This window comes from Lactuca virosa, chromosome 8, assembly GCF_052849685.1.
Source record: "Lactuca virosa cultivar CGN04683 chromosome 8, Lactuca_virosa_CGN04683_v6, whole genome shotgun sequence".
Lineage (NCBI taxonomy): Eukaryota > Viridiplantae > Streptophyta > Magnoliopsida > Asterales > Asteraceae > Lactuca > Lactuca virosa.
In genome coordinates, this window is record NC_136433.1 from 241,376,766 (window position 1) to 241,448,854 (window position 72,089).

Here is a 72,089-nt window from a genome sequence, read left to right on the forward strand (position 1 = left end):
GTGTTCAGCAGCGACGGCGAGACGCTACCTAGAACAGGGTTGTGCAGGTAATTTCGCCTATGTCATGGATACTCAGGATAAAGGTAAGGCGACGGTGCATGATGTACCCATAGTACGAGAGTATACGGATGTGTTCCCAGAGGATTTGCCTGGGATACCTCTGTAGAGGCAGGTAGAGTTCAGGACTGACCTAGTTCCTGGTGCGGATCCGATAGCCAAGGCACCATATCGTTTGGCTCCTCCCGAGATGCATGAGTTGTCTACACAACTGCAGGAGCTGTTAGTCAAGGGATACATCAGGCCGAGCAGTTCGCCATGGGGAGCCACGATCCTGTTTGTGAAGAAGAAGGTGTGGGATAAGGTGTCTAAGTCCATAACTATAATTGGTATGTACTTGACCCGAGAGTAGCATGGTGCATTTGGGTTGCATGTCACCAGAACATTTGTAAGGATTGACTTTCGAGAATAGATTATTTATGATTTATTAATATATTATAAGTTCTAATATATTAATATGAAATCATATTATTTAATTAGTATTGATCAAGAATTAATTTGGAATTAATTTAGTGATCAAAAGAGACTAATTAAATGTAAGGGGTTGATTTGGTAAATCAATGATTCTTATAGTATGGGCCTATGATTATTTACGTTGGGCTAAACCAACATGGTAGTCCATGGAGGTTTAACCCATGGAGCCTAAGTAAGATGAAAGGTCATGCACATTAGGGTTTACATGGATGTAACCCTAACCCTTGCCACACTATATAAGAACCCCTTTGGCACATGAAATCGGCCACTAGTAGTCTTTGGAAGAGCATAGCCAAATTTTGAGTGCAAGTAAATCTCTCTCAAGTCCTCCATTGTTGGTGGTGGTGTGTGAAGCATTTGAGGCATCACATTTGGGATTCTAGGCTCCTAAAGGTCCAAGGAATCAAGCTACAAGAAAAGGTACGTCATCTAACTCGTTTTTGTTATACAAGTACCCATGTTTTGCATGCTAGTTAGGATAATGCTTTGGAAAATCAAATTGCATGTATAATTAGAGAAAACATAGATCCAAAGCATTTAGGGTTGTATGTGAACCTTAAGGTTGTTAGGATGCTCAAAACTCATCAGTGGTATCAGAGCATAGGATTGTTTTCTATTATACTTGATGTTTTATTGGTTTTCAAAGTTGGAAAAATCGAATTTATGCATTCTGTCAGGTGAACTCGCCGAGTCCATTGGGTGACTCGACGAGTCCACTCAGAAATGAACCAGCTCGACGAGTCCAGTTCATGTAGTCACCGAGTTGGTGGTCCAGTGTGCATATTTTTGAGTTTTGGCCATAAATTGGATTAGGATCATTACCCCAAACTGTTTTTTAAATCATGAAATCTGTTTTTTCATAAGGTAATGATCATGCTTGTCCAATTAAAAGATAATTGTCATAATTTCAAGATTTGTATTAGTTTATATGATTAGTCTAATTTCTTGAAGATTGATGATATGAATTATCTTGTGCTGATGAGTTTAACTAGATCATGTATCTATTTTTTGATTATTGTGTTATTTAAAATAATGATCTAAATGGTTTTAATGGACTCCCTAACTTGTCCTCAAGTTATGGAAAACCAAAAGTTTTTTCTTTAAAAAGTCATTAAACTCATAAGTTATGGAAAATAAAAGGTTTTGAATAGTTTCAAAACTTGCACTCAAGTTTTGGAATTTGTAAAGTCACACTTATGAATACTTTAATTCCAAACCCTAGAAGTTTAAAAGTATAAAATTCAACCCTTATACTATTATAATATTATAAGTTTAATAATTATATATATGTATAAGACAAGCCAGTCTTACCATTAGTAGGCCACATTCACGAAGCCGGTCTATAAGGGGGTATAAGGTTACTGCCTATAAAATGGCAGTTTAATGGGTGTCCACTCTCACCCACGGCTTCCTTGACTGGTGGAGGGTTGTTAGCCGAACGGGTAGGATATGACACTAACTCTCGTTAAAAGTATAATGATAATTATAAAGTAACTAAACTTTTATTAAATTCCCAATCTTAGTTACTTTAGGAAAAATGTGAATTTGATGCTAATCCATGAAGTTGCATTTTTCACCTTGCCAAGTTGTTAGTGGAGCGTGTGTGGTTAACCAGCACACTAACATGGACTAGTAAGGGTGGCAAAGGGTAGCTTGGTGTTTGTCATAGATCGGTAGAGCGTGTGTGGTAAGCGGCACATCAATTAGGTGATAAATGACATCAAGTGTACCAAGTTAATTTGCATGGTTATTCACACCTTGTTTGTGATCCTCGGTATCCCAGTCACAAACTTGAAGGGCATAATCGAGATTTAAACATGTCATTTAAAAGTTCAATGAATCTCAAAGGAAATTAGGAAGTTCAATCCAATTAAAACTTAATAATCAATTTCATTTTTCATGGTGGAAATTGGTAAATCGTCATTTACCTACCTTCAAATATTTTGCAAGTTGGATTACGGCATCCCTCTTCCAAATTGTAAAATATTGTGTTGGGTCTTAGCCTTAATAGTTCATTTGGGTGTTATATTAAGGAATCTTATCTAATCTAAAATTTGTTTTTCTTTCTTTTCAGATGTCTTCCAACACTGCTTCTGGCTCAAACCCTTCTAGCTCATTCTCTCTCATGAACTTGTGTGGGAGAGTCATCTTTGATGGCACTAATTTCAATGATTGGATTAGGAACATCAGGATGGTCACTCGCTATGAGGACAAGGAATATGTCCTTGACAAGGAGCTTAAGGAAATTGATGAGTCTTCTGCTACTCCTGAGGAGATCATTGAGTTTAGGAGTCATGAGAAGGATGCCACCAAGGTGTCTTGTATCATGTTGGCCACCATGACAGCTGAAATCCAAAAGTCCTATGAGGACTTCTACCCTTTTGAGATGCACCAGGACCTGATGGAAAGATACCATCATAGTGCTCGTCAAGAGAGGTATGAAATCATCTCTTCCATGATAACAACTAAGATGAAGGATGGTGAACCCATCACGACCCACTTGCAGAAAATGCAAAGGTTTGTGGACCGTTTGCTAAAATTGAATGTGAACTTCGATGAGGAGCTAGCTATAGATATCATTCTACACTCCTTACCTCTATCTTATGATCAATTCCACATGACCTATCATATGAACAAGGAGGAGGTCACACTGTAACACCCCGTTTATTTATAGATAAATAAATAAATTAATGAACGAATAGTGGCCCTAAAATAAATAATTATATATCAAAGGATGATCTCGAAGAGCCAAATGCCAATTTTAGAGATTTGGGGGTTAAAAGTGTAAAATCCAGATTTAATTTGTAAACATTATTGAAGGCATGGACTAAATGGTAATTTCTGGGACTTCATTTGAAGAGATTTTGAAGACAAGGGTTGTCTGGTAATTATTAGGGCTATTATGAAAAGAATTATAGAAGGAAGGACTAAAAGGTAACTTATGGAGTTAAATTGAAAACAAATGTTGTAGGGAGGGACTGAACTTGGTTAAATGCACAAATTTGAATGAACACGGGATTAAACCCGGTGCCACTCTTCTCTTACATGAATTCACCCAAACCCTAAACCGAAACCACATTTCCAGCCGCCACCATTGCTGAGGACGTTTCCCAGCCGCCATCACCTTAGGAGCCTCCTCATGTCATCGTTTGCATCACCAAGTTGAACAGCCACCACTTCTGCTTGCTGCCCGGTCGATGTACGCCGCTGTTACATCCCCCGCCACCGCTAGTGCCATTAAGGATAGCCGGTAAATCGTCGGGACTGACGGGAGGATCCGAGAACGATGAAGATGAGGCCGTGAACGACCGAAAGGCCCCGGTAAGGCTAAACCACGACCCATTCCTCCTGTCTTTCGTTCTTCTTGGTTGTACAAGTCGTCATCGTCGGTTCTGTTTGCTTCAACGGCAACAGCCGCCATCGTCTGCCGTTATTGCTACTGTGTTCGTGTTTGTGGGTGGGTGTATGTGTTGCTCAGTAAGGAATCAGAAGAACCGCCGCCACCACCATAAGGTGGTGGCTGTCATCGTGAAACGTTACTGCTGCCATTCCCAGTCGACGATAGTGCAATCGGACCTCCGCCCTCCTCCTTCCGTCTGTCGTCGCTTCATCGGTGCCCTCCAGCTCCATCCGTCGCCGCTGACTGCCACTGTGTCGCTGCCACCACCGTTTTTTCCCTTCAAGGTCGGAATCAAAGCGTGTGTGTGCTTTCTGTTGTGTGGTGTGTGTGTTGTGTGCGGCTGTGTTGATCGGAAAATCAAGGAAGACCATCACCACCACCACCACCACCGTAAGGTGGTGGCTGCCACCGCCGGCCACCACTAGGTTGTTGTTTATATGTGTTTGTATTAGCGGGTGTGTGTGTGATTTTTGGAGTTTAGCATTGTAAAATGTAACTAGAAAGAAGAATAATGGAAAGAAACTCAAACGACCACCGTGAGGTGGTGGCTGCCGCCACCACCGTCGTGTCAGGTGGCGGTGTGCTTTGTCTGGTTATGTTGATTCGGTTGGGGTGCTTGAAACCCTAATGGGCCCAATGAAGCCCTAATGGGCCTAGCGAACTCATAATGGGCCTAATGAACCCTAATTCGTCAAAGGACCTAGCTATTGGGCTAATATGGGTTGGAAACCTTAATTAGGGTTTGGAAAACCCTAATGCCATGAAACCCTAATTTGGGATTTATCGGTCTTATTTAATGAACTTAAAATATTAACTAATAACCAATTGCAATTATCCTAAGGCCAGGTGGGACTTAATGGATTAAGTCATTAATGGGTTAAGTAGGGACACTTAACCCTAATCATCATTTCATGGGAAACCCCTAATTTCACTTGGGTTTATTGTTGGGCCTTTATTTTGGGCCTTGATGATTGGATTATTAATGGGCCATCCAAGAATAATCATATGGACTAGAATATGTTGATGGGCTTAGGGTAAGGCCCATATGAGGGTTTGGGACCAATTTGGAAAATTGGGCCGTAGATGGGCCATAGTTTGGGCCTTAATGATTATATGATATTGGGCCATTAGAAATGCAAAATGTTGGACTGGACTTTTTGGTTGGGTCTTAGAATAAGGTCATGTAAAGGTTGGGGCCCAATTTGGAAAATTGGGCAATATGTTGGGCTTTGAGCCATAGTTGGACTTTTGGGCCTTTGGATTGGGCCTTGGGCTTGAATCAAGCCAAGTTAGGGGTTGAATCAAGCCAAGTTAGGGGTAGAGTACTCTTTTACCCCCAAGCATGGACTTATGATTATGAGTTAGAACCCAATTATTAATTCGGTATTGTTTGATGTTGACAGTTCTGGAACCTGTCAACCAACACTGGAGTTTTATCTGTGGGACTTCAGCAATGCCAGGTGAGTCTCCTCACCATACTCATGGGTATAAGGCACCAAGGCCGGCCCATTTTATGATATGTGGTATACTAGCTGAAGTTGTATTATGTGACATGTTAGATGGTTATGTGCTAGGAAGTATGCTAGTGGTATATGTGGTATGTTTGTATGGAAGACCCTGGGAGAGTCCGTAACACCTGGATGTAAGACCATGTGGAGAGCCTATGGCTTTCCTATTATGTTGTAGTGTTAATATAGATTCACTACGGATATGTCTGGTATGCATGTATAGGTGGTATGCTAGTGATTATGTGGTATGCTAGTTGTCTTTGTGATACTTGCATGGAAGACCATGGGAGAGCCCATGGCACCTGGATGTAAGACCATGTGGAGAGCCCATGGCTTTCCAATCAAAGACCATGGGAGAGCCCATGGCACTTAGGTGTAAGACCATGTGGAGAGCCCATGACATCCTGGAGTAAGACCCTGGGGACGAGCCAACGACATCCGTATATGTTGATATGTATAGATATGTGATTGATATGGTTTATGTAGCTTTTATAGCTAATATGGATTATGTGATTATGAGGACTGTGTGGAGTATGCTCTGGGGAACTCACTAAGCTTCGTGCTTATAGTTTTATTTATTGGTTTCATGTATTATCGATTTGGAAAAGAAGGGATCGGATTGATCGTAGTGCACGCACCTATGTTTTCCGCGTTGAATGATTTTGGGATGAACTATGATAAATTTTTTTAATTAACGATGTTTTAGATGTTTGAAATAAGTGATATATATATTTTGACTATATTAAAAATGAAATTTTTACCCTTGACTATCTTAAGGAATGTGGAATTGTTTCATAATTGACGCCACTTAGGACACCACAGCTTAATGGTGTGGCTGAGAGGCGCAATCAAACCTTGTTGGACATGGTTCGTTCCATGACGAGTCGAGCTTCGTTACCTATCTCATTCTGGGGGTATGCCTTAGAGACTTCCACCCATATCCTTAATCTAGTTCCAACTAAAAAGGTTTCCAAAACACCTCACGAGATGACGACACAGAAGGTTCCCTCGTTGGCACACATGAAGGTTTGGGGTTGCAAGGCTTTCGTGAGACGTGAGACTCACGACAAGCTCGAACCTCATAGTGAGCGGTGTATTTTCATCGGCTGCCCACAGAAATCCTTTCGCGAGAGAGAGCTCCTGTTGATCTAATTTACGAGTCCTTACCTCTGAGGCGTTCCAGTAGAGTTATAAATACACCTGAGTTTTATGGTTTCCATATTACTACTGAATGTGATACATTTATTAGTGATAGCACACTGGTAAATTTGGATGAACCTAACAACTACAAGGAAGCCATGGCAGGCCCTGAGTCTGCTAAATGGAAAGAGGCTATGGACAGCGAGATTCAGTCCATGTATGACAATCAAGTTTGGAACTTGGTTGACAATGTACCGGGTCGTAAGACAGTCGGGTGCAAATGGATCTTCAATAAGAAGACCGACATGGATGGAAAAGTACACACATATAAGGCACGACTAGTTGCGAAGGGCTTTACTTAAACTCCAGTAGTTGACTATGATGAGACCATCTCACCAGTTGTGAAAATTATGTCTATTAGGGTTATGCTACCATAGCTGCATTTCATGACTATGAAATATGGAAAATAGATGTCAAAACCGCTTTCCTTAATGGAAAGTTGGTCGATGATATTTACATGAGTCAGCCAGACGGTTTTGTCAAAGCAACGTACCCTAATAGAGTGTGTAAGATTGAGAAATCCATTTATGGATTGAAACAAGCATCTCCCAGATGGAATCTTTGTTTCAATGAGAAAGTCAAAGAGTTTGGCTTTTCGAGAAGCGAGGATGAGTTTTGTGTATATGTAAAGGCTAGTGGGAGCATAGTTAGCTTTCTGGTGTTGTATGTGGATGACATACTTCTCATAGGAAATGACATCCCAACCTTGCAGGAGGTCAAGTCCTGGCTTGGGAAGTGTTTCGCTATGAAGGACCTCGGAGAAGCTGCCTATATTCTTGGGATAAGGATATTAAGAGACAGGAGTAAGAGACTAATTGGACTTAGTCAAAGTACCTACTTGGAAAAGGTGTTGAAAAGATTCAGCATGATGGATTCCAAGAAAGTTGACTTACCGATCCAGAGCAATGCCAAACTGAGTAAAACTCAGAGTCCGAGTACAGAGGCTGAGATAGCATAAATAAGTCATATACCATATGCTTCCGCAGTTGGTTCGATCATGTATGCTATGAATTGTACTCGCCCTGATGTGGCCTTTGATTTGAGCATGGTTAGCATATATCAAGGGAATCCTGGTAAGGCTCACTGGACTACGGTAAAGAACATTCTCAAGTACCTGCGGAGGACTAAGGACTGGGTCCTTACCCTCAGTGGGAGTGATGACTTGAGAGTGGTAGGGTATAGTGACGCCAGCTTTCAAACCGACAGAGATAATTTCCGCTCTCAGTCGGTCTGGGTATTTACCCTAAATGGAGGAGCAATAACTTGGAAAAGTTCCAAGCAGGAGACAGTAGTTGATTCAACGTGTGAATCAGAGTACATAGCAGCAAGCGAGGTGGCGAAGGAGGCGATATGGCTGAAGAACTTCATCGGAGACCTTGGAGTTGTACCAGCTATAAAGGAGCCTATGGAGATTTTCTATGACAGCGAGAGTGTGGTTGCCTTAGCAAAGGAACCAAGGGATCATGGTAGATCCAGACACATTTACAGAAAATATCACTTTATAAGACATCGAATAGCATAAGGACTCCTCGTAGCAAAGAGGGTATCGTCAGAGGAGAACCCAACAGATCCCCTCACGAAGGGACTGAGTAGGGTTAAACACTCACAGCATGCGAGGCGCATCGGGCTGAAAGACAATATTAGTTTGAATGATTAGATACTTTTGAAACTTGTAATAGTTGAAATGTAATTGACATTTGATGATTAAATAAAAGGTGCTTCTTATTTATATGTAATGATACTATCTTGTGTCAATCATTTACTATTATTTCACTTTTCATGTTTTGACTTCCAGAATAATTATATTATTCAAACTGTCCACAGTCGATCATACTTTGGAAGTAGGCATTGAGTCAGGACTGTCATGAATTTGGCTTGTAGATTGTCTGAAGTGTATTAGACACGGCAAAGTTTGCTACAACATTCATGAGTGCTCATAAGGTCTGAGTATTGGATTAAACCCACTCTCACTTGTATCACTTCATGGAATTTATCTCGAGTGATCTTGAGACGATAACATCATATAAGTCTTCAAACCAAGAGATATGAGTTGTTAACTATGAGTTGGTTGTACATTGATAGTACGAAACCACATCAGTAACTTGATGCTATAAAACTTGTTTTTGTGTACAACTTAACGAGTAGTTAGTACAAGCATATGAGTCGAAGTTTATCTGTTCCTTTTAGTCCTTGGAGGATTAAAAGTGATATCTTGGGCCCCTCGATGATTTTTTTTTACTTATGTGTCGGGCCTTGTCATAACTCAATTGATGTGTTCGATTAAGTTCTATGTCAAACAAATCGGAAATCGGTAAACAAATGTTGGACAATAAGAATGACTATGTTCCATGTATTTGTCCGACTGATATCTTAAGAACAGAGGATTATATGATCCCTTATCTAAAATGGCATGTCACAGTTCGACAAAGGCTTTTAAGAGCTACGATTGCTAGTCGGTGTTTTAGGTCATACTTGAAGCTATAGTTATTAGACTTATCCAAGTGGGAGACTATTGGATAAGGTGTCTATGTCCATAACTAGAATTGGTATGTACTTGACCCGAGAGTAGCATGGTCCATTTGGGTTGCATGTCACCAGAACATTTGTAGGGATGGACTTTTGAGAAGAGGTTATTTATGATTTATTAATATATTATAAGTTCTAATATATTAATATGAAATCATATTATTTAATTAGTATTGATCAAGAATTAATTTGGAATTAATTTAGCGATCAAAAGATACTAATTAAATGTAAGGATTTGATTTGGTAAATCAATGATTCTTATAGTATGGGCCTATGGTTATTTAGGTTGGGCTAAACCAACATGGTAGTCCATGGATAGTCCATGGAGGTTTAACCCATGGAGCCTAAGTAAGATGAAAGGTCATGCACATTAGGGTTTACATGGATGTAACCCTAATCCTTGCCACACTATATAAGAACCCCTTTAGCACATGAAATCGACCACTAGTAGTCATTGGAAGAGCATAGCCGAATTTTGAGTGCAAGTAATTCTCTCTCAAGTCCTCCATTGTTGGTGGTGGTGTATGAATCATTTGAGGCATCATATTTGGGGTGCTAGGCTCTTAAAGGTCCAAGGAATCAAGCTACAAGAAAAGGTATGTCATCTAACTAGTTTTTGTTATACAAGTACCCATGTTTTGCATGCTAGTTAGTATAATGCTTTGGAAAATCAAATTGCATGTATAATTAGAGAAAACATAGATCCTAAGCATTTAGGGTTGTATGTGAACCTTAAGGTTGTTAGGATGCTCAAAACCCATTAGAAGGACGGGTCACATCGAATGTGTATAGATTACCGGGATCTGAACAAGGTAACGGTGAAGAACCGTTATCCCCTCCTGAGGATTGATGACTTATTTGACCAGCTTCAGGGTGCATCTTGGTTCTTCAAGATTCATCTGCGATCGGGTTATCACCAGATGCAAGTCAGAGATGAGGATGTATAGAAGACAGCCTTTCGTACTCGATATGGTCATTATAAGTTCATGGTGATGTCGTTTGGGCTCACCAATGCTCCTGTCGCGTTCATGGATCTCATGAACCGCGTGTGAAGACCGATGCTGGATCGGTTTGTGATAGTTTTTATCGATGACATCTTGGTTTACTCCAAGACGCAGGAGCGGCACGAGAAGCACCTGAGGGAGGTGTTGGAGACACTAAGGAGGGAGAGACTTTTCGCAAAGTTCTCCATGTGTGAGTTCTGGTTGCGCGAGGTGCAGTTTCTGGGGCACCTTGTTAACCAAAAGGGTATTCTGGTCGATCCGGCCAAGGTAGAGGCCGTGATGCAGTGGGAGGTTTCAAGGTCTCCATCCGAGATTCAAAGTTTTCTTGGTCTGGCGGGTTATTATCGGAGATTCATCCAGGATTTCTCCAAGATTGTTGTTTTATTGACCCAACCAACCAAGAAGTTGGTGACATTTCGCTGGGGGCCTGAGCAGCAGGCAGCTTTCGAGACTCTCAGACAGCGGTTGTGCGAGGCATCGATTCTGACTTTGCCGGAGGGCGTCGACGATTTCGTGGTTTACTGTGATGCTTCGATCATGGGTATGGCTGCAGTGCTGATGCAGCGAGGTCGCGTGATGGCGTACACTTCGAGGCAGTTGAAGCCTCATGAGGCGAATTACCCGATACATGATTTGGATTTGGGGGTTGTGGTTTTCGCCCTCAAGATTTTGCGACACTACCTCTATGGTATTCATTGTACCATTTACACGTACCATAAGAGCCTAAGGTATTTGATGGATCAGCCAATCTGAACATGAGGCAGCGTCGGTGGTTAGATGTGGTGAAGGACTGTGGTTGTGAGATCCACTACCACCCGGGGAAGGCCAATGTGGTGGACGATGCTCTCAGCCGTAAGGCGGTTGCAGCTCCGATACGGGATATATGCTTGAGGATGACAGTGATTACTCCATTGTTGGAGCAGATTCGGGAGGCTTAGGTTGAGGGTATGAAGGAAGAGCAAAAAAAGTGTGAGCTGATCGTAGGACAGGTGGCTTCCTTAGATTACGACAACCGTGGGTTGTTGACCCTGCATCGTAGGGTCTGGGTTCCATACTGGGGCGGTGCGCACCAGGTACTGATGGAAGAGGCTCACAAGTCTAGATTCTCCATTCATCCCAAGGCGATGAAGATGTATCGGGATCTTCACCCTGATTATTGGTGGCCCTGCATGAAGCGGGATATAGCATGGTATGTAGAGCGGTGCTTAGCTTGCAGGAAGGTCAAGGTCGAGCACCAGCGGCCTCACGGCAAGATGCAGCCGTTGGAGATTCCCGTGTGGAAATGGGAGGACATCACTATGGATTTCATCACAAAGCTTCCCAGGACCACACGTGGAGTGGATTCTGTTTGGGTCATCATGGATCGGTTGACCAAAAGTGCACATTTCATCCCGATCCAGGAGAGTATATCATCTAAGAAGCTAACCAAGATCTATGTACGCGAGGTGGTGGCACGTCATGGAGTGCCGGTGTTGGTTGTGTCAGACCGAGATGTTCGTTTCACTTCCAGATTCTGGAAGCGGTTTCATGATGAGATGGGCACTCGTCTTCACTTCAGTACAACTTTTCACCCTCAGACGGATGGGCATAGTGAGAGGACGATTCAGACTCTAGAGGATATGCGGCGAGCGTGTGTATTAGACTTCGGAGGAAGTTAGGATACGTATCTACTGTTAGCAGAATTTTGGTATAACAACAGTTACCACTCCAGCATAGACCAACCTCCCTTCGAGATGCCCTACGGGAGGAAATGTAGGATCCCAATCTGTTGGGGTGATGTAGGTTAGAGAGTCATGGGGAGTACTAAAGGGGTACTCAAGACTACTGAGATGATCCAGCAGGTCCGGAGCAGGCTCCAGACTGCTTAGAGTCGGCAAAAGAGCTATGCCGACAAGCGTCGGTCAGACCTGGAGTTTCTGGTGGGGATATGGTTCTCCTGAAGGTGTCACCTTGGAAAGGTGTCATCCGGTTCAGGAAGCGGGGCAAGCTGGATCCCAGGTACATCGGTTCGTTCAGGTTTTTGGCTAGGGTGGGCCGGGTTGCGTATCGATTGGATCTTCCAGCCAAGCTTAGTCAGATCCACAGTACTTTTCATGTCTCCCAGCTGCAGAAGTGCTTAGTGGACGATTCCACAGTTATGCCTCTGGAGGATATCCAGGTGGACGGCCGCCTGAACTATATTGAGAGGCCAGTGGTGATTCTGGATCGGAACACGAAAACCTTGAGGAACAAGGTTGTATAGTTGGTGAAGGTGCAGTGGATGCACCGTAAGGAGTCAGAGTGGACTTGGAGCCTGAGGAGGAGATGAGAGAGCATTATCCAGAGTTATTCAAGACAGAAGACTTCGAGGACGAAGTCTGAGGCAAGTGGGGGAGAATTGTAAAGCTTGGTTCGTGGTATGTATTTAAATCATAATTTATTCACTTTTATAGAGAAACTCGACAAGTTGGAAGCCCCAAACTCGTCGAGTAGAGATTATCAGGACCGCGAGTTGAGAAACCTACTCGACGAGTTGGGAGGCCTCAACTCGACGAGTAGGCTGGCAGATGTGAAACCCTAATTTCCAGGGTTTGCACCCCATTTAAACGTCTTAAACCTTTCATGTTGGCCTCATTTCCAGCCTCCAAGTCCCAAACCCTAAATCTCAAAAACCCTAAAGCCATTTCAGTGTTATTGAGCTATTTTTGAGTGTTTTGGTGTGTATTTGAAGCTATTGGAAGAAGGAATAGCGTAGAGACACAAGAAGGAGCATATAGATCCAGAATCCTTGCTTCATCCAGAATCCTTGCTTTATGGTCATTTAGATCTCCATTTTTGAAGTTCCTTGCTTATTTTGGTCCAAATGATATGATTCTTGGGATTTGGACGTCCCAATTGGAGAACGCTTTAGGTCTAGGGCCTTAAGGGGTTTTCATGACATAAAGGTGCCAACTTTATGGCCATGGAAGTCCCATGCAACCTTTAGAGCATCATTTTGGTCTTTTGAAGCTTCTATGGCCATGCATGTGGATAAAGTTTAAGACTTTACGTGATAATTTAGTCCCTAGAGTCCAGATCTATGATCTCATGGTCTACTTTTTAGTTTTGTTGCTGTTTGGATTAAGACCTTGGCCTTTTTCGGTTAGGGTTTGAGCTTAATCCATTTAGGAAAGATATCAAGGGGTAAAGTTGGAAACTTTACCCTTATAAAGACATTTCCAGTCTAGATCTGGAAGATGGGACTTGGATTTGAAGGATAAAGGCTTAATGCATTAAGAAGGATGGACAGACTGAGGAACTCGACGAGTCCACAAGGGAACTCAACGAGTTGTATTGGGAAAGTCCCGATTCTGTTAATAAGGAAGAACTCGACGAGTTCATGGAAGAACTCGACGAGTTGGATCGCGATTTCACGCTTCTGTGATTTATGGGAACTCGGCGAGTTGAAAGGTAAACTCGACGAGTTAGGTCAACTCGGAGCGTTGACTTTGACTTTGATCTAGGTTTGACTTTGACCATAGTTGACCCTAATGGGTTATGAGTATGAAATGGCAGCTAAGGGATTATTTGGTTCAGGGATTGAGCAGAGTTGATTTCGGGGCAGAGAAGTTTCAACTATCATCCGACATTTGAGGTGAGTTTCCTCCTGGATTGAATGGGTCGAAGGCACCAATGTCGGCTCGTGTATGTTATGTGAGCTGATTATTAGCTAAGTGTGGGCAGGGCCCACATCTTAGCATTATTTTATTATGGATATGGAATGGATTGGTAGATTTGGTTATACGTGTTGTCTGTGTGATACATGTATGTGTTTTCTTAGTTTGATGAGTGTGGGCAGGGCCCGAAACTCACTATTAGTTGAGTGTGGGCGAGGCCCGTATCTTCTAGTTAGCCGAGTGTGGACGAGGCCCGTATCTTCTAGACAACTGAGTGTGGGTGGGCTCGTATCTCACTAAGCATGGGCGGGGCCCGTATTTCATAGGGCGGGGGCCGTAATCCGAGTGTGGGCGAGCCCCGTATCTTCTTGAGTGTGGGCGGAATTCGGTAACTCCTAGTTGCATGTTATGTGTATGGTATGTGGTAGTGTGGTAGTGTGGGGGAAATTCACTCAGCTTCGTGCTTACAGTTTTCAGTTTTGGTTTCAAGTACTTCCAATAGCAAAGGGAAGAGCTCGGGATGACTGTATTACACACACTATGATGTTTTAGCCTGGGGTGTTTACTCTGATATATTTCACAAATGTTTTGATATGGGTTGTTTTGAGATACTATGACTTATGTTTTGATGAGATGATTTTGATGACAATGGTTTTATTTAATAATTAAAAATGAAATTTTTGGTCATTATTTATGGGATGTTTCAGATTAAGGCTAGGATCCAAAATAACAATTCACAACTAAGAAGAGGGATGTCGTAATCTTATTGCGAATTTATGAAGGTAGGTAAAAGAAATTTACCAATTCCGAACTATGAAACTCCTAGATCTTTTGAGATTCATTGAATCTATCAATGGAATGTTTAATCTCATATTATTCTCTTCTATTTGTGACTGCGATATCGAGGATCACAAACAAGGTGCGAATAACCATACAAATATGCTTGGCACTCTCGATGTCATTTATCATCTCATATTAATGTATCAGTTAACCACACGCGCTCCGTTACTCAATGATAACTTTCAAGATGCCCATTATTAATCTTTATAGTCACAATTAGTGTGTCGGTTAACCACACACGCTCTACTAACTACTATAAAGTATAATGTGCAATTTTATGGATTAACATACTTTTCACATTTTCCTAAAGTAACTAAGAGTGCGATTTTATAAAAGGTGTTTTAGTTACTTTAATAGCATTATACTATTAATGAAGTTAATATCCTATCAGATCTGTTCTGCTAACGACCCTCCATCAAATAAGGAAGCGGTGAGTGAGAATGGACACCCATTCAACTACCATTTTATAGGCAGATTCCTTATACCCCCCCCCCTTATAGTTCGGCTTCGTAAATGAGGCATACTAGAGATCTGACTGACTTAGTTTTATACATATAGTGATTAACTTTTAATATTATATATAAGGTGTATTTTAAGACATTTCAAAAAAATGTTAGGTTTAATTTACAAAATTCGAAATTAATAAATTAATTCAATTTAAATTAAACCAATAAGGATTAAACAATTTATTTACCATTAACCAATTAATAAAATAAATTTCAATCCTAATCCAATACGCTCTATTTTCGAAATTAGGTTTTGTGATTTACCAAATTACAATTATCCAATTTCAAGGCATTTAAAAATAATAATTATAAAAAAACAAGTAAACCCTAGCAATTTCGAAAAATAAAGAAGGAGGCTAGGGTTTCTAAAAGCCTTGTCTAAATCGAAAACCATCAAAAGGGTTTTTGATCTTATTCAACTTTGTGTAAGATCACAGAGAACAATCGCTCTGATACCACTGATGGGTTTTATAGATAACAAAAATCATATTTTTGGCGGAAAACATAAAACCCTAAATTTGCATACACCCTAAAGGATCTATGTTCTCACTATGATATGCAAACAGCAATTTAAATTCAAGAACCCTAAAGTACATTGCTATTTTAAGTTTATTAGAATGGAAATTAGAAAACATACTTTTTTAGTTTATTATTGTAAACAAACTAGAGATCCTTCTTTGTAGAACTTCAGAAAGCCAGCACCAGAAATCTTGTGCCTCTGATGGCTCACACCCAAACACTAGTAGTTGGAGGGTTATTGAAGAGAGAGGGGGAGGTATAATTTCGGCTCTAAGGGTTACTTGGAAGTGAATCTGAAATCTCTTATGCATTGGGTTATTTATAGGGCTTAAGGAGGTGCATAAAAGGCAGGTTTCCTTATGGATAACCCTAACCCTTTTCTTCCCCCCCCCCCCCAGCAACCCTAAGCTTCCTAGAAGCCCTATAAGAGCTCCATAATCCCCTCTAGAACTGTCCCATCTCATAGGGTGGTTCTAGAATCAGTCAATGTTTAAATTTTGGACATTGACACTTTTAATCCTTCTACTTTTAATTAATCCAATTAATCCCAAAATTAATTCAAATTAATTTCTGATTAATTCTTAATTAAATAATATAATTTCAAATTAATATATTTTTCGCAAAACATATTAATAAATTGTTTATTTTGATTTCAAATTAATTTATTAATTTTATAATAAATTAATAAATCCGTCTCTCTCTCCAAATAGCATTCCATTCTCTTACTAAGTTTGAGGGCAACCCAAAAAGACTTTGCTAATAGTTTAAGTTTATAATAATTTAGTTAATGGCTTAGACACCTAATCCAACACCAACATTGTTTCGACCACGAGTTTCAGGTGGGGGATTATGTGTTTCTGAAGGTGTCACCATGGAAGGGTGTCATCCGGTTAAGGAAGCGAGGAAAGTTAGGCCCTAGATACATCAGTCCTTTCAAGGTTAGTAACCGGGTGAGCAAGGTTGCTTATCGGTGGGATCTTCCTGTGGAGCTTAGCCAGATCCACAACACCTTTCATGTCTCCTAGTTGGGGAAGTGTTTGGACGATGATTCTGTAGTTGTTCCTTTGGATTATATTTAGGTCGATGATTATGCAACAAGGTAGTGGGTTTGGTGAGGTGCAATAGAAGCACTGGAGGCGTTCCGAGTGGACTTGGGAACTCAAGAAGGAGATGAGGGAGCATTACCCTGAGTTATTTGCAGCAGTGGATTTTAAGGACAAAATCTTACTCAAGTGGGGGAAAGTGGTAACACTCGGTTTCAGGTATGATTTCAATATTAAAATTTTGAGAATTTTTAATGGTCATGATGTGGTGTATGTATCTCTACGACGTTTCATTCCTACATGCATAACGAATCTCATTTTAGGTGCTACAACGTCGTCATGCAATGATCACGACGTGGTGGAGGTTGAATGTTAAAACCTAATTATTGGGCTTGAGGCCCTATTTAAAGGAAGTGATGGCTAGGTTTTCCTCCACCCTCTGCCTCCATCACCTCCAAAGAACCATTGATCAAACCCTAGCTCCTTTGTAAGTTTTGAGCTCATCTTTGGTGTTTTTGTGATCTTGAAAGGAAGAATAAGGAGTCTCTAGTGAAAGAATCCAACAAACAAGCCATCTCCATCCTTTTGTACACCTTCTGGACTATTTGTAAGTCCTTAAGTTCCCATCTTGGTGATTCCTTTCTTGTAGATCTAGCTTTCTTAGCATGTTTTTGTCCATAAATGAAGTTTAAATGATGAAATTAGATAAGTTTGCAACTTTAAGTCTCACTAAGGTCCCTTGAGACTAATATCTTCTGGATCTAGATGTTGGATGAGATTTGTACGCTTTGCATGAGTTTTAGGCCATTTTCTTACCATTTGACCTAGTTTGAGTGAAGGGCATGCATGGGGAATGCATGTCCATAAATTCTAGATTTTTATAAGCCTTTGGAGTCCCTAGAAGCTTTCTGGAAAGTTGGAACGAAAGACTTAACGAATTAAGGGCTTAATCTGTTAAGCTATTTGGAAACAATAACCGCGACGTGGCATGGTGCTCGCCACGACGTGGTGAGTGTATTTTGCGTGACTGATTTGGCGTTTAGTTGCCACGATGTGGCCATGGGTTGGCCACGACATGTTAATGTTCTGAGTTTACTTTTAACCATTGACTTTTTGACATGGTTGGCTTTTTGTCAAATTGTTAGTTTTATAAGATAGATTAAGGGTTTACCTTGCATGATTCATTAGAAGGGTGTAGCACCCGCTTTCCATATGTGTAATAAGCTTGTTAGTTGTCAACTGCGATGGTGAGGTGAGTCTTCTTACTATACTATGTAGGATACTAGTTGTCTCTGTGATACTTGCATGGAAGACGTGGATTTGGCCCCTGACATATGTATGAAAGACTAAGATTTGGCCGCTAGTATTTATATGGAAGACCATGATCTTGCCCCTAGCAGTTGTATGTAAGATTGAGATTTAGCCATCGACATTGCAAGGAAAGACCATGATTTGGCCCATGAAAGGAAGCGATGTCAGACTATGATTGGGCCCATAACATTCATTCAGGGTTGAAATATACACGGTATATGTATGGTATGTAGTATTTTTGGGAACTCGCTGAGCTTTGTGCTTACGATTTTATGTTTAAATGTTTTAGGTACTTCTGGCTTGAAAGGGAATGGCTCGGCTTGATCACATTGCATTCCCCAAATTTGTATTCCGATGTATCTTTATGATTTACTCTGATGTTTGAGAATACATTACACTATGATTATCTTTTAAACGGTTGAATGAATGTTTTGGGTTGTTTAAAAGTCAATTTTTTACTTAGTATTTTTGGAACGTTACAAATTAAGTACTAATCCTATGGAATTTTTTTTTTGGAAAATTTAACTTGGCTTAAAAACAACTTTATGTGCTCTAACCGACAAAACAGTAACCAAACTAAGTCAACCCAAAAACAAAGCGTTAAACCTACACTGTTTACTAAGTCAATTGTGTTTGAATAGAAAACTAGATCAACTAACTTTTTAAACTTATTCTATCAATTTTGTTCTTAAAAACCCATTATCCAAAATCGCATACAAAGGCTACTCTTTATACAATATTACAACCACAATAATGGTTTTGATGGGATCTTTTTAAGAGTCACTAAGACTCATAAATATATCATGTATTACGATCTTATCACAAATATGCCATGGATTATTATCTTTTTGTGGAACGAAAAATCTAATTTAATCCTAAAATACTCCTAAATTCATTTATGTCTCAGACGAGACTTAAACCTTTAACCTCAATGAAGAAAAGCAACACCTGATACCACTTGCCTAGAAGTCATTGGGTAGATTATGATTTTATTGAACAATTGGTTACAACTACGATTCAATCCAACAATATAAATACATTAGGTGTGGGGATATTACTTTAAGTCATGATACTTAATCCAACAATATAAATACATTAGATGCGGGGATCTTACTTTAAGTCATCACACTTGAAGGCAAAGCCTTTTTTTGTTGGTCAATTTCTCTTATTTCTCTCTCCTCTTGGCCAATGTTTACGATTATATGGGATAAGAAACTTTGATATTCATTAAATACTAAGTTATTAAGCTTTTATAGTTACCAACAAGTAATTAAAATAAATAACTTTAAATAACTAAAATTATATCAAGTATTTAAATTCTTCGCATTTACCTTGTTTTTTAATTCAATCATTCTACTTACATTAACCCATGTTTCACCCATTAGCCATTTAATAAATATTTACACATAAAATTTATAATATTCTACAAAGGTACTTCGATTTAAATAAATGATTTCCTTCAAAATAAATCATTATCTAAGCTTCTTACCTAAAATAGAACATGAGAGTTTAGAATGAAAGTAGGCTTTAGAACATGGTAATATGCAAGACATGAGAGAGATTCCCCTCAAGTTTAGACCTGAATATTTTTCCTACATGTAGATTATAATTTGTAGTTAAGTTTAAACTATAAAAATGCTTGATTTGGTTAAAAATTGAATTAGTTACAAGCCCCGCAAAGAAGGGTGTCAAATTAGAATTTTTTTATGTTTCAGCAATTAAATGTAATCTGACTTTGTTGTTCAAATGTGCATAACTCACTCAATTTAACTTGTTTTGACCTGAATCTTTTTCCTATATGTAGATTAAGATTTGTTGTTAAGTTTAGACTATAAAAACGCTTGATTTGGTTAAAAATTGAATGAGTTACAAGCCCCGCAAGGAAGGGTGTCAAATCAGAATTTTTTTTATGTTTCAGTAATTAAATATAATCTGACTTTGTTGTTCAAATGTGCATAAGTCACTCAATATAACTTGTTTGGACTTGAATCTTTTTCCTACATGTAGATTAGGATTTGTAGTTAAAATCGAAAACCCAGCAAAAACCGGACCCGAAACCGGAACCGGTAGAACCGTCGGGCCGGTTCGGTTCTTGATTTTGGCCGAAGCCGGTTCCCAGGTCGAGCTGGTTCCGGCTGGTTCGGTCCGTTTGCTCATGCCTACTTGGATCTTTAGAGTAAACTCTTCTAAACCATTCTAAAATCCTTCTTAAGCTTCCTTATATCCCCAGAATATAGAAACATCACTGAAAAATAGTAATTTTTCCTTTCAAACCGATTAAGACAGCATACTTATGTTTTCACCATTTCATTCTAATTAAACACACCTCCATAATCACAAGTATATGATTTATAAGTTTAACATAATTATACAAACTCCTTTACCACACATACTATAATTAAAATACGAACAAATAATAATTTTTATATATCTTTCACATCAATAATACATGTACTTCTCTTCACATTTAAACTTTGCACTTATTACAATGGATAGTTTTACTAAGTGTTCAATATGCTTCATACCTGTTGTAAAACCCATCATATGAGCTATTTGAAATAATAATTTTAATACAAATTTTAGAACATCATGACATGAAATTCACAAAAAAAAAAAAAAACATATAAGTAAACAATTTGTAGAAGATGTCACAAACGGTCAAGTCTTTAAAATTTAAAAGATTTAAACTCTCAATGCATACAATGGTGTAACATAGTAGATAAATATAAAGTAAACATCTTACATACATCTTAATTGACATTAAGATTTATTCTAAAAAGCTAAAAATCTAACTCCATCTTCGATCTTCAACTAAGTTTCATAATTTGAACACATGTTAAATAAGTATATTAGCCTTGAGAAGTCTAGTAATAATTATTAGGGTTGGGTGTCTGTTAACAAATTCGTCTACTTGCAAATATATAAGGTCCGTAAGTAATAATGTAATATAGTTCACGGAGAACCTGATATCGATCCCATAGGAAAAAGTTAATTCATGCAAAACCATTTCGTGACATTGTATTATGAAAATATGTTTGGTGTTTTGTTTTCTATTAAACCTAAATTCAACTTTATGCAAATTCAAAATAAGACTTAAAACTAAAATTACTCGAAAATAAGAAGCATATAAACTACAAAATATTTTAATTAAGATGTGACTGATTGGTTAACACCATTCAAATAGTTCATCTTCCGGTGCAACAATTCAATTAAAAAAACAAATCCCACATTCATGTGGTGCTCGTGTGAACTAAGAGCATTAGTTCTAGAAGTTAAGTAAAAAAGTGATCAAAATATTCTATAATAATCGAGAATTAAATTCACACATAACAATCATATGAAATCTCTTAATGTTGTTTCTGCATATAAATGAAAATGAATCCAATTTTAATCACCATAATTAAATGATTTTTGAGCCTATGGTTGTCAATCATAAGGAATAATATATCATCATTTAACCTAATGATGTATTATAAAAACACACATAACCATAAAAATCATATTTTGTGGTAAAAATGCAATCTTCTAATGATATTATATATATAAAATAACCTTCCCATTAGTGTATAAATAGTTAATGTTCGTAACAATTCAAAGGGTTGTTTCGGACGTCACTCCTAACAAATCATTTCCATAAAATAATCACTAGCATCAATTTATTGTTACACTTACATTTTATACCAAAACAAACCACAATAGGCAATAGCATAAGAAAAGACACAGATTACATTTAACTAATCAAATTACCATATCAACGAGATCCCGACAAAAGTTTACCCTGTAAAAATTAAAATAGAATTCATAACAATGATGGGAAGAGACTTCAACATCGTCTTAGAATTAAATTCTAGATAGCAATACACTTCACCAAAAACAAAAGAAAGCATAAAAATGAAACTCCCATGTTTTAGTGTCGTTCGATAGGTTTTTGATATCCACAGCCTGGTCCAATTTAGTGTTGGCCATCTACAAGCAAGAGCCCATTCATTTTTAAGTCCACAAAACCGAGTCTGCTAATCTGTTTATGTCAAAGTTCTTTAATATTTTAGTCCACAAAATGCACCATTATATATTATATTATATAACTAGATTATGACCCGTATAAAACGCGGAAAACATATAAAAATATACATATAAATGTATAAAAAGGTTGGCACTATAAAAAAATAAAGTAACAGAAACAGATTTAATATTATTGGTAACATTGAAATGTCTGAAAAAAAAAACAATGAAACACCTGAATTTCTATAATCGTTGAAGGATCTCTTTATAAACATAACTTTTTGTTTTATTAGTTGGACGACCTTCCTCGTCATATATGAATACTTTCAATCCTTTTTCACTTGTGACACGAGAAACAAAAAACATATAACTGACAATGAGTGAAGACGAGCCTACGCAAGTTTAATCCAACATTTGATAATTATTGTCATTGACTTTTGTTAATGGCCATAACAAAATAAACAACTGAATTGCCTCCGCTAAAAACGGAATGAGATTCTTTTATTAGACGAAGTTAACTTCATGCAAGGTATATATGTAGTCTCGTTGAAGAATCTAGCATATATGATTCAGGCTTCAATGACGTGTTTTCCAATCCTAACAATATGTAACCTAGTACCATTGCATAGTCCTTTGGTTTGTTCGATATTACGAAGTAACATGACTGGAACACCTATTTTTAGTGTAAGTTTATGGTTGGAAATTCTAGACGCCTTAAAACCATTCAACACAACTGAAGAGTAGATTGATTTCTCAAAAAAATCTGGTAACTCTATCTCACATAAAGAGTTTAAACTCATATATGTTTTCCTTTCATCTTTCATCAATCCTAAAATGTAGTCGTTGGTAGCATCGAATTCTTCATTTGTAGGTACCAAAATAGCTTTATCTTGAAAATATGATGGATCATCAAGATGGTTTTCAAATGATGGATAAATGGTGGATATAATTGAATGAATATGGTCACTTGTAGAGCGAACAACAACATCTTTTGGAAATTCAACTTCAACTTCACCATCATTAGAGTCACCAGTATTACCTTCACTACTTTTAAGAATTAACTCATCAAATGCTTTTGTCTGATCCAAATCATTAGTTAGACAACCAAACTAAAGCCTCATGTTTACGGTTAAACATAAAACTTTATATTCACGCCATAATTCAACAGGGGAAGCTAAACAATTTGCGATATGCCTAAATAATCGAATGCATATCAACTCGATAACATTAATTGAAAATGTTAAAGGTTTAATGTTGGAAGTTTGATGTACAATTTAGGAATTGATTTTAGATTTACTACAGTTTAAAGTTCATTGTCTGTTTTGGATGATTACTCAAATTACATTGCTAATCTCAGTGGGGGTCACTAATATGGTTGATGGTCTGATCTTGGTCGATGTGATGTGTTCTTCTCAATCATGAAATCAATGTGGATAGCCCGCATACCATGTGCTGAGTAACACCTAAGTGAAGCATTTTAACACATTTAGAACAACATAAATCCATTAACTTGCATGGGATAGTTGGGTAGGGCCAATCAACTATTACAGGAAGACCTTATTACAGTAACTTAAGAACATTAGGTTCTGAATATGCAACATTGTTTTGTATATTGATCATATTCTTTCTGGTAAAAAAATCCTTCAAATGTTTCCTGGTAATGATCATTAGAAAGTACAAAACATGTCAAATAACATTTTAGCTTCATTACATCTCCAAGTTATTTCATATGCTATTTTGAGAGCATCTAAATGGTGTGTAAGCTACTAAAATGAATAATGACTTTAAATAAATTGGGTTAGTCAAAACTGGGTTTTTCTTTTTCTTGTTCGGGTTGTCATATCAGGATTTCATCCTTTTCCAAAAAGATTTCTCCACATATGTTCATCAAGGTAGGCATTCAAGGAATCTACCTGCAGTTAAAGAATTCCAAAAAAAAAGTTAATTTTTAAAAGTACGATGCTATTAATGAATTTTTTTGCAAAGTTCAACGCTATTAATGAAATTCACTTCCAGAACACTGTCCTACAAATGAGCTTCAATGTTGGAAAACATGAAACGTTTCAATATCATCTAAAAATATTCCAAAATAATATTTTTTTTTAAAGTACAATGCCGTTAATGAACTTTTTTTTTTGCAAATTTCAATACTAAAAACAAATTTTCCCTAGAAAATTGTCATATTAATGACCTACTAATTAACATTTAAATTTATATATTTTAGATAAATGGTTCACTTGTGAACAAAAATACATAAATGGTCCATATTTGAAATGTTTTTTTTACAAAAACAGTCTATATGTGAAAGAAAATGAAAATGTACTTTCCATTAACAAAATGTTTTCAAAAAAATCCTATTAATGAGCTCTAATGTATAGAAAAATAAAACTTTTCTAGATTAGCCAAAAAGAATACGAAAAAAATCCTTTTTTGAAACTACGTAGCTATTAATGAACTTTTTTGCAAAGTTTAATGCTATTAATGAATTTTTTTTCCAGAAGACAATCCTTTAAATGATCTTCAATATACAAAAAATGTAACTTTCCATATCAGCTAAAAATAATCCAAAAAAGTCATTATTTTAAGAGTACGATGTTATATATGAACTTTTTTTTTTCAAAGTTCAATACTAAAAACAATTTTTTCCAGAAAAGGTCCTAATATAAGGTTAAAATAGCATATTGTAAAATACTTATCGATCTATATGAGCAAGAATTAAACATTTCCATGAATACCCAAAAATGCATATAAATCATGCCTCATTCTGTAATTAATTCCAACGCCCCACAATGTGGAATCCTCTCAGTGGCAGCATTCCAGAACTCAAACTACATTGGATAATCAATATAAAGAGAAGATGCAATAAAAAATAATAATTGTCACCATCTTATACAAATATTATAGATTATTGGGGTGTTAGATAGCGTTATAACTTGTCAACAAAAAAAATATCAACACCTTGTAGACATCAGTTGTACAACATTTAATAAATATACAAAAAAAACATTATAAAAATAAACTATGGTTATGATATCTCTTCTACGGTATATATGATTATTGAAATTAATTCCAACAAAAATCTTCAATATTTAAGTAGCACTAAATACAACTACCCTCCAGTTTTAGGGCCCTTGACTTCACCCCACTCCCAAGCAGAAACGCTCCCTCAAATACTTAAAAAAACCTGAAAGATTAAAATATACACACAAAAAGATGAAAATGGTAAAATGAACTTTCAAATATAACAACAATATTTTATAGACAATACTACAAACAAGCTAGAAACATGCAAATAGAGACGAAAGAACATCATAATTAGATTAATACCATACACTCATTTAGTCTTATCTTTCTTCTTCCCTTATAGGAGTTTATAAAACATTTTCTATTGTATGATGGATTTCTGAATTACTTTTTTGAGATATGTAAGGTTGCAAAGAATGGAACAACAAAGAAATAGAATTGATAGGTAATCGTAAAAGCAAGATAATAGAATAAGTAATTCCATTCTAGAAACATGTTTGTGAGGCATGGAATGGAACAATGAAAATTTCATATGATTTTATGTTATATATTGCAATTTAAATTATAAAGATAATCCTTCACATATCTTTGTTTAGTTATTATTATGTAATTAAAAATGGTTTATATTGCAACTTTTATACAAATATCTTCTCTTATTGCTGAGAAAACTTTGATACTCACAATGTTACCAACCCTATTTTCAATAGTGTAGGGTGTACCCATTTATCATTAAGAAAGTAAACTCAATAAGAAGATTCAAACCAGTTAAACGAAAGAATAAGGTTGTGCAAGGTTCTTACTATGCTTCTCGGCATGCCCAGACAACACAAGTTAACCAAAAAAAACCCTACTAATTAACCAAAATTAATCAATCCCAAACATTTTCCAATAAGATTTATCGATGTAATCGGTTTAATTATATGATATACTAAAACTTTGTCTTTTCTTTGCTATTAAGTCTAAAAGATATTTTTTTATAATATTAAAAAAGGATAAGTGAATAACTTATTTCTGAGAGCCCAATTTGTATTTTTAAAGATGTTTTTTTACAATAAATCAAAACACATATCACTACTGGGTTTTGCTGAGTTGTAGAATATGTGGATCACTCAATGGTATAAGGGTTTACATTCCATCTCCAAATCCAGGAAGAGATCGAATGGGTAAAGCATTTAGATATTGACTCGAGTATATCTTCCATTCATGACCTGGTAAGCCACAAAAAAATCATTGACTAAATGAATATACAAAAATGTAAAAATAAAAAAGAAAATCGACATATACAAATTCACTACTTAGTGGACATATCTTTCAAATCGAAACAATGGATGAGAGGTAGCGGTGCTGCTGTGTCCATCATTTTGCTCTCCAGATATCTATAAATTAAAAAAATCAAAATCAACAATACAGATCATAAGAACAAAAATCGAAGCAAACTCAGAAAATGTAACAATTATGGATTTAAACTTAAATCGAAAGGTTTTATAGATTGGAACTTCATAGTTGAAACAGAATAAAAGAAACATAATCTAAAACGTACCCAAAATCGATCTAAACTACGACCAAATTAAATTAGAATCCAAAGAAATTTATCTCTATATCATTCCTCCTTCTTTCATGATGATCGAACATAAGACTAGTCTACACAGATCGAAGCCCACATATATTCTATTTCTTCTTTCCCCATTTTCCTCCCCTCTACAAAACTTAGGTTAGATAAATTATGTAAAGAAAAAAGGGAGAGAGGGTAGGGGTACTGGTAATGAGGGATGGGGCGGGGCATTTTTTCTTTTTATATTTGGTGAGATTTAATTGTCATTAATAGAATTCCTAATTTAATTCATTTTATTTTTGGTGATATTTAATTGTTATTAATAGAATTCCTAATTTAATTCATTTTATTTTTGGTGAGATTTAATTGTCATCAATAGACTTCCTAATTTAAAACATAATATATGTTTTATAAAATTTGTGGACAAAAATAAAATGGTTGACAAAGATGATGTCAGCAAATAATCCAATGGTGGAAAATATAAGATTGAAATGCAATCAATGGCCCTGATTTCTTCAATTTAGAATTAAAAGTTCTCTTTTAATAATATTTAGAGATAGATTAATTTCTTGTTCTCCTAGTAACAGTAACTAACTCATGTTACTGTTAATCGTTTACTCCAGTGGTTAGTCACCGCTTCAAATACTCGAATACTACCCACCGCTTCCCCTGTCCTTTCTTCACGACCGGTGCTCCTTTTCTTTTGCCTCACACCGTGTTTCTCTTCCACTCACAAATTAACACCGCCTCCATCTAACCCTTTCCACCTCCTTCGTCTCCACCTCCTCTTTTACAACCCTTTCCATCTCCCTATTATCGGCCCCCATTTCATTCACCAGCATCATTGAAACCTACAAAGGACGCACGCAAAGATTGGTTGACTAAAGAAGCTAAATCGCTTGAGATAAGGGCCTTCAAGCCTATTTCCGTTTTTCTGCTTTTCGCTTATTTTCAATTTCTCTTTGTCAGTTTGGTTTTGGTGATTCTCGGCTGTTTTCTCCTACGTTTTCGAAATGTTTCCTTCTGCTTTTTTTTTCATCGATGATGAATGCTAAAAACATCGGCTATTTGCTATCTATACGCGTCTTTCACCATCTTAATCCATATGCATCTCCATTATACGAAACTATGGTTATATTTGTTGTCTGAAATGAAGGAAAACCTAGATAATAACATGTGTTGGTTTCTCATCATTAGTCTTTGTTTTTACGGAGGAGAGGGAGGCCAACGAAGTTTGTGTCCGGCGTGTTGAAAAACATGTCATCGGCTCTCAAACCCTTAAGCGCACGGAAGACAAAGGAATCAAATCTTTGAGATGTCATGCCCACCAGCTGTTTGATATAAGTTCTCAGTTGCAGTATAAACTGAAACTGGTAAAGTTACAAATGGCTGAACTGCTGAAGTTTTCTTCTAAAGTCACTAGTAAGTTTTTTTTCTGAAAGTGATTGAAATTTCTCACGGACTGAACTGTTGAAGATTCGAGTCTTATAGTAATTAAACTTTTTCAGATTTTTGATTTTTAATATAAGTTAAACTGTTGAAGTGAAGTTGTCCACCTAGGGCTGGCATTTGACGGTTGAGGCAATATCTTTATAGACAATGTCATATGATGCAAAAACAACCTCAGAAACATATGTGTTTGTTTATGGTTCGATAACGAATTCTTCATCTATTTCTAATTTTCTTCTATATTTCTAATTTTTTTTAGCGTGCAACAAAGTCAAAACTGTGTAAAAAAAAAGGAAAGGAGAGTTCTATAATACCTATTTTGGAAAAGAGATGCATATGCATAAGTTAAAAAATTGGTGTTGGTGCAGTTTTCAAAGGGAGAAATAGGGAGGAAGCATCTCTCTTTTTTGGTTCTCGAAGTACTACGCAACAAAAAAGGAAGAACAAACAAAAATGTTTTTTTTTCTTTTTGTTTTGTTTTTTGCTGCTTAATTCTCAATTGGGGACCAATCTTTTGTTCGTTTGGTTCTTGATTGAATTAGCACACATGTTGAATCTAGGGTTTTAGTGTCTTTTGTACTCTTTACACTTAATTTTTCTCTGAGTAAGTTTTTTAACTTAACCCTTGGCAAATAAATACAAGAGGTTTGAACATCAACAATTTTGGTTCTTTAGTTTTTATTATTTAGAGATATTTATTTCAATTGCTTTTGTAGTTTGTATTTTTGTGAATTTAGATGGTAATATTGTAGTTGAAGAGAAATATGCATGGAAAAAAAGTCAGAACATTGATATTTATTTAAAAGATGATTAACTTCATTAGAAATGGAAGTAAAAAACTTAGACAAGCTTTCCACCCGATCCTTCTTTGCAGCAAGCGTGACAAATTGTTAAAACAACCCCTACATATGTTGTTTACAATCAAGTCATTGTTGACGTGCCTTAGGGAATGTGGTTTGCCCAAATCTCCAGATGTCAGAAGTGTAATTTCCCCGTAAGTAAATCTCCATTTTCAATCTGTCTCATACATTTCATTGAATTTTCTAATACATTTGTCATGCTTTTTCATTATGAAAGATTGATCCAACTAACATCTAATCTCATTCCCCTAAATTATACATCTATAGACACATCATTTCGTGGGTAAGGCTTGCCTCTTTTTTTGTTGATCAAAGTTCTTATTCTGATATATAACATTCTGATTTTGGTTTGCAGAACTCCATCCATTGGGTTAAAAAGTTGTTCCTATTATCATAAGGACGATTGCTCGCCAAATATATCAATCACCCGATTTGTTTTTTAGTTTCACCAGATTATTGTCACTGGGCTCTTAGTATATTAAGATAGCGTTCCTTTTTCTTTCTTTGTATGAAATTTGCATAATCTTTCTTACCATTACGATATTAAGGAAGTCAAATAATATCAATTTCAAATTAGATGTATTTTTAGATAGGATTTACTGTTGTATAATTGCCCTAGATTAGCTCCTTGATTTTCTCTATTTTCCTTTGTATACATCCTATAATCGGCTATAATTAGCCAAAGAGTTTCAATACAGAAATTTCATCTTAATACAAAATCCCTATTCCGTTATATGGTATCAGAGCTACCACAGCTCCGGCGAGCCCTAAACCACCGAACTTGAATCCCTTTTTCATTCCGGCAATATGTCAACAGAAACAGTGATTCAAATCACAGCCAACAACCATTTTCCCCATCAAATTGACCACCAACAATTTTCCTGTATGGAGAAAACAAATCCAATCAGCTCTCATTGGTCTTAATCTAGATCGATTCATTATTGGTACACATGTACCCCCTGCGAAATTTCTGGAAGCTTCAAAACCAAACCATGCTTATTCGCCTTGGTATCGGCAGGATCAAACCATCCTCAGTGCTATCTTGGGTAGCTGCTCAGATACGATTCAACCACTGATTTCATCTGCTGACACTTCACGTGAAGTCTGGGAGCGACTGGTTACCAGCTATGCTAATGCATCTTGTTCCAGGGTCATCTCTCTCAAAGCAAAATTGGCAAAGAACCCTAAAGGAACTCGATCAATTACCGAGTTTCTTCACGATATGAAAGCGATTGCTGATGAACTAGCTCTTGTCCAGTCACCGGTTACCGATGAAGATCTACTTGTCCATATCCTTGGGCACTTAGGAGAAGAGTATCAAACCATTGTTGCAGCCCTTCAGGTTCGTGACACTCTAATCACCTTCCCAGAATTGTTTGAAAAACTTGTGGATTTTGAACGTATCCTCAAACAAACTGCAACCTCATCACCACCACTTATGGCCACTGCAAACTATACTCACAAACAGCCCCGTTCCGGCTATCGACAGAACTTTGACAACCAGAACTCTCGCAGAAACAATCAGAGTAGTTCCACTCCAAGGGTGAACCGCAACCAGTCGTTCAATTCAAACAACTCATATGGTGGAAATCGTATGACTCGCAACTCTGTTCACTGTCAATTTTGTAATTTTTCAGGGCATGAAACAAGAGAATGCAGGAAACTTGCAAAATTTCTTCGTGACAACCAGGTGACCGTAGGATGTCCAACACCATCAAACAACGCCTCCCCATCTGCTAATGTTACTACCTCTCGTCCTATTCCATCATCCTCTTGGATGTTTGATAGTGGTGCATCACACCATGTTACGTCTGACCGTGCCTCCCTTCACAATCTTTCTGAATATGGTGGTCCGGATGAGATCGTCCTTGGTGATGGTAAAACTCTCTCTATTACTCATTCCGGTCACACTCATCTTCACACACCTTCTGGTCCAATCTCTTTAAAAGATGTTTTATGTGTTCCTAAACTTCAAAAACAACTTATTTCTGTTGCAAAACTATGTAAGACTAACCGGGTTTCTGTGGAATTTTTTCCCACACATTTCTTTGTCAAGGATCTTCGCACGGGGGCGCGTCTAATGCGGGGGGTGAATTACCTTGATGTCTACTATGCTAGCCTTCCATCCATGCCTCAACTCAACTCAGTCACAACTGTTTCGTCTCTTGATTGGCATCATAAACTTGGGCATCCTTCGCTTCGTATTTTCAAATCATTAGTCAAATGTTTAGATCTTAATTTTAATCTTCAAAAGTTTCATTGCAATTCGTGTTCCATCAATAAGAGTCATAAAGTCTCGTTTGGCATGAATTCGTTCACTACTACAAAACCCTTGCAACTCGTTTATTCGGATGTTTGGGGACCTGTAGAAAAATCTATTGATGGCTTCACTTATTACATTATATTTGTTGACTATCATACAAAATACATTTGGCTATACCCAATGAAATACAAATCGGATGTCTCCACACTTTTTCCCCAATTCAAATCACTGGTAGAAAAGTACTTTCAAACTCCCTTCATCTCTCTATTCACTGACAATGGTGGAGAGTATGTTGGTCTCACTCCTTTTCTTAAGTCTCAAGGTATCTCCCATTTCACTACCCCCTCGCACACCCCGGAACAAAATGGCACTGCCGAACGTCGTCACCGCCACATTGTGGAAACCGGACTAGCACTTCTTCATTATGCCAATCTTCCACTCTCCTTCTGGACCTATGCCTTTCAAACATCGGTTTATCTAATAAATCGCTTACCTACTCCACTTCTTGACTCTCAAAGCCCCTATCAAGTACTCTATAACAAAACTCCAACATACTCAAAGCTTAAACCGTTTGGTTGTCTGTGCTACCCTTGGCTTCGCCCGTATGCCAAAAGTAAGTTACATCCCCGTTCTAAAAGATGTATCTTTCTAGGTTATTCTCCTTCCAAATCGGCCTATAAGTGCTACGACCCCACCAGTCATCGTCTATACCATTCCCGACATGTGGAATTTGTTGAAACCATCTTTCCGCACAAAATGTCCATCACTACCTCACTTACCATTCCCACAACCGATACATTTCTTTTTCCTTCAACACCACCAACTCTAATATCTTCCAATATCCCTAGCATGCTTTCTCAACATCAACAGCCCTCAGACCCATCTCCCACTTCATCACCACCATCCCCTCCTACGAAAGAAACTGAACCCACTCCTCATACATACCATCAGACTCCGCAACACCACAACACTAATTTCTTTGATCGAATAACCTCCACACCAGCCTCTGAACAGCCCACAAACACCATGCCATCTACTGCCCAGCAATCCCTATTTTTCACCTACCACCGCCACCGTGAAGGCCCAGCTCCCACCAAGTTTTTTCACTGCCAAACAGCAGCCCAAACCGACCAAGCAACAACCCAAACTGTTGCTGTCCCCACTGCAGAAATTCCTCAAACAGAACCTCAAATTGTTACTACTAACACACACACAAACCCCACCTCGATCCCTCATACAACCACCCAATCTGTTCCTGATCAACAATCAACCTCCAACCACCCCATGCTTACCAGGTCCAAAACAAGCTGTTTAAAACAAACTCATCCCATCATTAACCTTTCCACCCTTCACCCGGTTCCCTCAATCATTGAACCCACTACACACAATCAAGCTCTAAAAGATCTCGAATGGCGCAAGGCAATGGACAATGAATTTAATGCCCTTCTAAATAATTCCACATGGGAACTTGTTCCACCTTCCAACCACAAACCCATTGGTTGTAAGTGGGTGTTTCGTATCAAAAGACGCCCGGACGGGTCCATTGACAAATTTAAAGCGCGTCTCGTGGCAAAAGGCTTCCTTCAAGAATATGGAAAAGATTATTTTGAAACCTTCAGCCCCGTTACTAAACCTGTCACCATTCGTATAGTCCTCTTCATTGCCCTGTCTCAAAATTGGTCCATTAGACAACTTGATGTCAACAATGCCTTTTTGCATGGCACCTTGCATGAAGATGTTTATATGTCCCAACCTCCAGGTTATGTCAATCCGGATCTTCCCCACCATCTTTTCAAACTTCGCAAATCTCTATATGGGCTCAAACAAGCCCCACATGCCTGGTATATGGAGCTTACCACCTTTCTTCTCCATCTCGGTTTTCGCAAATCACGAGTTGATCCATCCCTATTCATTTATAATTGTGATGGCATCATCTCTTACTTTTTGGTGTATGTTGACGATATTGTCTTGACGGGTAACAATACCACATTTCTCCAAAGTGTCATTCATGCTCTCTCCAAGAAATTCTCCATCAAAGATCTTGGTATGCTACACCATTTTTTTGGTATAGAAGTAAAATTCCCACCGTCAAGGGTTTATTTTTATCCCAACATGCTCACATCCAAAATCTCCTTACACGGTTCAAAATGGATGGTGCAAAACCTATAACTACACCACTGAGCTCCACCCATCCTCTCTCTCCCAATGATGGTTCTCCAACCATCGATCCTACACCGTACCGCCAGCTAGTGGGTTCGCTTCAGTACCTTGCCTTTACTCGACCAGATGTTTCCTTTGCTGTCAACAAGCTCTCGCAATACATGCATGCACCATATCAACTACATTGGCAAGCCTTAAAACGTGTACTCCGGTACCTTAAAGGCACAATTCACCATGGTTTGTTTCTTAATCATGGTTCTCCTTTAGATCTCACAGCCTTTACAGATTCAGATTGAGGTGGTATTGCTGATGTGGGACGTTCCACAACCGCCTACATTACATATCTTGGGTCCAACATCCTTTCGTGGCGCTCTTCACGTCAGAAATATGTGTCTCGATCTTCAACCGAAGCCGAATACAAGGCACTAGCAAATGGGGCAGCTGAGCTTGCATGGGTGAAGAACCTTTTACTTGAACTTGGAATATCTATTAAAGTACCACCCACTCTTTTTTGTGACAATGCGGGTGCCACATACTTATGTGCAAACCCAGTTTACCATTCGCGTATGAAACATGTCGCATTGGATTACCATTTTGTACGAGAAAAAATAGCGGATGGCTCGTTAAAGGTTTTGCACATTCATTCGGCTGATCAACTTGCAGATATTTTTACCAAACCCTTAGGACGGGGTCTTTTTCGGCGACTTCGGTCCAAGATTGGAGTATCCGATGGATCCTCCATCTTGTGGGGGCGTATTACGGAAGTCAAATAATATCAATTTCAAATTAGATGTATTTTTAGATAGGATTTACTGTTGTATAATTGCCCTAGATTAGCTCCTTGATTTTCTCTATTTTCCTTTGTATACATCCTGTAATCGGCTATAATTAGCCAAAGAGTTTCAATACAGAAATTGCATCTTAATACAAAATCCCTATTCCGTTATATATGAAACCTTGCTATACTAGGACCAAATTTAAAAAACGTGTTGATTTTAGACTAACCATTGTAAAAAAAAACAGCGTTTAAAGCTAAGAGCTAAGTCATTATGGCAGTTTGCATGTGTTATTTGATTCATGTTTTCTGTTGTGACAAACATTAGCTCAAATTTCTTCTAAAACTATCTAATTTTAGCAAATTCGTTATTGACATCATCTTCTTTCTTTTTGTAGAGATAATAGATAGTCATGGAAAATGAAGGGAGATATAAGGAAGTTCAAGTGGGTTAGATTGACTTTTCAATACATTTTGACTTTTTCTTCTTGAGTTTTATGAATATAACAAAATTTTTTGTGCAAATGCAAGTGACTGAAAGAATCAATGTGTAAACCCCTCAATGAACAGTACGCATGAGTTCATTAGGTAAAAAGAGGACCCCCGCAAAGCGGGGGATACTTCACTAGTTCGAGTTAAAAAATACTAAGAAATAAATATACCTGTGCAATTCACTCACACACTCGTCTTATAATATTTAACCATTTTCTCCTCAAAATTCTTTAAAATTTTAAAATGGGAGTAAAATAAGCATTTAAAAGTCATTTAGGCTGGTGGGTGTGCGCACACCGGGCTGATCCCTCGGCTTGCCGAGCTCGGCTCGGTTTCTCGGTTAATACTGCCGAGTTGTGTTGACCAATGGGAAAGTAGGGTAGCTGGCAACGACTATTTCCATTTAAATTTTCTTAAAAAAAAAAACTCTTATAAATACTACAACCTTAAACCATTTTAACTCATCAACATCAACTTACAACTCATATACACTCTCTCAAAATGTCGTCTTCGTCATCTTCATCGTTGTTTGATGCCTTGCTTGAAACGACTATAGAGGTTATTCAGGAGGTGGAGCAGATGATCGAGCAACTACAAGAAGAAAATGCGGAGAATGCACGCCGGAGGAAGAGAAGATACATACAAAGATTTCGTGAGGCGGCTAATGATCGACTCCTGCAAGATTACTTTGTGGATGACGCCAACTTTATAGGATATTATTTTCGTCGCTGGTTCCGTATGCATAAATCTCTGTTTCTGTGTATAATCAACGACGTCACGATAGTGTGTCCATTTTTTGAACAACGTCGAGATGCTAGAGATACAATTGGTTTTACTCCTATACAAAAATGCACCGCTGCACTTCGTCAGTTAGTGTATGCCACTTGCCCCGATGCACTAGAGGAGGACCTTAGGATGTCCGGACGTGTTGCATGCAGACCCGGTTTAGGGCAGGTGCAATATGGGCAATGGAAAAGGGCCCAATTTTTTTTATAGTATATGATGTATCGGTTCAGCCCCAAGCAATCCAACATTATCGGAAATCAGCGTCAAACCGAAGACAGCAGCGATCGATCATTCGATCAATACATCATCGATTCATCGTGTCGTTTTCGTTAAAAAAAAGTTGATTGTAGCAATCAACAAATACAAATCAGTCCAATCGACATTCGATCAGGGCAGGGAAAGGGCAAGGCATCACGCCTCAACGAAAGCGTGCAGCAATCATCGATTCATCATTCATCGAATCATTGTCCATCCTCCATCGAATATCGATACAGCAGATTCTAGGTGAGCGTCGATCATGATTAGAGTCTTAGACAGTTAGACGATTATCCATTTATGATTTATCCTGTATTCCTATTATCACTTTATCAATGATTCTTCATTCTTGAATCTTGATTCTTGGTCCTGCTAATGTAATAGATTATGAGAAATTAAGGAATGAGGAATAAGGAATTAAGGATTATGAGTTTGTAAATTATAATTGTCAATTCAATTGCATATTTGAATCAGTTGAATGTTTGAATGAATTATAGAATAAATAGATTATCAATTTTTCAGATTCATGGTATGTTTAATTGTGTAATTGTTTAACTGTTTATCTTTAACTTTTTAATTTTTCAGATTCTTGAATGTTATTCATGAATGTTTAATTGTTTATCACTATGTCGTGTTGTCATTATGTCATATTATCATATTGAAATCTGATTGAATGATTCACAATGTTGAATGAAATCAATGAATGATTTTGAAATAGATTATTAGAAACAGAAATTATATTATGAGATTATGTTTATTGTATAATTGTTTATCAGAAATTTGGAATTTAGAAACCATAGTGTTTAAAGAATCAAATCATATTTATTGTTTGTAAAATTTTAGAGATGAAGTGTAAACAACCATCCGGTAGTGAAAAACGTAAAAAAAAAAGAACTAGATGAAGAAAAGAGAAAGGTTGAAGCCGGTGCTCTAGATAAGTTTATCCATAGATAACCTATTGAAGAACATGTTGAAGAGCACATTGAAGAGCATGTTGAAGAGCATGTTGAAGAGCACGAACATATAGAAGTAGAAGAGGCAGAAGAGCAAGAGCCCGTTAAAGAAATTGTTAATATATACATGATCCAAGAAGGTGGGAAAAACTTAATTTTGAGAAGATTAAACTTTTGGTCCAAAAAGATCCTAAAAGAGATAATAGTATTATGTATGGTCCCTACGATAAATTTGGTAGACGATTTTCTGCAGCTTTATATACAAGAACTTTACCAAATTTGGAGAAGTGTGATAGAGAATGGCTAATATATTCGAAAGAGCTAGGCAGTGTATTTTGTTTCTGTTGTAAAGTGTTTAGAAAAGGGATTTCAAAAGGTAAATTGGATGGTGAAGGTTATGCAGATTGGCACCATGTTACCACTAGGGTTAAAGAACACGAAATTTCATTGGATCATCTTACAAATAGGAATAAGTGGTTTGATATGCGTAAAAGATTGAAGTTGAAATAAATAATTGATAAAGTTCAATACGAGCAATTCAAGAAAGAAAGAGATTACTGGAAACAATGCCTTTTGAGAATCATTGCAGTAGTGAAGTTTCTTGCTAAATATAATTTAACATTTTGTGGATCCAATGAAAAGTTGTATAAAAAAGGTAACTATAAATTGTAAATTTTTTTCTAATTCCACCAAATACCTTTTTGTTAATTATTATGACTGATTTCACTTCTTATTTGTTAATTGTATTTAATAGGTAACAAATTTTTTTTGGGTGTCATTGAAATGTTGGAAGAGTTTGACCCGGTTATCAAAGAGCATGTGAGGCAGATCACAAGTGATGGGCTTCATGTGCATTATCTTGACCGCTTAATCCAAAACGAACTAATATCTTTGCTACCTCAAGAAATTAAAAAAGAACTTATCAAGAAGATAAAGGAAACAAAATACTACTCAATCATACTTGATTGTACTCCCGATTCAAGTCACCAGGAACATATGACTATAATAGTGAGGTATTTAACGTTATCATATAATTTTGTTACTATCGAGTAGTCCTTTTTAGGTTTTTTGAATGTTGATGATACCTCTGGAAAAGGACTATTTGATATTACACTTAAAGAGTTAAAGTCTCTTGGTCTTGAAATTGATGATATGTTTGGTCAAGGCTATGATAATGGAGCAAACATGAAAGGAAAACACCAAGGAGTGCAAAATAGATTTTTAGATATAAATCCTAGATCATTTTACACTCCTTGTGGTTGTTATTCTCTTAATCTAACATTATGTGATATGGCTAACAAGTGTGTTAAAGGAAAGATCTTTTTTGGATTCATCCAACGCATTTATACTATCTTTGCAAATTCTACTAAGAGGTGGGAAATTTTGAAAGATAATGTTAAAGCTTGGAGTCTAAAGTCATTGTGTCAAACTCAATGAGGAAAGTCGGGTTGAGAGTGTAAAGGCTATTAAACTTCAACTTGTGGATGTATGGGAAGCTTTACTTCAAGTTGGAGAAAAGATAATGATGTTGCAATTGCAAGTGAAGCAACTTCACTAGCAGAAAAAGAACTTGGTGACTTTGAATTTTTGGTATCAACTGTTATTTGATATGAAGTAATAAACCATGTGAATACTGTGAGCAAGAAGTTACAATCAAAGGATATGCATCTTGATAATGCTATTACAGAAATAAACAAATTGATTGGGTACTTCAAGGATTATAGAGAAACTGGTTTTTCAAAAAAGATTGTTGAAGCTAAGGAGATTGCTATTGAAATGGGTATTGATCCAATATTTCCACAAAAGCGTTTGATTGAAAGGAAAAAAAAGGTTTGATGAGAGTTCAACTAGCAAAGAAGTTTCATTTACACCTGAAGAGAATTTTAGAGTCATTTATTTCTTATTCATTGTTGATCAAGCTATTTCTTCTCTGGAGACAAGATTTGAACAATTCAAAGAGTATGACAAAGTATTTGGTTTTTTATTTCCACATAATTTGAGGGGAATTAAAGATAAAGATCTTAAGTCGTATTGTCATCGTCTTGAAAAAACACTCAAGTTTGAAGAAAGATCGGATATTGATGCCGAGGAACTTTATACGGAGTTGAAATTATTTGAGACATTGGAAACAATGAATTTAGTAACCCTATAGATGTAATGAAGTTTTTGAAAGAACTTGATTATTTCGCAAATGCAAGCATTGCATACAGAATATTGTTGACTATTACATTAACGGTTGCATCTGTAGAAAGGAGTTTTTCGAAATTGAAGTTTGTGAAATCTTACTTACGCTCCACAATGACACAAGAAAGACTTAGCAGTTTGGCAATGATATCTATCGAGAACGAAATCTTAGAGAGTATAGACTATGAAGAGTTGATCAACCAATTTGCAATCAAGAATGCTAGGAGGGCTTCACGGATCGTCGGTTAGCTGTTAGGATATGTAATTACTCATTAAAATACTATGATTTTGTTTTGTTTATTGCTATAAAGTTTATCGTCATTTTAATAAAAAAAAATCAGTTTATGTAATTTAATCGTTACACGTTAAGGCCTAAGGGCCTTTTTTATTCACCTCGTCATGGGCATTTGAATCCTCAAAACGGGCCCTGGTTGCACGAACTAGCCTTCACAAATTTTGCAAGTATGTCATGAGATTATATGGTCCACGATATCTGTGCATACCTACTTGTAGTGACATCCAACAATTGTATACTCATCACTCAAACGTGCACGGCTTTCCTGGAATGTTAGGAAGCCTAGATTACCTCTACTGGGCATGGGGTTGTTGTCTGAATGCCCATAAAGGGCAATACACCTGAGGCGATCATGGTTATCCAACCGTTGTACTTGAAGTGGTGGCTTCACAGGATATGTGGATATGACATGCATTCTTGGGCTCAGTTGGCTCCTTTAATGACATCAGTGTTCTTAACATGTCTCCGTTACTTGAAGACATGTACAACGGGACTGCACCCGACTCCTATTTTCAAGTAGCTGGAACATCGTATATGAACGGGTATTATCTTGTGGATGGGATCTATCCGGAGCGTGCTTGTTTTGTGAAGTCATTGTCTTGTCCAAATTATCGAAAAATGTTGAAGTTTAAGAGAGCTAAAGAGTGAGCGAGAAAGGATGTTGAACGAGCATTTGGAACTTTGAAAAAACGTTGGCATATTCTTAAATATCTCGCGCCGTATATGGAGGAGAAGAAAATGAGCGAGGTGATGTATACTTGTATCATATTGCATAATGTAATTCTCGAAGACGAATGAAATGCAATATGTGAGTATAACGAAAACGAGATCGTTCCACCGACACAAGCTTTTGAGGTTGGAAGCGTGAAGTACATGTCGAGGAGGGCATTAGTTCATGATGTTCAGACGCATCATGTTCTTCGTAGGGACTTGACGGAACATATTTGGAACGTCAACCACATCGATCTTAACACGAAACTGGTCGACGATTTGGAAGGTCAATTTTCCAATGAAGATGTTCTTTAGGTCTATCTAGGTTTGGTAATTTTAGTTTGTATGTTTTTTATTTTAAATTCTATTTTTTTTGGTGTGTTTGTTGTTTTTTTGAATTTCTATGTTTTTATTTTGAAGTTTAATGAATTTTTAGTTTTAAAAAAATGCTATATTTGAAATATTTATTTTGTATATTTAAAAAAAAAGAAAAGATAGCATGGCAAGTGTGGCAACCTGCGCCTAACAAATAACAAATTTTGGCTAAAGTGTGGCAAGTGTGACGTGACGCTTACGTGGACCGTGACATGTGTGGCACCGTACCCACTAGCCTTATTGATGGTAAAAATAAGCACTAGGCACTCGCGTATTCCATACACAATGCAAAACACAAGATTAGCAACATTTCAATAAAAGAAAGTAAATATCCTCCTACATTTTATTCCTACTTATATTCCTACCATATCAAATGTTGACATGTGTCATATTTAATGACACATTTAATGAATGAGGATATTTAATTTCTCTTTCAATAATTATGGAAAAATCTCAAAATATTTACATTGCTACAAAATCATCAAATTCGATAAGCTCAAAGCAAAACTTCCAATATAATGCAATTTTGCAATGCATGTATGCTTCTATATATTCTCAAATGCCAAAGTCATATCAAAGTCTAAACTAGGGATGAACATAAGTCGGTTTAGGTCGGTTTTTGGCTAATACCAAACCAAACCGTAGAAAGTCGGTTTTCGGTTTGTAAAACCATATAGGTTCGGTTTTTGCATGGTTCAGTTTTTCGGTTTTCCAGGTTGGGTTTTCGGTTTTAAACCGTGGGCTTATGAACTCCTGTTTTTTTTTCTAGTTTTTAGGTTCAAACTCAGTCAAAGTACGTTGCGATAAATAATATTGTATCTACTTTAAATATACTAAAATAAAGAGTACGAATTATAGTATTCTAAAAGCATAAAAGTGTTCAAAAGATCAAAGTTTAACACCATTAACAGTTTGTTGAAGATAAACATAAAGTAATAAAGAGATAAAATCTAAAGTCTAAAATTAAAAGTTTAAAACATAATACCAAACCGTTATTTTTCGGTTTTTGTAAAATTCAAACCTAAATCGTCGGTTATTGCTTTGGTTTCGATTTTTCAGTTTCGGTTATGTCGGGTTTTTTTTCGGTTTTCGGTTCGGTTTTTGCTCATCTCTAGTCTAAACATCTCACAAATGATGTCTAAAAAAATTATATAGCTGTTCAAAAAACAAAAAAATGATGCCTAAAATTGTGAACATCTATAGATGGCACAACTAAACACATCTTATGCACGTTCAAATCAAGTAGGTACAAGTGAACAATCACACAATTACCACGAGAGGTTGTAAATTAAATTTGGTGTGCTAGTGAGCCCTCTAGAATGTAATCACAACATTTTTTTTTAACATTTTTCAAATTCCAAAATTTGGTACCCATGTCTTTTGTGGCCACACAAGTTTCAAACTTATCCTAAAGTGGATACATATGATCATTGATCAAAGTTAAATTTCCAAAACAGTAAAGTTTGTTCCCATTAAACAAAAACCCTTTACAAAACTCATGCTGTGAATGCACACGATATTATAGATAGTATTTCACACATATGTAGAAAGGGACATGTGTTCTTTGGTCGCAGTTCCTCTATTCCATTTCTATTGATAAGTAGAAGCTTATTTGTCACCAAAAAAACAAAGTTATTACGTAGATAATCATTAATTAACATCATAATGATCACACATTCCCAACTTGAGTTTGGAGAGAAGGAGGGTGTTAGAGTGTATTTCGCTAATTTTGGATTTCTCAGGGTTACCTTGCATTTTTTGGTAATTTGTGATTATCAAAGTTGAACGGTGATTTGTCATAATTTTAGTGGGTAGGATTTTTTGGTAATTTGTGATTATCAAAGTTGAACGGTGATTTGTCATAATTTTAATGGGTAGGAATAATTGTAGGAATAAAAAGTAATAGGATATTTAATTTCTCATTTATAAATACTTTATTTCAGCAAGGTATTTGACATTGTATTTTGTTACGTTGTAAATTACGTTTTCTCTACATCAATAACACATCAACGAATTCAAGCCTCCATCTATTTCTCAATCCCTTTCGTCGATCAAATCATATTCCACACATGAATCCTAACATGACCATTAGTTTATATCTTTTAGCAAGTCTTTAGTTTTGTTATCAGTTAGCCCGACCTATTTTGATGTTTCAGAATTCAGATGCGTTGTTTATTACTATCTCTATGCAACAAAATTGTCACTAACATCAAAAGTTGTACGCAAGCAACAAAAATAGTAACTTACGCTGTAAAATGATCTGTATATCATGTAATAAGTTCATACATCTGTTAACTCCAACTCGATCGGACCTAATATATCATCTACTCCACAAGATTTACTTACTCCATCTACAATATAATTTTATTTTACTGTGAATTCTATAACAATAAGTTATAACCCCAATCAACATTTTGTGTAAAAAAAAAGTTAATTCCATATTTGCTCATCACATTCACCACATCCTTCTTGAGCAACATCATCAATCTGTACGCCGGAATCATAAACACCTCCGATCTTCCAATCAGCCGGCAAAACACTCTTGGCCCAAATCCACTTTCCGTCATAGCCGGAGGTCACCACCAGCCGGAGTTGCAGGGCACCTGCCGGAGCTCTACTCGTGTCCCAAACAGCCCCATAATTTCTGGTCAAATAAGTCCAGCTTGACGAACCAACCTACAGAAGAAAGTCAAACCATGAATTAGAGGTAAGTACAAGTGTATTGCATGATTGTACAACTTGTATTGCATGGCTTTTGACTAACCTGCGCAATGTCAGCGCCAACGATTTCGGTTTGACCACCTTGGTATAGGAATTTGAGTGCAAGATAATTAGGCTTTTGAGTAGATTCTTCAACTCTTACAGTGAAGTTCTTGCCTTTGAAATCACATGGTACTCTGTTTTAAGGGATACAAAATCAGGTCAAAAAAACTTTAAGTAAAACAATTATGAACGTATTATTATGGAATAGCAATTGTTTTTTTTTTTTTTAAATACAAATTGAAAAGGTTACATTTAGCAAGAGTGAACTTTATATGGGATAATCAATGATAACTAAAACTACAAGAAGTCATAATTTATACATGTTGTATCAATGGCAACTAAAACTATGGGGGTGTTTGCTTTATGCATATATATATGTATGATTGTCCAAATAGAACTAAAACTCAAAAGAGTTGTACTTATGGCAAACTAAAACTAGAAAACGTTGTATTTTATGGTTATGCATGCTTAAAAAGGGTTGTACTTTATGCATGTATGATTGTACCATGACCAACATAGACTAAAAAAGAGATGTACATTGACACATTGTGCATGTATTATTATACCAAGGACAACCAAGACTCAAAAAGTTGTATTTTTAACCATGCATGATTCTAACAAACTATCAATGGCAACTAAACCTTAAAAAGGATTGTACTTTATGCATTTGTGATTGTACAAAGTGCAACCAAGACTCAAAAAGACTTGTACTTTTTGCATATATGATTGTACCAATTGACTCAAACTCACCTTCTATACTCCACGTTGGCAACACCAAGTTTCAACAAGTTTTTGCCCATGTCCTTATTAGCCATGGCCATGAAAGCTCTACCACTCAACACAAAATCCGTCTCATTGTTTTTATTCTCATCAGTTACTATCACTTGAGTCCCAGTTTTGCTACACAGCTTAGAATCCAGACATCTTACCTGCAAAATTACATCCATACCCCCATTCAGCACACAAAATTCACACAACAATATGCTAAACACCAAGGCCAAGAATGTAAATATAAGAATTCCTAACCTGGAAACAAGCCCCACAACCCGACCCGGATTTGTAAAGGTTGGGAACAGCAGCAGCAAGGTGGCTACCATAGAAGCTAGCAGCAGAGGAACCATACCCACATGCTCCAGCTGCATTAATTTCAGAAATTAATTAATACCCATTAAATTATTTGAAGAAATATTATCTGGGTCGATCTCAAAATTAATTTTTTCAATTAAAAAAGAAGTTGGGTCATAATCGATGATCATCAAGAAAGTGATTTACTCGTGGATTAGAAAGAATGAAAGAAAAAAGATTAATTTTTACAGCAAAATTTACTTAAAAAACGTCGGTTCGTGAACACTCACAAGTTTATTTCAAGAAATCTTTTCTTGGTCAATCGAATAATCGATTATATCAATTCAAAATCCATATGGGTCGTGATCAAATTGATCATCCATTACAAAGTAAAGAAGATGGTAATTAAAAGTTTCTTACAAGAAAGAGAAGAAGCTTTGGAGAAGAAGGCAGCTTTGCTTTGATGAAGGCATCGATCACAAGCATTTGTGGTGGAGGAAATGGAAATGAAAAGAAAGAATAGGTAGAAGAATCCCATTTAGTTTAGTGTGTGTTTTGGAAGAAGAAGGAGAATAAGAAGGTAAAGAAGAAATGGATTACAAGTCTATTTATAGTTTTTTTTTTTTGGGATTTTTATTTTAGTTTTTTGGTGTACGCGTGAAAGAGAAATGGATTACACTTTAACACGGTTATGGTTATCATCAAAATTTCTTTACAGTAAATGCAGTCTAATGCGATTATATATTTACATGCATAGAGCATTAAATTAATACATTCTTTGTTGTTTTAAAATTAAACATGGATTAGGATTACAATTATTAACTTTTTGAACGGTTTACAATGTTCGTTTAATCTAAAAATAACTTTTTCTAAATACTTAGTACATAAAAAATAATAGTTTATAAGCATTTATTGTACTTTAGACAATTTTTTATCCTTAAACATAATATATAATAAAAATCGAATAGATTTTAAATAAAATAATTTGAAACTGTCACCTGTAAAAGAATATAATATATTTGTCTAAAAATCATTAAGATATTAGCTAAATTTGGTGAGAGGAATGATAGATATCAGAATTCTTTTTTCTAAGAATATATATTTAACTATTAATCATTTTTTTTAATTATGTGTCAAACCAGATATTTTAATGTCGATGCATAGAGGGGGTCATGCTAAATAAACAATCATGGATTAGAGATATGGGTGGGGAGGGGAAAAGGGAAGTGGTCTAGAGAAGTAGGATAAATTGTTCCTCTCCATAGATTTATATTTTCTTTTATGTTATTCAATTATTAGGGCTCTACATATTGGTCTAATGATAATTACACAGGATTTCGTATTCCACATTTTTCAATTTTAGGCTCGGCGTTGTTTTAACAGAATTTATCAAACAACACATATATATAATATTATAATTCTAAGTTGAATGGTTTCAAATCATCTAAACATTAAGTTGAATGGCTTCAAATCATCTAAACATTTCCAAATTCCAATCGAATACATTTATGTCAAATGTATATACAAATGTAGATTTACATGGACATGATACATCACATATGATGATTTGATACACCAACAAACCTAGCAGTATAGTAAGATATCCTTTTTTTTTAACAGAGTTCAAGCTTGTATGAGACAAGTGAGTTTAAAAATAGATTAGAATGTGTATTATTGTTTTAAAAGAATTATTTTTTTAATACATGATTTCCTCATGAGCTCCGACTCTTTTTCTTATCTTACTAAGCATAACTTATACCATTTAGAATTGTTAAATACACAAGTTTCATACGCTTTTATAAATCTCATATCAATATCATGATCTAATTATAACTTTGTTCGTAATAATAAATTTTTATATGCTTTGATGCTATTTCATAAGGAAAGATCTTGTATTCGGTTTTTGTTAGTAAATTTTTTTAATTTTAATACAATACAAATAGATTTACAAAATTCGTTTAAATTATATTATATGGATTATGATCATCTGTAAAATTTTAGATTGAATTCTTTTATAACATAAAAAGTAACATTTATACATTTGAATAATAACGCGGAACAAAAAAGAGAGTATAATGCGGAGTGGAGGCAATGGAAAAACAATTTGGTGGATGGAGCTCTTTCACCGACTCTTTTTCCTTTTTCTATAATAAAACCCCATATGTTTTGATTGGTTTTCTTCCTCACAATAATTGGTTTTACACCCACATATTATATTCACAACAAAAATATATTTTCATCCAAAAAAAATTAATATTTTAAGAATTTGATCTTACATATCTTATGTAAAAAGATTTTAATTATTAAAATAATAACTTAGTCGATATAAAAATATGAACAAATTATAAATAATTATAACAAAATGACCAAAGTACCATTGTTTTAGATTCAATTGCTAAATAAAACCATCTTATTTTTCAAAAGTAGTTGTGTTTGCCCATGAGTTTGAGATGAAATGAAAGGGACAATAGCACAATTACACATTGAAATGGATTTTTTTTAACAAAATGACATATTATCCTTGGTTTAGATGGGTAAGTAAAGTTTGGGATTTGTCGAAGCTTTAGGGTGAGGGTAGGGCTAGGCATAAACAGAAAGCAATGTCAAAGTTTGAAGTTTGGTCAAAGGGAAGAGATGGAGTAAAAGGAAGTCAAAACTAGAATAACACCAAAAATAAACAGCTATTCATTTGCTAATATGTTCCTTACCCTACCCCCAACCCCACCCCACTCCACTCCATATGCCAACCCCTCCCCTACCATTTTTGGTCCACTAAAAATGGCACATCAATTGCAAACAACTCACCTACAACTGTATCTTTGGATTACCATCAACTAAGATCGAACACTCGACCACATCTTCAACAAGCCATGACTCACTTAAAACGAGTGTAAATAGATTTGTTACACATGAGTCGGACAACGATCGAGTTTGACTCAGTGTATGTATAATATGATCAGTATGTCCCACGATGAGAGCGTAGCTAGTGGTCAAAGTATAAAATTTCATAAATAAGATCAAAGGTTCAATACCTCACACACCTAATGTACTGTGATTTACCCCATGTAATGGGCCTGTGACGGGTTCAGCGTAGATCGTCCAAATGATGTGGTTTACTATTTTTAATATGATAAGTGTGTAAGATATATGTGTTAACTCTCTAAAAAAACTTTTATAAGCAGAGACATAAGACTTCAACATAACATTAATTTATATATAGGACATTTATATATATAGGACAGTATCGTATGGATTTGAAATAGAAAAAGTGTACACGTATGTGTTTTCTTACTACCTATGGTTGAAATCACGAATATAAATAAGTTAGAATGAAAACGGATAATTATCACATTTATAGTTTTATATTTATATATGTCTGATTGTGTTGATAGAAAATCGTTTAGTAGGTCAAGTCAAGACAAAAGAAGGTACGGCAAGTGACCAAGTATGACAAAACACTCTCGGTGGCACCAAGTATAATACTACCTTTATGTTTGTAGATATTATTCATTTTGTTGAATACTAATTGTTTTTTATATGGAAAAACTTGTTCGCATCATTAGTGATGGGCAAATGTTGCTACGTTGCCGAACATACAAGTTCTTTTTGTTGTCGTTTCACAAAACATTATTATCAATTATATATTTGTATTAGTGATTCTGGCTATCATGCATTTAAGTACACCAACATTTAAAAGAACGACTTTAGGCAATTTGTCATAGATATTTTACAAATAATATGGTTAAAGTGACTCTTCTACCGGGAGTCTCGAGAATGGGCACATGAATGACTAAATGGACGAAACTGAACAAGATATGGGTGGACCAACAATGCTTGTGAGCGGATTGGTGGTGAACTGTTCTGACGATGAAAAGCTCACCCGATTCAGGCTTTCACTGCTTTAGAGGAATGCTTGGGCTGAACGACATCACCTGTCTGGTTGGCCATTGTAACAGTCCGATGAAACAAGAGAGCAGTCTAGTTATGTGATCACAATTTGATTGGGTTTCGTAAACACATGTTGTTTAAGTTTTTCAGGTGTTGTCAGGGTTATTTTGAGTTATTTTTTAGAATAGTTGTTATTTTCCCAATAATTGATCTATACTATGACTCAAAAATATTGTCATCTTATCGTTTCTTTAATATTAATCTCTTAGTCATGACATCTCCTGTAATTAACTTATTTCAATAGTTTTTTTTATATAAATTTAACTAATTTATTTTCATCTATCCGAAAATATTCTATAAAACCACTTTATTTAATTAGTTCATTTTTAAGCACAAATCATATTTCAATACGAATGTATAAGGAAAATCTCCAGAAAATTCATAATATTTACCCTAATTTACGAATAAGTCTCAAATTAAAATTTATTTACGAAAAAACATTCATTACCGATAAAAATGATGATTTGACATTTTTTTCCCCGGTTTACCGGTTTCATTGCTAATCTGGTTTCCTTATGTCTCATTATTTTACCTTAATTTACGAATAAGTTCTAAACTAAAATTAAGTGATTATTTGATCATTTTCTCTGTGTAACATACATTTTATCGGTTTCATTGCTGACCTAACGTTTAGTCATTAAATGAGCTAATGAGATGAATATGTTGTGTTATATAATGTTATGTTTACCATAAAACTTGATATACTGTTGCATTGTATATTTTTTGGAATATAAAATGCATCTAACGAAAACTACAATAATTACATAAACTAACAACTTTTTCATTTTTGAAGTTTATAAGAAATTTCAAATTGTCTATCTAATATGGATTTATTTAGGGAAAATGACATAAAAGCCTTAAGTTTTCACAAAAATGTCGGTTTTACCCTTGGACGTGTTTTAGTTCCAGTAAAGTCGGATGTTTTGTTTAATTTGTTCATTTATACCTTTAAGTGGTTTCTGTTGGATTTGGTGTCTAAAGCTCATAACTATTATTGGTATGCACTTGATTTGATAGTAGCATGATCTTTTTGGGTTGCCTTCACTCATGCAACTTGACAAGATGACTAGTGGAGAGAGAGTAGAATTTATTATTTGAAATAATAAATTGGTACTCAAAATGATTTTATTAATATATTACAAGATTAATATATTATTTTGAAATCATATTATTAATTAGTATTTAATCACAAATTAATTTGATATTAATTTTAGGATTAAAGGAACTTATTAATAATGGAGGGACTGTTTTGCAAATCATTGATAGTTGTAAAACTGGGCTAATGGACTCATTAATTAGGAGTTGACAAAATCCTATAGGGAGGCCCTATAGATTTCGTCCAAGGCCTACTGGTAAGAGGTCCATGGGCTGCTTAAACCTTAAGCAGGAAATTGAGGTTTCCTCTAGAAACCCTAGCAGCCCTCAGCCATATATAAACCCTTCAGGTCATTAGAATTTCGGCCCTGAGCATGAGGTTCTTACCCTAGCTGGTTTTTCTAGTGTCTCTCCTCTCATCTTGTTGCATTGGGTGTTTGTGAACCGTTAGAGGTGCAACATTTTGGGCACTAAGCTTTCAAGAGTCAAGGATCATCAAGATTGACTTGTTATTACTATATAACAAGTGAGGTAATCTTCTAACCCTAATTTTCTGTATGAATTTCGAAAATTGTACGTGAGATCTAGGGTTATTGCTTTGGTATTCAATTTACATGTTCAATCAGTGAAAAACTTAGATCCAAAGCAATTAGGGTTGCATGATCACTTATGAATATAGATATGCTCATAACCCATCAGATTCTAGGTAACCTACCGGTTATCTAATGTTAGTAAAACCCTTGAATTTTCAAAAATGTTCGGATTTACCCTTACTTGGATTTTATTTAGATTATTTAGATTATTATTATTATTATTATTATTATTATTATTATTATTATTATTAGTATATATTTTTCATACATTTTTAAATGTATAAAAATATTTTTATTAATATATATATATATATATATATATATATATATATATATATATATATATATATATATATGCTTAGGTTATTCTATTCTAACTAATTATTGTGTGGATGTAGGAATGAATGTGGGCCAATCATTTAACTTATTTTAAGAAAGTGATTAATACATACTATTAAATTAAAGATAATTAAAAAATGCCATCTAATTTCATTCTAAGTGTATTTTAGTGAATTAACATAAATTAAAAAAAAAAAAAATTACAGATTTTAAGGAATAATTAATTCTCTAAACTTTAAAAATCTGATTTTTTTATAATAAGTATATTAATTCGGATATTCTAAAAGAATGTGTTTATGATTATCTTTAGAAAAACATTAAATTCTGACAGAATACTATAAACATATATTATCAAGATTAATAATTTTTAATGAATACAAATTTTATATGAAAAGAATTTTAACATCTTAAAATCAAAAATTACATTAATTCTTCACAAATACAACTATAAACATTCAAACATTACATTCATTCTGAAAGAATATATATAATAATGGTTAACAATTACATTTATTCTTTAAGAATAAAACATTGAAATCTAAGTAAAACAATAATACATTCTAATAGAATATATGTTGCTAATCAATCTGACAGAATAGACTTGTCCATCTCATGCACCCTCTTCCAACCTTGAAGCCTTTGATCATCACATTCCCTTCACACTTTCTATGAAAATAATTGTAAATCGAATTATGTAGAATAAAAATCTGTGAGAATGATTTAATATGATAAATAATAAAACAAACTATAGTAATTTTGATAGAATATACTGATATAAAAAATAACAATGTTACATTATTGCATAATAGTTCATATTAGAAGCTTTAGCAAGTTCGTATTCTTTAAGAATGCTGACAGTTCTACCAGAATTGTTACCAAAAAATACAGTAAATAACACAAAAAATTTTGAACACAAAAAATATACGATCAATAATCAATAAATTGAAAAAAGTTTTGAACACAAAAAAAAGGATTTTATTCAAGAATGTTTTTTTCTCAAGAATAGGGCGTTATCCTAATTTCTCTTAGGGCATTATCCTTATTTAAACACACAATGGTCTTATCCTAATTCCATTTATTTAATTTGAACTAATCATCACTATAATTGGAACTGAATGTGATCTCTAAACTGTCAATTATAGGGAATGAGACAATGTTAAAACAAATGGTTAGATAATTCAAAGTTTAAACAATTAGGTTCACCTCATCTTTTAAAATCAAGAAATTACATCAATTCAAGGCAATATTATAAACAAAAACAATGTAATTGGGGTTGGTGACATCTGTAGAAATGCTAAAACACTATCATTGTCGCCTTTGATTCCCATTCCCAAGAAGGAATATGAATATGAATCCTAATTCCAGCCTAAGGTACCAAAGGATTCCTATTCCAATTCCATTAATTAGAAGCCATTGACTTACCTTTGTTTTTGAAACAATTTGACAAAAGATTCGATCAAACAGAACAAAATGGAAGGGTATGATAAGTTGTCTCCAGTTCTCCGTCTCCAGCTTTGTCTGTCTCCAGCTTTGTGAAAGTAGAGCACTGGAAGATATTAAACAGCCGTCTCCGACATGTATTTACAGTTTCCAGGAAAGAAGTCAACAACATAAGAAACACTAGTGTTGTATGAGGATGCAAAAAAGCGAATTGAATCTTACCGAAGGTGGAATAGGGTGACGCTCGTAGACAGCGGTGCTGGAGGAGGAATAAGGCAACACTGAAACCACCAGATTTTGGTGTATATGAAACCACCCATAACTCCAATTAAACCCCTACTGACGTGCGACTGGCGTTTATGCCCTGGATTGTAAAATCACCATTCTAGCAAAATTGTGGTTGTATTCGTTGCTCACCGAGAATGAAGGCTTAGGGCATAAGAGCCTGATGTGCGATTGGCATTTATCATATTCGACCACCATAGTCATCGTTGGCTCCCTACGATGCCCTAACACCACCACAGTTTCGCATCACAATCCGTACAAGACACGATTAACACACTAGTAAGCCACCAATTCGAAAAAAATTGCCTTTGATTTCCAGTTATTTGAGCGAAATGGAAATAGAAAAGAAGGAGGTGGAAGAGGGCGATGCTATATAGTATCCAATTCTTTGTCTCGATTTTCACTGAGGATTGTTCATATAAAAGAAAAATAAGAGGAATATTGTAAATGAGCAGACGTTCGTAGGCAGCAATATTGCTGCCAGAGTTGGCCCTATTTTTTTCCGATCGCAGGAGGGTTAGGGATTTTGAATGGGGGTTGTTGACTGTTTTAAAGAGACAGGAGGATGACACCTTGATTATAGGAGATTAATTATGGAATTTGTTTTACCTTTAATTCAAATGACTAAATTACCCTTATCCATGATTCTAAATTGATTGGCCCACAATCATTCCTACATCCACACAATACTTAGTTAGAATACCTGAACCTATCTCTCTCTCTCCCTCTCTCTCTCTCTCTATATATATATATATATATATATATATATATATATATATACATACATACACATACATTTGAAAGCCTAGGTATTCCTTTAATAACGTACTTATATATTAAAATGTAATTATTTGTATTTAGTAGGTATAAATATATATTTATTTCATATAAAAATATATTGTATACATATAAATATAAAAATACATATTTATAAGGTTTATATTGTATAAAAGATATCATTATATGTATTTTTACATATTACTAAGTATAAATATGTATTTATTTCATATTTAGATGCATACGATAGTTTTTATACAATATATATATATATATATATATATATATATATATATATATATATATATATATATATATATATATATGTAAAGTGATGTTTTTAAACTTATAAATACGTTTTCATTTGTATTTAATAGATATATTTATGTGTATTTAATTGTATTTAATAGATATAAATATGAAATAAATACATATTTATACTTATTAAGCAAACACAAAAAATAAATACATATTTATACTTAGTAAGCAAACACGAAAATCTTTTTTTTTTTTTTTTTTGTTTTGGTTGATGAATCACCCAAAGAATTAAAAAAATGCTTCGTTTATATGTATTTTACCATACAAAAATATGTAGAAATAAATACATATTTATTCGTTTATATCTTTTTCAGTAATTTTATACTAAAAGCTGCGATTTTTCAATAAAAAAATTAAATTTTTTTTTTGTGACCTCTAAGTATTTTTTTATACATTTTTATAATTTTTAGGGTTTTTTTGTTTTCCAAATAACCATTCCCTATATATATATATATATATATATATATATATATATATATATATATATATATATATATATATATATATATATATATATATATATATATATATGAAATAAATACATATTTATTCTTTATAATGTGTACAAATACATATAATTATATCTTTTATAAAATATAAACCTTACAAATAGATATTTTTATATTTATATGTATACAATATATTTTTATACAAAATACATACATACATATATATATATATATATATATATATATATATATATATATATATATATATATATATATATATATACCTACTAAAAATAAATATATATATATTTAATATATAACTATGTTTTGAAATGCATACATTGGCTTTCAAATGTATATAAATACTAAATTGAAGTAAATATATTCTTAAATAGTAAATACATGTAAATATATTTTTAAATCTATAAAAATATTGTTATACATTTAAAAACGTATTTAAAAATGTATGTATAAACTATTTTTATATATTTAAAAACGTATTAAACATATATAATAATAATAATAGTAATAATAATAATAATAATCAAAGTAAGGGTAAATTCTAATATTTTTGAAAAACTTAAGGATAAATCTGAAATTTTTTGAAAACTCAAGGGTTTTACTGTAATCAGGTAACCGATAGGTTACCTGAAAACCGGATAAAATGATATGAATTAACAAATTAAACAAAACATCTGGCTTTACTGGACCTAAAACACGTACAAGGGTAAAACCGACAATTTTATAAAAACTTAAGGGTTTTTATGTCATTTTCCCATTTATTTACCATGTTATACAATTGAAAAGGGTCATGATATGACGAGTTATGGTTGATCGGTAGACGAAAAACATATTTCTTAACATCGTGTGAGAAAAGGTCAATGAAATGAAGACTGAAGTGTACCTGCATGAAACTGTCAAAGTACATTAGATACCCTTGTTAATGGTGTCAAACTGATTATAAAAGGGTATGAATATGAGATGATGGACATAAAGTTGTGTTATAAGTACTTATTACCACCCATAAACTGATGTGTAGAGTCGGATGTCATGATTTTCTTCAATTGTTTCTCATCCCTATTGTGGTAAGTTTTTGCCAATTTCTTCTGTATATTATTTCATGCACATGTAATTCGGAATTCCGTAGGACCACACTTGAGTTATAAATTGGTGTTTTATATGAATTAAAATGCACTTTGCGTAAATCAAAATATTTAGATCAAACTCTATCAATTAACATGGTTAAAAGAAAGACAATGTTGTCAGTGTTGCTTTGTTCACTTTCAATTGGTAAGATGTATAATGATGAGATGATTCATGAACACTTGTCACACCTTTTTTGGAAAAACCATGACAATATATGTGACCGGAAAACCACATGCTGGATTTAAGAAATATGAGATGACCATTAAATTGGCCCGGCTTAATATGGACTATGTTCCATCTTATTTTTTGTTATCTTTTTGAAATTCAAGTCTTTGATAAATAGTGTAAAATATTTTAAAGATGGATATATCATAGTTTTATAAATAAACAAGTCAAATAATTTCTTCTAAATATAATAGTTCCCTACTTCCCGGATAAGCAGGTGTTGCATCAATTACTTGAGGCATTATAAATTATGCATTTATGAAAACTATGGCGCATTATTTTCTCAAGATTGGCATTTCTAATTCCTATACATCAAAAAGGTTATATAGTAAAAACATGTAAGATAATTTCGTTACTAATCCATAATTCCATATACATATGTTAAACCAGTAAATTTTATAATACTTTTTTTTTAATCATTTTAGGTAATTTTAGATATATTTTGCATATTAGTATAAAAATAATAAACTTTTTACAAAACTTAAATTAAATGACCAATAGAAATATGAAAACCCCACTTGTCTCCGATATGGTTTAATATAACAAATATTTTTAATGTATTAATAGTCTCCAATAATGATTCTGATCTTATAATCAAAACATAATAAATAAGCATCCGATTCGTATCGAATCATATCTGCAACACCATTAAGACATTTAATAAACCATCGTTATTCAATTTTTGATATTTAAATCACATTCTTCACTAAACCATTCAAATTTGTTTTCTTAGCCTAAAACACGAATTAAACCAAAGCAATTTGGTTTTGAAAGCCATAAAAACCATTCAAAAATGATATTCTTTCGGATTTCAGATTTAAACAAACCAGTTTCTGCTCTTTCTATTTTTTTCCCTTTTTTTGGTAAATATATGTGTATTGTTTTTTCTTCAAAAAAGTTCTTTATCAAATAGGTGCGTATAAAGTCCTCCATTTGAAATGGTTGTTCAATTGGTGTAGAATAGATCAACAAAGATTATCAAGTGTGCTGGAATTGCTGATAATGTAATTACTTTGGATTCTTTGGTGTATTTGAAAGGTGAAACACAAGAAGGTGTTCAATATGGTTACATCTAGTCCCATTAAAATTGCTGATAATGTAATTACTTTGGTTTCTTAGTGGATAAAATACTTTGTCAAATTTGAAAATTATAACCGGTTTAGTTGGTGTTGTTTTCCTTTGAATATCATCATGTAACTTTCCTTGTCTTTGTTGCACCCTAGCATCTTGTTGTTTGGCTATGTTTTTAACAAAATTTTGCCAGTTAAAAAAAAGTAAAAAAAGACTTGTTAAATATCTAAAATAGCCATTTTATCATCTTTTAAAAAAATAAGGGTGAATATTATCCAGTTTGGATTTTTATTAAAACCAAATCCAAACTGAAAATTTTGGTTTTTGACTTTGATAAAACCAAACCATCTGTTTGTTTGTTTTTTTTTTTTTTTCCAAATTTTATATATATAAAAACCTAACCAAACCGAAAAAATCATTTTTTCTAAGAACCAAAAACCAAACGATAAGTTTTCCAAAATGGTTTGGTTTTTTTGGTGTTTTTGCACTCCTATAAAAGCAATGTTTGAATAACTATACACAAATTCAAGAATCGTGAGTTGTATTATACGGTTTAGCTTGCCTTTTCAGATAAAACCTTAACAATATCTGTCCGTGCTTTTTCAAGTGCACTCGACAAACTCTCCGGCTTCCGGCCACCCGCCTGAGCAAAATTCGGGCGGCCACCACCACCACCACCACACATTTTGGCTATCGGTCCGATAAACTTCCCCGCTTGCATCCCCATAGTAACTACCGTAGGACTAAATGCAGCCACTAAACTCACTTTCTCTTCACCGGGACTCGAGCCCAAGATTATTGCTGCGGGATCTTCTAAAACATCAAGAAGATGTTCGGCTGCGGTTTTGAGTGAATCAGCATCCGTATCATCCATAAATTCAACAAGCACCCTGAAGAATAACATAGTTTAAAACTTTGACAAAATCGATTATAGATGACTTTTTGACTTTTGAGGTCAAACCCATTTGAACCTGATTTTTGTTGAGCTTCCAACATGAAAAGCGTTTTTTGCAATAACCGATGCTTTGTAAACCGCTGTTTTCGCACGTGCAGCCGAGACCTCGTTTTTTGTCATCCTTAATTCTTCCAAAAGTGAAGATACCCTCATTGGCACTTCTTCTGCTTTTACCTGTACACCAAAAGATCAAAAAATTTAAAATTTATATACTTTTGAAATTTAGAAAATGGAAAATAGGAATGGGGATGGATTACTTTAAGTGTGGAGCAAAGCTGCTTCATGTAGTTATCTCGATCGCTAACGTATTCGATAAAAGCATCACCAGCAACAGCTTCTATACGTCTTACACCTGATGAGATTCCTTGTTCTGAAATGATCTTGAAGCCACGAATCTCTGAAGTATTGCTAACGTGTGTGCCTCCACATAGTTCCATTGATACTCCCGGAACATTTACAACACGTACCTAAAATATCATAAATCGTATGTAACTTTTTTTTTATTTGAGATATTTCATAAAATATCAGAGCAAGACGACTTGTCATATGTTTGGCATACAATTTTTTATTTGAGACTAAACAAGCTTTCTAGGGCTATTTTTGACGATGAGGATGAGGAGGGTATATACGTCTTTTTTCACAAACAAGAGATCGTGAGCGAGTCCATGTCCTACCTTTTTAGGTGGGACAATTTTTGTCCCAGTGATATCAGTTCCAATCCCAGTCTCAGTCTTAGCCCAATGCAGACCAAACACAATACGAGGTCATGTGGCACAAATAGGGCCATACAAAATACCTCTTCGCCATATTTTTCTCCAAACATTGCAATTGCGCCTGCTTTTTTAGCATCCGCAATCCGCATCACTTCGGTTTGTAAAGGCGTCGCGTCTCCTATCCACTCATTAATCAAATCTTCAACTTTCATCAACTCATGATCAAGAAGTTGCCTATGGAAATTGAAATCAAATCTCAACCGTTCAAATGCCACCAATGAACCCGCTTGTGACGTCTCTTGTCCTATAACTTTCTTCAACGCCGCTTGCAACAAATGAGTAGCCGTATGATGTACCTAAAAAATTCTCCCCAAATTATATAATAAGTTAATAATAACCCGTCATAAATAGATTTAAAATAAGGATATTCACAAAAAAGAAAAAAAAAACAAATGATCTTAATAACCCTACCTTTGCCCTTTGTCGTAATTTTGCATCAACCTCTGCTACCACTTCTCCACCAACCGCAACACTTCCTTCTTTTATCGTACCTTTGTGAACAAATATATTCCCTAACGACTTTTGAACATCGGATATCTCAACAACCGCAGTAATTCCCGTTTTGCCCCCGTTGACTTTTATTAACCCTCGGTCCCCAATTTGACCACCGGATTCCGCATAAAACGGTGTCCGATCCAATAAAACTTCAACTTCACTTCCTTCGGGAACCTCAATTACCGGTTTACCCCCCAATAAAATACCCTTTATCACCGCATTAGAATAAAGTGTATCATACCCGATAAACTCTGTATCCGGAACATTTTGGGTCAAATCCGACCCGTTTTCAACCGTGAGTTTCACCGTATTATGAGCAGCTTGTGATTGCCTCCTTTGATTTTCCATCTCCACATCAAAATCACTCATATTTACCGAAACGCCACGCTCATCCGCTTCCTCCATGGTTATCTCCACCGGAAACCCGTAAGTATCATATAAAAGAAAAGCATCTTTTCCCGATAAACAAGCGGTGGTTTTGTGAAGTGTCGCGTATTCCAAAGCATTGTCCAACATTTCATCTAGAAGCTTTTCTCCTCTTTCTAATGTAACAATAAACCGTAATTCTTCTCGTTTTAACTCTTCGAGAATACGCGTTTTTCTTGTTTTTACATCGGGGTCGATTTCTGTGCTTAAATCGATTACTTTTTGGGCGATTATCGGTAAAAACGCGCCTTCGAGGTTGCCAGGTTCGTCTCCTTTTATACCGAGTAATCTTCCGGTACGTACGGCCCGCCGAATGAGCCGTCGGACAATGTAACCTCGGCCAATGTTTGACGGGAATACGCCGTCTGATAAAAGATACACGATTGCTCTCATGTGATCACCGATAACCTAAAAAGTTGTAAATATTTAATATAAAGTTTTTGAATAAATTGGAAAGATAATAATATTGATTCTTGAATAATGAATAGCATACTTTGAGTTTTGTTCTTGATGAATCGTTTGTAAGAGCATATGATATGCTTGCTAATTCTGCTGCTTTTTCGATAATCGGGAAAATTAAATCCGTTTCGTAATTGTTGGGAACCTGTAAAAAAAGTTTTAAAATATTTAAAATTTTGAAAGTTTTAAGCTCATTTGAACCCGTTTGTGTTTGTGTTTGTTGTGTAGTGGATTGGGACAGGGACAGGGACTAGTTCCAAATCTCTCATATGGGAAAAAGACGTAAATGCCCTTTTCATTGAAAGAAGCTTTCGGTACCTTTTCAAAGTTTAAGCTCGTTTGCAGGTTGTACTGTGTTTGTTGAGCAGTGGATTGGGATTGGGACTGAGGCGGATGTTAACAAGACAAAAGTTGCAGCTTTTTGTCTCACCTAAAAAGATGGGACATGGACTTGCTCTAGACCTTACATATGTGAAAAAGACGTAAATGCCCTTCTCAAAGAAGATTTTGGTACCTTTTGTAAGATGCGAGCCATGCGTTCTAAGCCCATGCCCGTATCGATATTCTTTTGTTTTAAAGGTTCTAAAGAACCATCTTCTTTTTTATTAAATTGCATGAAGACAAGATTGTAAAACTCGATAAATCTTGTATCATCATTCAAATCCTACATATGAATATTAAGTCAACAACCAAAACAACAAAGTCAACACCATTACGAACAAAAAGGCGCTTCCCCTTTTGAGACTGATGTAAATGGGACAAAAATTGTTAACTTTTTGTCACACCCAAAGGGGGGGCATTTACGTCTTTTGCACAAACAAAGATTGAAACTTACAGCATTTGAAAACCCTCTTTCGGTATGGAAATCATAGTAGATCTCAGAGCATGGCCCACAAGGACCCGTTGAGCCACTTGTCCAAAAGTTATCTTCTTCACCCATTTTCTTTATACGATTTGCAGGAACACCTATCTGAAGCAAAAAAAAAAAAAAAAAAAAAAAAAAAAAAAAAAAAAAAAAAAACTGTATCCTTATTTGCAAGTTTTAAGAAAAAATCAATTATATTTTACAAGTTTCAAGTTACATATTGTTATTATTGATAAAAGATGTTAATATGTTGGCTAATATGAAGAAGATATTTCACCTCATCATGCCATATGTCATATGTTTCTTCATCATCTTCATAAACACTAATCCATAAGTTCTCTGCAGACAATCCATATCTGAAAGCAAATCATAAAAATAAACAAGTATTAGGATAATTTTTAAGACAAATTCCACAAATGCTATATATGTGTGTTTCTTTTGGACTTAAGCCATAATATATTACAAAATTTCCCTCAACTGTTTTTCCTTCCATTTCCTGATCTTTCAAACATCATTTATTCATAAAGTTTTGAAAAAAAAAACAATCCATACTCTATGGTTGAAAGTTCCCAAGCCCACTTTATAGCTTCTTTCTTGAAGTAATCACCAAAACTAAAATTCCCAAGCATTTCAAAGAATGTATGGTGTCTAGAAGTTCTTCCAACATTCTCAATATCATTCGTACGTATACACTTTTGAGAAGTAGTAGCACATGGTACTTGTCTTGGCACCTGAAAAGTATATTTCAAAACCATCAAAAATGGACCAAAATGCCCCCAACTTTCTAGGGCTATTTTTGATCATTAGCATGAGAAGGGCATTCATGTCTTTTACACAGACGTGAGATCAACAATGAGTTTTGTACAACCTTTTTAGGTGAGACAAAAAAGTTGCAACTTTTGTCCACTTTTTTAGGTGAGAGAAAAAGTTTCAATTTTTGTCGCTGGGCACTCAGTCCAATGCATGTCAAACACAGTACAACTTGTTTCTGTTAATAAATGGGGATTTAAATACCTTTCCAAGAAAAATAGGTTTGAATTGCAGCATCCCAGCAATGGTGAGAAGAACAGTAGGATCATCAGGGACAAGAGAAGAGCTTGGAAGAATCTTGTGACCTTTTGCAGCATAAAATTCAAGAAATCTCCTACGGATGGAATTCCCACTTGTGGGACCCTCTTCACATTTTTCTTCTATATGATGATCCTCTGTGAGTGGTTCTACTGAAGCTATAAGGAAGATTACATAAACTTCTGATTTCAATTCTTGTTTTAAATGTCAAATATTGATTAAAATAAGGATTAGTGATTAAACCTGATGAATTTCTGATGAACTGCATTCTAGGGTTTCTAGAGGGCAAGTGAGAAGGATAGATTAGTGATAATCTTTGTACAATAACGTCTTTGTAATTCCAAAAACCTGCAAATGAATTTATGTCTACATTATATCAATTGATCAATTAAAGCATAAAGAAACAACACCTTAGTTCAAATTTACTTGTTGTTAACGATTGATACCAAACATATGTTGATCTCCATGTTCCATGGGAGGTGATATGATTTGACTTTTGAAGGTAAAACCTAATTCTTTTCAGTTTTAGAATTGACATAGATTTTGCTACGAATTTACATCAATATATATGTATTGTATTATCTGATACAAAATTTGTATATAGTTATCAAAATTTCTCCAAAAATAACGGTATTCATATCAATTATGTATTTGCAAATCAGTTCGCTTTAACTTAAACGTCAAAACATGCTCAAAGACATAAGGGGATACACGAAACCACAAAAGCTGAAACATGATGCTAAAAAACGAACTGGAAATCTGAATATAGGTCAATTAATTAGCAAACGAGAATCAAGCTTTAATCATCATGGAAATTCAAGTACTTAAATTAATTCAGTTCTGAAGTACAATCGTGAAGTTTGAAGGGTTTAGGAGCACATTAACTGATGAATAATTTGGCAAGAGTAACTGAGTAAGTGGAAGGAAATTACCAGGGGAAAGAGAATGGTGGCATTTCGTACGATTTCTTGAAATTAAAGTGGAAGGTGGAAATGGGGCAAATGAGCATGGAAGCTTGGAGGCTTCCATGGCTGCTCTCTCCGTCAGCGAGAGAGTGAGGGAGGGACGAGAAATAGATAAAGCAAAGGCAATCCACACGATTCTTTGTAGCTAAAAATATGGGTATGTGCCTATGTGGGATAATTAAATGATAACTTTTTCTTAAAAAAATCAAATCACAATTATATAATAAAAAATAGGTTCATATATGACTATCAAAATCTAATTTTAGAAAACAAAATACTCAGGATCTAAATAAAAAGTCTAAAGGCTGTTTGGCTGGAGAATGTTACAATGAAAATAAGATTGATAAGCCCCATGGACTCTTAGTTTATGTTACAAGGAGCCCAAAGTCTAATTTTTTGTAGCTTACTTCCAAAATTTGTGTATGGAGGGCAGTTTGGTCTTTTATGTATTTTGCACGTTAGAGTCTGGGGCGATTCAAAGTAGTGGGGATATCACCTCGCGGAGTTGTTATTCCCTTTTGTCGTTTTCTTTAGTAGTAGTATATATAGTAGTTAGTAGTATGAGTAAGGAAGCTAAGACTTAAATTGTAAGAGAACTCTCTTCTTTTGGAGAGACTCTCACCTCTAGAATTGTGAGAAAACTATCTTTATGAATATTATCAAGAATTTCTGTTAGTTCAAGTGTTAGAATGTCTGGGATATATGATAGATTCAACAAGGGTCTATCAAATGGTATCAGAGCTGTTGATGTTGGGGAAGAAATGATAGCAAGGAGGATAATCCAAACAGATCTGCTAGAGATGGTGAAGCTAATGGAGATGCATCGTCAGAACCAGATAAAGAGAGAAGAAGAGACAAAAGCTAAAATAGCAAAAAAGAAAAAAATATTACTACTCAGAGGAAGGGAGGGAGGCTGAGAAGGCTAAATGGAGAAAATTTTATTACTCAACCTTAAAGGAGAAGGACAAAGTAGTCCATGAAGAAGAAGAAAAATCCTTGGAAATTATTGAGTTGGAATCGGATGATGAAGAAGAATCATTGGAAGTTACCGAGTTGGAATCGGAACCTATGATGGAACCTCAGCTTCCATCATCACTGTTGTCGGCTTCACAACTTTCTCCACCACCTTCACCATCGCAGTTTACACCAGCTCTAGGATTCGAAAAGAGAAACGAGGCTACAATTTTGTTCATGGCAAGCCCTAATCATAGCGTTAGGAAGTTGGGAGTGCCTTTGTTCGATAACCACATACCACCAGTGTCGTCGTCCCCCTGCCCTGCACCACCACCGCTGCCGTTTTCCCCACTACCGTTGGCACCGCCATCGTTACTACAACTGTCTAGTTTTGTAGTAAAGGGAGGAGGAACGCTTGACCTAATTCCGAACCATGGAGAACTGAACGAGAAGTTTTAGAAGCAAAACGTTCCCCACTTTGACGGAACGAATCCAAGTGACTGGATACCGGAGAAACATTCAACGACCGGAGACAAGCAATTTTTGGCGAACCCCCAGATGGGAGGAGTAACAGCGGACCAACGGAGCTTGGTTGAGATAACGGTTCCGTTAAAAGACGTAACAGTAAAAGTGAGGCTTCTAGGGTTTTACAAAATTGGGCTTAAAAGAGATAAGTGGGCTGTGATCAACACCTTGGGCTAACAAAATACTAATCGTACTGTGGAGTTGATGGGTAACTTTTCTAACTCAAGCCCAAGTTTTAATGAATCGGCTCCGACTTTGGTCAAACAGGGATTAGACCTACCTTATATTCACATAACACTAATCCAACCAATGACACAATTGGCGCCGATTCCTCTTCGCACCTATGTTTCTCTTCTGTCGATCGAACCTCAATCGGCCACCTCTTACTCAACCACGATGCCCACCTCCTCGAGGTTGGAGGCGTTGGCTTATCCTAATATCGTCTTCAAAACCCTAGGGTTCAATTTTGGATCCCCTGTCATCCAAAACGATGTCATCCAAAACGAGTTATTGAGCATTTTTGTTGATTCACCTAGGCACATTGGCTCTTCTACTGAGATCAGTGTTGTCTTATGTATCAGATATGGTGTATTAGCTAATGTTGATTGCAGTAAAGATGATGGTGCCCTGGGAAAAATTTTCAGTCTCCAAAACTATGGAGAAATATTTCATCTTTTCGTGACTGCTAACACAAGTGACAAGTATTTCTCTGAATATCTGGTGCATGGAGCATACTTCACATTTCAAAAGGTTACTGAAGATTCTAATGTCACCTTGTCCAAACATCAGGACCCCCTCCTGGATGATATTATGGTTCTCCAAGAAAGAGTGCAGGGGAATTGATGTATGCTTGTTGGAATCAAAATACAAGAAAAAGGTCTTAAATAGTTTACAGTTACAACTGGTTATGATGATCTAGGTGGAACAGCTGGTTATGATGATCTTGGTGGAAGTAGTGTCATTACTGGTGAGAACAAGAAGGGTGTGGAGAGCTCTTGGATCTTGGAGAAGTTGAATCATAAAGGGATTTATGAAGTGAGAGATAAAGAAATGCTTGTTAGTGCTAAAAATGGAAAATATGTTGTTAGCAAAGATTTGATGTTAAAGTGGCTGCAATATATGTTTCCTGGGGCAAATGGGAGTGGAAGTGAAGTTACTTATGGTGAGCTTTATTGGCTGGAAGAGTTCCTGTTGCGCTCCCTTAAGGTTTTAGATGATTCAAGTGATGGTTTTACCGAAGGACTTGAAGTTGAACTAGCAAATTTATGTAGCAAGGGCTTTAATGCATCACTTGCTTCTGGTGGATGTGGCTTGTACATCACCTTCGATCCTTATGAGAATGGTTGGGAAGTTGTGAAAAGAGGTGGGAATGCACATGTCATTGGTGAAGTCCCACATAAATTCAAGAACGTTTTTGAGGTGGTGAAGACACCAAGGGAGGGTCCCAGTTTTCATTACCAGTACTTCTCCTTAGGTGTGATGAGTAATAAGAATGGGTGTCACAACTAGCATTTTTGGCTAGGAAATTTTGTCTTCATGTAATCAACTCTTGTATATAATTGTGACTCTAAGTCGATGTTATGTACAATGCTTATTCAAAAACAACTATTCAAATCAAAACTCACTCGTGAAGTCCAAAACCAAATTCAATACATTTCAACTGTGAGTTTGCAATCTTAATGTCCCGATTCAAACTCTTATTGGACCACGACCCTTTTATTAGGCCTGTTGGTCCAATAAACTCTTAATTTGGTTATTTTGGGCCAAGGAACCCTATTTGGGCTCTAAGTGGACCCACATTCATTAAACTATAACATTTTGGGCCATAAGACTTTTATGGGCCTTATTGGACCTAAATTGTCTCACTTTGCTTCATGAGCCTTATTGGGCCGTAAACTCATTCCTTCTAACACTTTGGGCCACAAACCCAATTCCTTTATCATTTTTGGGCCGTAAACCCATAAAGAGGGCCCAATGGGCCGAAAACTTTTATTTTGGGCCTTATAATTTCTAATATGTTCAATACTAGCCCAAACTTCCCTTTTCTCTTTTTCTTCCCCTCTCATTCTCGGTTTCATACATATAAAAAAATAATAATAATAAGAGGATAATTATGGTGTTGCTACCTAATTATTGTTTAATGGATTTCCAAGCAAATAACCCACATGTATTAACCGATTAAACCCTCTCCCCTCCCTCTCTCTATTTACGGCTGAGAGCCACCCCCACCACCATTTTCACTTCAACTTGAAACATATTCCTCAGTTATCTCTCTAAGAACTTCAAGAAGATCCTTCCCTTCTCTTTTCAAAATTCGTGTGTGCTAGTGTGTGAGTTCAAGAGCACTTCTGTCACACCCCCGAACCAAACGGCGGAAACGTCCGAGGGCTCGCGTGACTTAAATTGAAATATCATCACAATGAATATATATGAAACATAACACATGCATCACCAACCATTACATAGTACAACTGGCATTGTTTACATCGAGTACAAGGTTTACATTACATGATTTCAAAATATAAAGTGTTTGGTGATTAGCTACTACAAAAGAAAACTTTCAACACACCGGATGCCTCCTTGTCTAATGATTACCTGAGAATACAAGTTATTTTGAAAACGGTCAACATATATAATGTTGGTGAGTTCATAAGTGTGTTTGAGGTAAAGTAGTTTATGTCATTGGTAAAACCCAAAAGAATCCGATATTTTCTGTAATAAAACTTTCTTGAAAAATATTGTGATGATCATGTAAGTATATGCGTGAATGATTTCAAAACATGAATAAATGAGAAGTTTTGCATTATAATGTTTGAAAGTACAAGTGAGTAAGATTTATTTCCCCGGAAAACCCGATGTCTTCCGAATAAAAGTTATGATTGTTTTGCTTTATTGAATCGTTACATCGAATGAATATGATTTCCATTGATTAATGATCTTCCTTTGATTAATGATTTCCCTTGATTAATGATTTCCCCTGATTAATGATGTCGGATTTCTACGTGAGTCGTTATAACCATGCATGATAATGACTAGTTCGTCTGCCTTAGTATTCTAATGAACACCGAATTTTGATCTTAAGACTTTGTCACCCTAGACTGGCCTAGTCTAACTGTAGCGAACAACTTAGGTGTAGGGGAGTCACCCCCGTATAGATCTATACACAAACTCTCGCTCTCCCTCCAAGAGACTTTGATTACAACTACAGACTACGACCGACACTTATTGGTGTCACCCGTTATTACTCACTCAATCCACATGTGTTTGATTAACCTTGATTAATGATCGAATTTTATTTTATACGAAAAGAAGGTAAGCCTAACAGACGAGGAGAAGAGGACTACTAGGCCCTACTAATTTCGTATGTTATATAAGGCTGTCGAGTATACGAAAAGCACATTGGCCCCTTTCGCATATAATTTACTTGGACCTTACTAGTAATGCATAATAGGCCACTGAGGCCCAATAGCATGTAAAAACCTTGAGGGTCCATTAAGCATGTAATTGGGTCAGAGGAGGCCCAATAACATGTATTATTTATGTTGGGCCCAAAAGCCATGTTAATGAGTCACGAATGCCCATTAAGCATGTTTAGAATCTCTCAAGCCCAATCACTTGAACGTTTACTTGTTTTATATAGAACTAATGTTGCGAGTTATTTAATCGATGTATCGTATAATTCACGAATTTGTTTTATAACGATTTATAGATTTGTAAAAATAGCTATTTTTCTATTTACAACCCATAAGTTATAAAGTTTTGCTTATTTTGACCAAATTTTTATTATCAACATAATTGACCAAAAACATTAGTTTGACCTATTCAGGCCCTTATTGTTGTAAAGTTGGCAATTTTTGCCCTTTTTATAAAAACATGACATTTTAGGTCCTTGAACCATTTTTCTTGACATCTTTGACCCATAGACTTGTTTATGTAATGTTTTTAGCTCAAAATTTACTCTTTGGCAGTTTCAGCCCTTTCAGCAAAGAGTTTTTCAGTTAAAGTCCAAACTTTTCGCAACTTTTACAATTTTGACCAAATTTCCAAAAACTTTACATTTTTGATCCTTTTTGGAAAAAAAATCATTTTAACCCCTGAAATAGTTTTGTTTACCCTTTTACCCCCTGTTTTGAGAAATTTACCATTTCAACCCCTTGAAAATCACATTTTTCGCAATTTTTGGGCCTATGGGCCGGAAAGCCCAAAATTTGGCCCATTAGGCTACAAATCACATTTCTAGTCCCTTAAAGAGCATAATATTCATAAAAACATTTATTTTAACTGTTTTGACTCTTTTGGTCCTTAGGAAAACCGTGAATGACCATTTTTAACCCAACTTTTGTTTATTTGACAAATATAGTCCAAAAATGAGTTTTATGTTGCAATATGTTTGTTATAACCTTAGAGGGTAATTTTTCTTGACTTGTTTAGTGTAATACATCTTAGATCATGTTTATTTTCCTTCTTGTGCCATAGATCTCGATATTTCTTTCTTTTTGTTACATATTTACCACATAAACACATGAAATCACACATAACATACACAGACACATAGATCTACACATTTTACTTATATCCTCCCCCATAAAACTTGTGAAAACCAAAAATAGAGGGGTATGAACTCACCTTTGCTTGTTGTTTTCGATTTGAAGAAGAAATGGAAGAGTTTGATGCTATTTTTCGGCCCTAGCAAGCTTTCTTGGGTTGATTTCGAACTTAAGAAGCTTCTAAGAAGTAGATCACGAAAATGGTGTGAGTTAGGAAGAAGTTTTGATGAAATAAAGAGACTAGGTTATGGATCTAAACAATAACTTACCAATGATGATGATTATTATGGAATAACCTCCTCGAAGAGCCCTAACTCTCAAAAATTTTGAAGGAGAAGTGAAGAAGTTGTTGTGAGTTCTTGAGAGGATTTAGAAGTGAAATAAGTATGTGTATGTGTGTGTGTGTGTTGATACTCTCGGCCGAGAGTAGTAGAAGGAAAAGAGAGAGAGGTGATAGGATGGATGCACGGAAGTATGTGATTTGATGCATGGATATCCCATGGATAATTATGAAGTGGCACCATGGAAAGTCAACCCTCCCTTATCTCTTCTTTTCCTGTTTTTTTTGTTTTGTTTTACTTGGGCCGAGAGAGAGAGAGGGAGAAGAAAAGATTTGGGCCTTGGTGTTAGAGTCCAAAATATGGAGCCCATTTAATAGTTTTTGGCCCATTTGAACATTTGGAGTGGGTTACGGCCCAAATGTGCATGCAAGAATGGATTTGTGGCTTTTTAGGGCTTATTGGATTGTTATGGCCCAATAAGGCCCATTAAAGGTAACTAGTCCATTTTAGACTTATAAAACCCAAAAAGGTTAAGTATTATGATAGTGGGTCCAATTAGAGCCCATTTAAGAGTTCTAAGCCCAAGATAGTCACATTGGAGGTTTATTGGCCCATTAGGCCCAATAAAGAAATCCTAGTCCACAATGGACTTAAACCGGGATTTCTAGGGTTTCCAACCTTTTGTTGACTATTTGAGTGTTTTGAATAGAGTGTTTGATGGAATTTGGTTGTCATTGAATAAACATAATACATTGCTTTCAAGTTTTTAGTTACAATGTTATCCTTGTTGAATGTTTACAAAGCATTAGAATTCCTAGTTGTGACATCATCCCCCCGTTAGAGGGAATTTCGTCCCGAAATTCTTTTTGAAACTAGATTTAAGAATGCGAGAATAGGTGAGGGTACTTTTGCTTCATCTGGTCTTCGCGTTCCCAAGTGAATTCCGGTCAACGCTTTGCGTTCCACCGAACCTTCACTATTGGAATGCGGCTTTGCTTAGTACGCTTCACTTCCCTGTCCATGATTTCGACGGGTTCTTCGATGAACAGGAGATTCTCGTTGAATTTGATTTCTTCTAACGGGATGACGAGAGTTTCGTCGGATAAGCACTTCTTCAAATTGGAAACGTGAAACACGGGGTGTACACTGCTGAGTTCGGTAGGTAGTTGCAGTCTATAAGCCACTGGAACGATTCGGGCAAGAATCTCAAAGGGTCCAATGTACCGTGGGTTTAGCTTTCCCCGTTTCCCAAAACGGATCACCCCTTTCCAGGGGGAGACCTTTAACAACACTCGATCCCCGACTTGAAATTCCAAAGGCTTTCGCCGTTTATCGGCGTAGCTCCTTCTGTCGGTCGCGTGATGCTTGAAGTCGAGCTTTGATTTGGGCTATCTTCTCTGTCGTTTCGTGTCTGGTCCTGTCAATGCATTGCTAGATGTCTGCCCTCTTGCCAGCTGAGTGTCGCCTACCTCTGTCCAACACAACGGTGATCTACATTTACGGCCATATAATGCTTCGAAAGGAGCAACTTTGATGCTTGTGTGATAACTGTTGTTGTATGAAAACTCAATTAAAGGTAAGTGGGTATCCCACGACCTTCCAAAGTCTATCACACATGCTCGAAGCATATCCTCAAGCGTTTGAATGGTTCGCTCACTCTGACCATCCGTCTGGGGGTGGTAAGCAGTGCTCATGTCGAGTTGTGTCCCCATAGCCTTCTATAGTGATTGCCAAAAGCGTGAAGTGAACCTACTATCTCGATTTGAGATGATAGATATTGGTACTCCGTGGAGTCTCACAATTTCCTTGATGTAGATCCTTGTTAGTCGCTCCATCTTGTATGTCTCCTTTATTGGCAGGAAATGAGCGGATTTCGTCAATCTGTCGACTATCACCCATATGGTATCCAATCCATCTGTTGTTTTGGGTAATTTGGTCACAAAGTCCATAGTAATCCTTTCCCATTTCCACTCGGGTATTACCGGCTGCTGTAATAGTCCCGAGGGCTTTTGATGCTCTACCTTCACTTTAGCACAAGTGAGGCATTTGCTAACGTATGTGGCAATCTCTGCCTTCATGTTAGGCCACCAATAACATTTCTTGACATCCAGGTACATTTTATCTGACCCTGGATGGATGGAGTATCGTGTCTTATGAGCTTCATTCATGACTACTTCTCTGAGTCCTCCATGTGTTAGGGACCCAAATTCGGTTCATGAAATAATATGTTCCATCCTCCTTGACTTCAAAGTTCTTTTCCATCCCACGTAACGCTTCGCTCATTCTGTTTTCTGTCTTCATGGCGTCGAACTGGGCTGCTTTGATTTGTGAGGACAGATGAGATTGGATGGTATTTGAAAGAGTCTTCACACGACGAGGGGAGTATTCCTTCCAACTCAAGGCATCAGCTACCACGTTAGCCTTGCCTGGGTGGTACTTGATTTCGCACTCATAATCGTTCAGCAGCTCAACCCATCTTCGCTGCCTCATGTTCAACTCCTTTTTGATTTAAAATGTGCTGGAGACTCTTGTGGTCGGTGAAAATGGTGCACTTGGTACCATAAAGGTAGTGCCTCCAAATTTTCAAGGCGAAGACCACAACTCCTAATTCGAGATCATGGGTGGTATAATTCACCTCATGTGTTTTCAGTCGTCGGGATGCATAAGCTATCACCTTGCCACGCTGCATGAGTACACTTCCTAAACCCTGATTCGAAGCATCGCAGTAAACTACGAAGTCCTCTGTGTCCCTCTGGTAGTGATAATACTGGTGCACTACAGAGAGCTTGCTTCAGAGTTCGGAAGGCAACCTCCTGCTTTTCTATCCATTTAAATGGTACACCCTTCTATGTAAGCATGGTAAGTGGCTTGGCTGTTTTGGAGAAGTTCTGAATAAATCTCCTGTAATAGCCTGCGAGACCTAAAAATTGACGAATTTCTGTGGGTGTCGCTGGGACTGCCCATCATTCAATGGCTTTGATCTTAGAGGGGTCCACATGTATCCCTTCTTGGCTGACAACATGACCTAAGAAGTTTACGCTACGGAGCCAGAACTCGCATTTAGAGAGTTTTGCGTATAACTTTTCAGTTCGAAGGGTTTCCAAGATTTGCCGAAGATGTCGGCCGTGCTCCTCTTCGCTTCGAGAATAGACTAGAATATCGTCGATGAAAACGATGACAAATTTGTCGATGAATGGTCGGCAGACTCGATTCATTAGGTCCATGAATGCGATAGGGGCATTCGTTAGACCGAAGGGCATCACCACGAATTCATAATGTCCATAGCGGGTTCGGAAAGCGGTTTTGGGGATATCCTCTTCCCGGACCTTGAGCTGGTGGTAACCGGACCATAGATCTATCTTAGAGAAGTAATTTGCTCCCTGGAGCTGGTCAAACAGGTCGTTGATTCGTGGAAGTGGGTAGCGATTTTTGATAGTGAGCTTATTTAGCTCTCTATAATCGATACACATCCTAAAGGATCTGTCCTTCTTCTTAACAAAAAGGACCGGAGCTCCCCAGGGTGAGAAGCAAGGTCGGATGAATCCTTTACTCAAGAGCTCGCTGAGTTGGCTTGACCGTTCTTGCATCTCCGCAGGAGCCAACCTATAGGGTGCTTTGGCCATTGGCGTAGCTCCCGGTACCAGGTCAATTCGGAACTCGACTTGTCTTTTCGGGGGTATCCCCGGAAGATCTTCGAGAAAGACATCCGGGAAGTCGCAAGCCACTGGGATGTCTCGAATATTGACCTCTTCCTTGGACTTATCCACTATGTGTGCCAGAAACGTCAAGTCCTTCTTTTGAAGACACTTTTGTGCCTTAATGAAAGAGATAAGACGAAGGTTCGTACTAGGTTTGTCTCTGTATATAATTAGGGTTTCGTGATTAGGGAGGTGAAGGCGAACGGCCTTCTCGCGACACAAAATTTCGGCATGATGGGGGCTTAACCAGTCCATGTCGATAATCACATCAAAACTCCTAATAGTTACAGGCATCAAGTTTATTTGAAAGGTATGCTGATTTAAAGTTAGGGTACATCCTACATAGATTTCCTCAGCTGATTCTGTTTTCCCATTAGCCATTTCCACCGTAAAGGTTTCATTAAG

At 35.9% G+C, this 72,089-nt stretch overlaps 3 protein-coding genes across 4 annotated transcripts; all 3 read right to left on the reverse strand.

Moving 5' to 3' along the window:
- Positions 1 to 22,594: 22,594 nt before the first annotated feature.
- LOC145131362 (uncharacterized) lies at positions 22,595 to 27,443 on the reverse strand. The gene is made up of 3 exons (XM_079066057.1): positions 27,360 to 27,443; positions 26,354 to 26,425; positions 22,595 to 23,104 (listed from the first exon to the last, which is right to left on the reverse strand). The coding sequence occupies exons 1-3, from the start codon at positions 27,441 to 27,443 to the stop codon at positions 22,595 to 22,597; spliced, it is 666 nt and encodes a 221-aa protein (XP_078922183.1).
- Positions 27,444 to 42,402: 14,959 nt separating this feature from the next.
- LOC145133708 (expansin-like A1) lies at positions 42,403 to 44,579 on the reverse strand. The gene is made up of 5 exons (XM_079068663.1): positions 44,408 to 44,579; positions 43,949 to 44,058; positions 43,673 to 43,851; positions 42,924 to 43,056; positions 42,403 to 42,835 (listed from the first exon to the last, which is right to left on the reverse strand). The coding sequence occupies exons 1-5, from the start codon at positions 44,523 to 44,525 to the stop codon at positions 42,590 to 42,592; spliced, it is 786 nt and encodes a 261-aa protein (XP_078924789.1). The 5' UTR covers positions 44,526 to 44,579; the 3' UTR covers positions 42,403 to 42,589.
- Positions 44,580 to 56,123: 11,544 nt separating this feature from the next.
- On the reverse strand, positions 56,124 to 61,829 carry EMB1030 (Alanyl-tRNA synthetase, class IIc). 2 transcript variants are annotated; one of them, XM_079064080.1, is made up of 13 exons: positions 61,647 to 61,828; positions 60,958 to 61,062; positions 60,661 to 60,872; positions 60,199 to 60,377; positions 59,924 to 60,002; positions 59,617 to 59,751; positions 59,296 to 59,445; positions 58,816 to 58,926; positions 57,813 to 58,730; positions 57,425 to 57,697; positions 56,886 to 57,095; positions 56,645 to 56,802; positions 56,124 to 56,563 (listed from the first exon to the last, which is right to left on the reverse strand). In XM_079064080.1, the coding sequence occupies exons 1-13, from the start codon at positions 61,741 to 61,743 to the stop codon at positions 56,227 to 56,229; spliced, it is 2,964 nt and encodes a 987-aa protein (XP_078920206.1). In that variant the 5' UTR covers positions 61,744 to 61,828; the 3' UTR covers positions 56,124 to 56,226. The 2 variants fall into 2 exon arrangements, with proteins under 2 accessions (XP_078920206.1, XP_078920207.1); XM_079064081.1 differs by lacking the exons at positions 56,124 to 56,563; positions 56,645 to 56,802 and having other exon boundaries at positions 56,937 to 57,095; positions 57,303 to 57,697; positions 61,647 to 61,829.
- Positions 61,830 to 72,089: the final 10,260 nt, after the last annotated feature.

Coding starts and splice junctions, on each gene's coding strand:
- LOC145131362 (XM_079066057.1), bottom strand. CDS start 27,443: ATGCTGGTGAATGAAATGGGGGCCGATAATAGGGAGATGGAAAGGGTT. Junction 26,426..27,359: donor AGACGAAGGAGGTGGAAAGG/GTTAGATGGAGG, acceptor TTTAATTTATAG/ATATCTGGAGAGCAAAATGA. Junction 23,105..26,353: donor TGTTTCGATTTGAAAGATAT/GTCCACTAAGTA, acceptor GATTTGGATCAG/ACAAAAGCATTTGATGAGTT.
- LOC145133708 (XM_079068663.1), bottom strand. CDS start 44,525: ATGGGATTCTTCTACCTATTCTTTCTTTTCATTTCCATTTCCTCCACC. Junction 43,057..43,672: donor GCCAACGTGGAGTATAGAAG/GTGAGTTTGAGT, acceptor CCCTTAAAACAG/AGTACCATGTGATTTCAAAG. Junction 42,836..42,923: donor TTGGCGCTGACATTGCGCAG/GTTAGTCAAAAG, acceptor TTTCTTCTGTAG/GTTGGTTCGTCAAGCTGGAC.
- EMB1030 (XM_079064080.1), bottom strand. CDS start 61,743: ATGGAAGCCTCCAAGCTTCCATGCTCATTTGCCCCATTTCCACCTTCC. Junction 60,873..60,957: donor GTTCATCAGAAATTCATCAG/GTTTAATCACTA, acceptor TCTTCCTTATAG/CTTCAGTAGAACCACTCACA. Junction 59,752..59,923: donor ATGACATATGGCATGATGAG/GTGAAATATCTT, acceptor TTTTTGCTTCAG/ATAGGTGTTCCTGCAAATCG.